Source organism: Martes martes (genome assembly GCF_963455335.1).
Source record: "Martes martes genome assembly, chromosome: 8".
NCBI lineage: Eukaryota > Metazoa > Chordata > Mammalia > Carnivora > Mustelidae > Martes > Martes martes.
Genome location: NC_137895.1, coordinates 47,108,205 through 47,180,293, shown reverse-complemented (window position 1 = coordinate 47,180,293; position 72,089 = coordinate 47,108,205). Strand labels below are relative to the sequence as shown.

At 37.5% G+C, this 72,089-nt stretch overlaps 1 protein-coding gene across 3 annotated transcripts; it reads left to right on the top strand.

The window, feature by feature from the left end:
* The first annotated feature begins 25,829 nt into the window (after positions 1–25,829).
* On the top strand, positions 25,830–70,198 carry RAB3IP (RAB3A interacting protein). Of its 3 annotated transcripts, none has more exons than XM_080810540.1 (11): positions 25,830–26,034; positions 40,427–40,702; positions 41,445–41,703; positions 51,468–51,563; positions 57,513–57,590; positions 58,463–58,666; positions 61,658–61,786; positions 63,078–63,190; positions 67,082–67,181; positions 67,269–67,338; positions 69,832–70,198. In XM_080810540.1, the coding sequence occupies exons 2-11, from the start codon at positions 40,452–40,454 to the stop codon at positions 69,912–69,914; spliced, it is 1,383 nt and encodes a 460-aa protein (XP_080666666.1). In that variant the 5' UTR covers positions 25,830–26,034; positions 40,427–40,451; the 3' UTR covers positions 69,915–70,198. The 3 variants fall into 3 exon arrangements, with proteins under 3 accessions (XP_080666666.1, XP_080666665.1, XP_080666667.1); XM_080810539.1 differs by lacking the exon at positions 25,830–26,034 and adding an exon at positions 26,360–26,870; XM_080810541.1 differs by lacking the exon at positions 25,830–26,034 and adding an exon at positions 28,270–28,304.
* Positions 70,199–72,089: the final 1,891 nt, after the last annotated feature.

Here is a 72,089-nt window from a genome sequence, read left to right as displayed (position 1 = left end):
TTGAAAGCAGGTCTTTGTTTTTTTGGGAGGAAAGAAGTTTCTAGAGACAAACAAAAAAGCCAGACTCTTAACTATGGAGAACAGACTGGTGGTTATCCAAGGGGAGGTGGGGGAGTGGGTAAAATAGGGGGATTAAGAGTGCACTTATTCCGATGAGCACTGAGTAAGGTACAGAACTGCTGAAACACTGTATTGTATGCCTGAAACTAATACAGCACTGAACATTAATTATACTGGAATTAAAAATATTTTTAATTAAAAAATAAAATTGAGTCAAATCTACCTCAATGAAGCTGTTAAAAACATTAAAAAAAAATTCAAATCTGTTTCTTATTTAGATGATGAGCAACTTGAAATCTTCCTGGAACTGGTCATGCCACATACCAGGCTGACTGGCACAACTCTAAATGATAATATGCAATTGTTTCTACTACATACGGTTTTATTATTGTATGGAGCTCTTGCGTCTTCACAGAAAAACCAGTTCATGGTGAGTTAGACAAGACCAGTTGTCACTTCTTTTGAACACTTTTTTTATTTTTTAAAAGATTTTATTTATTTATTTGACAGAGAGAGACACAGCAAGAGAGGGAACACAGGCAGGGGGAGTGGGAGAGGGAGAAGCAGGCCTCCTGCCAGGCTCCCACTGGGGCTCGATTCCAGGACCCTGGGATTATGACCTGAGCCAAAGGCAGATGCTGAACGACTGAGCCTCCCAGGCGCCCTTTTTGATCACTCTTAAACTCAGACGTAGAAATTGCCATGCTGGCTCAGCCTTAGATTTATCTTACTCTGGTGTCTCCCTGAGGAGTAGCAGTGATCTCTTCAATGCCAACTTTAAGGCTAATAATTTCCAAGTTTCTAGTAGTTGTCAATTACGATTCTGCCTTCTTACATTCCTCTAAACATCCCCTCCAATTCTTGAAAATAGTATTACTGTTTTGTTAAAATGACAACATGCTCACTATAAAATTTCGAACAATTCAGGATAGTAAAAAGGACAGAAACATCCCAAATTTCACCCATCAACAATAACTGTTAACATTTGGTGATGGTCTTTCCAGACACATTCTATGCCTAGAGACACATGCACGTTATTTTCCATAAATGAGACCGTCTTATGCATACTGTGTGGTAATCTGCCCTTCCACCGAATGCTATGCTGTGAGATGTGTGCTGCACATCACACTTTTTTTTTTTAAGATTATTTATTTATTTGACAGAGATCGCAAGTAGGCAGAGAAGCAGGCCCAGAGAGGAGGAAGAAGGCTCCCTGCTGAGCAGAGAGCCCAATGCAGGGCTCGATCCCAGGACTCTGGGATCATGACCTGAGCTGAAGGCAGAGGCTTTAACCCACTGAGTCACCCAGGTGCCCCCACATCACACATGTTTTATGTGTGTGTTCAACACTCCGTTTAGATTGTTTCCAGTTTTTCACTTTCCAAAAACTCTGTGACAAACATCCTTGTGCATATTTCTTTTTTTTTTTTTTTAAGATTTTATCCATTTACTTGACAGAGAGAGAGATCACAAGTAGGCAGAGAGTCAGGCAGAGAGAGGGGGAAGCAGGCTCTCTGCTCAGCAGGGATGCTAAGGCAGATGCGGGGCTCGATCCCAGGACCCTGAGATCATGACCTGAGCCGAAGGCAGCGGCTTAATCCACTGAGCCACCTAGGTGCCCCGTGCATATTTCTTTTCATGTTTCTGCAGTGTCTCTGCATTAATGGATTGTATTAGTTTTAGATTGTAGACACCTTTGAGAATCTAATGAGAGCTATGTACTGCCTCCCTTGCAAAATACACATATTCACATACTTCATTTTGACTTTGACTTTTTTGTGTGTATGGTTCCTAGATACGTCCCTCGAAGTTCATCCTTGCTGAGGATACTTGCTAAAGATCCTTGGCCTCCAAATTAAGAATACCTACTTTAGGGGCACTTGGGTGGCTCAGTGGGTTAAGCCTCTGCCTTCAGCTCAGGTCAAGATCTCAGGGTCCTGGGATCAAGTCACGCATTGGGCTCTCTGCTCAGCAGGGAGCCCGCTTCTCCCTCTCTCTCTGCCTGCCTCTCTGTCTACTTGTGATCGCTCTCTCTGTCAAATGAATAAATAAGTAAAATCTTTAAAAAAAAATAAAAGAATACCTACTTTAGACTCAGCCTGTAAGTTTTAACAGCCTTTAAATTTATTTATACTAATTTATCATGTGTGAATTACTCATATGTCTCTCTGTCTCTTTTAATTGGGTCCAACCCTCCAGTCTCTGTCTAACTCTGGAGGTTTGGTGACATAGTAAATAATTAGATTACATAAATTTCCATTGATTGCCACAGGGGCTGATGTGATTTTGAACACGGAACAATGCATTCCATCTAACTTTATAGGCTTTAAGAAAGTCTCATAAACAAAAAATTTCAGAGGTTAAAAAAAATGTATTGGAGCATTTGATTCCTTCATTCAGCATATAGACGTTGAGTAGCAGCTCTGTGTCCATCTTGGTGCTGGGAGCTATGAGTAAGGCTTCCATCCCTTCCTTCAAGGGCTTCACTGTCTAGAAGGAGAGTCAAGCTTATGGACACATCATTGTCAGGTGGGGATAGATTACAATCTGCTCTCACAGGGCAGCATGAACACAAAGGTGTGAACTAGCACACACTCAGGGAACTTTAGTGGGTCTCTGTGACTGAAGGTAGCGGTCAGGCAGAAACAGCCATCCTCTCAGAGGTGTTACTAGCAAACCTGCTCTTTTCACATGGCCCATTCTCCAGCCCCTACCATCTGAATGTTCTTCCCTTTTCTCTGGACACAATATTTACTTCACTACTGACTTGAAATCCAACCATGTCCTGGATGGCTAAAGTGAATCTAGGAAGCCAAGTGGTTTGAGGAATCACTTAGGTTACAACCCACAAGGCAGCTGGGTTGTTTGATGAAAACCTCCCTTCTGTAGATTTGCGGATATAGATGTCCTAGCTATTCAATTGCTCCGGTAGACAAAAACCAGGAGAAACCACAGGCCAAGTTTACATATCAGTAAACTTAAGTGGTAAGTGGTTTGCTTCCTGTCCTGTGGAGTGTGCAAAGCTTGTAAACACACACCAATAGGCTGAGAAGCTTATTTTTGTGGTGTTTTTTGGTTTGTTTTTTGTTTTTGTTTTGTTTTGTTTTGCTTTGTTTTGCCATACTTTATACCTCTTGGCTTGGATGTAATAGTTTCAGTGCCCTTAGAAAGAAACCACTTCAGGGGTGCCAGGGTGGCTCACTGGGTTAAGCCTCTGCCTTCAGCTCAGGTCATGATCTCAGGGTCCTGGAATCGAGCCCCACATCAGGCTCTCTGCTCAGCGGGGAGAGCTCTCTCTCTCTCTGCCTACTTGTGATATCTTTCTGTCAAATAAACAAATAAATCTTTAAAAAAGGAAAAAGAAAAAAAGAAAGAAACCACTTCACTTGTCTTCACCACAGCCCAAAGATCTCTTCAGTAGCTTGACTTCTTTTAGAAAGGTGAATCTCACCTATCTGTTGTGGCTTGCATGCCAGTCTAGTCCTCACCTCTATCCATTCCCCTCGTTTTTTCTGCTGTATCTTTCCTCTTTCTTCACTGACCTCTTTTCTTTAGGTTTCTCACCTTTGGATTGCCATTCACTGGTGACTTCTTCTAGGTCTTCACATTTGCAATTCATCCTCTGCTCCCCTCCTTTACCTGCCTTCCTGAGTCAGGCCTGGGGTGCCTGGCACATGGCAGGAGGCCATGCCCCAGCTGAGGACCTGGGGGCACTCATATTACCCCCATATTTGAAAGAGGAGGGAGAGGAGTGTAACAATTTCCCCCAGGGTCATATTTCTTAAGAACAGTATTCATAAAAGTATTTTAGTTATATTGACTTTCCCTAGGATTTTGATGTGTGGTTGTTCTCAGGAAAAAGATTTAAAATAAAAATGTTTGGGTGTGTGTGCACTTTTCATTCAAAGTGAAAGTATATGTTGATGCACAAAATATGCTTTTAATACATTTATTATTTACAAATATGAGTCACAGGCATCTGAAACCAAGCCTATTCAAGCCTGTTGAGAATAGGGACAAGTGGCAGTTATATAGGACAAAGGAGGATGACTGCTAGATCTGTCAGCATCCCTGTCACTGCTCCAGGTCAGTGACTTTTAGGAAAACTGTTTTCAAATCTCTGCAGTATTTCTCGCACTTAATGATTTTCTTTTGGTTTTGGTTTTTCTTTTTTTTTTGCACATTCAATGTTGAAAGAAAAAAAACACAAACACAAAAAGAAACCTCTTTATGTTAGTTTCTAATGTTACTTAATTTTGTTTTTGATGTAAAATGTAACTTTTCGGGGCACCTGGGTGGCTCAGTGGGTTAAAGCCTCTGCCTTTGGCTCAGGTTGTGATTCCCAGGGTCCTAGGATCGAGCCCCACATTGGGCTCTCTGCTCAGTAGGGAGCCTGCTTCCCCCTACTCCATAATCCCTGCCTGCCTGTCTGCCTACTTGTGATCTCTGTCTGTCAAATAAATAAATAAATATTTTTTTTAAAAAATGTAACTTTTCTCCCTTCACATTTTATACTTCATTGATGTGAATATATACGTGTTTTTCAAATCTGCTTCACACCTATAGCCAGGGATCCTTTTTAAGGTTTGAATGGTATTTATGTTATTATAATTAGACAATTTTCTCCATTTTCTCATCAGTAAATGGGAGATCACAGTAGGGTAGACCTAGAGTCAGGGTTGTAATGAGTTTAAATGATTTAATACATTTAATGACAACAACAACTGACATGACTTGAATATTTTCTATATACCGGATATCACTTTGAGTGCTTTGCATGTATTACTACGACAAGAACCCAAGGGCACCGAGCGTTGGAGTAATGTTCCCAGGTTACAATGTGGCAAATGGCAAAGCCGGGATTCCCATTCAGGCAGGTGGGCTTCAGAGCCTGCCCCCTTATCCACTGTGCTATACTGCCTTTCAGGTAAGCTAGTACCCGGAAGAGCCAGCCTGTGGCAAGGTAGGAATTTTTATAAACACCAAAAAGTATAATCAAGAGTATGAAATGAACGTTTTTATGTTCCTAACATGCAGTGCAGTCTGGCTAGGGAATCTCTAATACTTGATAGTTGCTAATGTGGAACATTTTCAGGCCCCTCACTTGCTTGTTTTTCTGAATGCCTTTAAACATCTGACTTCAGGTAGGAGCACAGGAGTGGAAAGAGCATGAGGTTTAGAATGAGAAAACGTTCGACTATTCTAGCTGTGTGGTCTTGAGCAAGTTACATGCCTCTCTGGACTCTGGACTTCTTATCTGCAAAGATGACAATAACATCTGCTTCAGCATCTATGACAGGAGGCATGAAATGATTAAATATTCAAGCACAGAGAAATATGCTCGGGGAAGGGAGACAATGAGTCTAGAATGTGACACCCAGTGCCCAACACTGACAGCATTGTCTTTGCTGCCTCCCTGGCTCAGAGTTTTGCCAGTTCTTGATGAAGACGAATATTAGTGTCAGGATCTCACTGAATATCACTGTTTCGTTCCTCATATACTTATGTCTTGGATGCTTTCTATTGGAAATTGTGTATTATACTAATTCTATAATCCACATAATAATTCTTAGTGGATCTTTTTGTTATTTTTACCAATACTGAACATACAGAGCTTTTTTAACATACACTACACGTTTCTAATTTGTGACATTAGCAAAAATTCTGGTGTGCAAATGACATAAACAGTTTGTGGAATAGAAAATACAATTAGTTAGCCATATATGGGAAGTAGCTAAGCCTCTCTAGAGATCAAAGAAAGGCAAAACAAAAGACATACATCATGTTTCGCATATGAATAGATTCTGAGCTAGCAAGGGTCATATTTATTATTGATGGGTATATAAACCGGATAAAAGCCTGTTGGAAGGCTTTTTATAACATATAACAAGAATCTTAAATATGTTCACGTATTTTAAGATAATTTGTTTCTGGAATCTAGCTTTGAGAAATAACATGAAGCACAGTAAAAGCTTCTGGTATAAAGTATTCATTGTGATGTTACTTATAAGAAGTGGGAAAAAACGTGTATGCCCTATAAACTGCGAATAGTTAAATGAACAAGATGTTCTTCACATAATGGATTACTGCGCATTTATTTACAATTATGCTTATAAATAATTTGTAATGACGTGGAGAAATACATGTAATATAATTTAAGTGAATAGCAAGAACGATACAGAATGACCCCACCTAAGTAAAAAAGAAAGTTACAAAAAATACAAATATCTCCAACTAAGTGTACAGAATGCTAATAATAGTTACTAGTGAGGTAATGATTATGAATGACTTGTTTTCCTGCTTTTCACTTTTCTATATTTTCCAGTTTTTGTTCACAATGAGTGCCCGCTATTTTACAATAGTAAAACCCAGAGCAAACGCTCCGTGAGTGAGGATTTCCTTGGTAGGATGAGCAGCAGTGTCCGTTCCAGAAGGATGCCTCAACAAAGCTGAGTCCTGCCCCTGTGCTCCATATTACACTTTCCCCCAAGGTTTTTGTAAGAATTAAATATTCTACTACGGGTAACTGAGGCCAGTAGAGATTGCTATACTGGTGAGACACTTACAGAAAATTTAAATTTTACAACCTTACAGCAGACATGGGAAAGGTATTGTGAAAGGATTGTTTTACATTTCTAAAGAATTCCCAAGTTTCCTTAACTAGCTAACTTCCTTAGGCACTCTATAACATATAACCTCTCGGGAATATTTTCTTTCTGTGCGATATGAGAATACATTTATTTGTATGTATTGGCAGCTTTATCAGAAGCATACCAAGAAAGAGAAAACTAGTTTTAATTCAGCCAGTTGCTTTTTAAAAGGTTTTCACCACCTATTTGGTGGTGAGAAGTAGCATTCTGGTTTATCCAGGATAATTCTCGTCTACACTTGTGGTCCTGGTGTAATTATTAATACTGCCCTCATTTTCTCTCAAAATTGCTCTGCTTCTGAGAGTAAGTTACATGGTCACCCTTGCAATTTCAGATGGGGGGGGGAAGAAAAGAGTGGTACCATCTGGATGCTGACTCTTGAGTGGAGGGGGTGTGTGGGAGGGACAGTTGGCTCCTGACAGCCAGCTTGCCAGAGAAGGAGCCAGCAGCAGCGCCTGAAGGCACAGAAAGTAGCCCAGTTGCCAATAAACACTGGCCCACAGGCTGTGTCGCTTAGGCTAATTAGTCGTATATCTATTTCTTGATAGTGATTTTGATTCTGACAGCATTGGCTCTTCTTAAAGGTGGACCAGAAAATCTGTCTAGTTGACTTAAGACACCAAAGACACACCTGTCCCAGGCTTTTCTGTCGGCCCATTCTGGTGCCTAGCATTTCCACCTTTAGAATCATGATGCATTGTTAGCAAAGTAATTCAAATTATCATCTGGAGAGAACAGTGCAAAAGAACAGGGGAAACAGGACAATTAAGGAATTGGAAGGCTCTTCATACCAACTCTGCTCTCCCCAGAGGAATAACCCTGAGCAAGGACTCAACCGCTCAGAGGTTCAGTCTCTGTAGCTGTAAAAACAGGGGACTAAAACCCGCTCTGCCTATTCCTTGGGGGTAGTAATGTGACCCAAATGATGATTGTATATGAAAATGCTCTTCTAATACAAAAGCACTCTGCAAATACCAGAGACTGTTAGTATTATGAAGTCTTTAAAAACAAAGTAACACATTAGCTTGAGCTAATAGCATCACTTTGGAATGCAGTGAGCAAGTCCTGGGAGGGAAAACCCATAAATTGGGCAAATTTTGATGGGTGGCAGCAGGGAGGAGAGGACTGAAGCAGACTGGTTGATCATCTGAACCATCTGGAGAGGGTTTTGGGGTGGAAAAAGGATTGGTGGGCTTTATCCCAAGAGCTTGAGATTCAGTTGACTAGACACAGAGCCCAGAGTAAGGAGGAGGGCGATGGGGAAGCTGCTAAGCAAGAAGCAAAAGGGAGCAGACAAGGGGGGGAAGAAAATAATAGAACTCTCTTGCTTTGACAAGTTTGTTTGTTTGTTTGTTTGTTTGTTTTCAGAGCTAGCCTGACTAGGAAACTAAGGACTAAAATTAATTTTTGTAATTTTTTGTTATATTCCCTCCCGACCCCTTTCCCTCCTCCCCCCAGTTCTAGTACATAAACTCCACGTGGGTGGGGATTTTTGTCCCTTTGCTTTACCGCTGAATTGCAAGCACTTAGAACATTTCCTGGCACATGGCGCCAGAATAATAAAAATTGCATAGAGGAGTATTTGCCTGTTTTCCCCACCCATGGCTGTAATTTGAAGTTGGCTTATTTTGTTAATGCAGTTCTGAAGCTACTGAAAGGAGGGCTGTCAGACCAGGTTTAAGGTGAGGGCCTTGGTCCAGGTCACGAAATGGTAATTCTCACTTGTTAGGTAATTGTTACTTCCACCACCAACCCAAATTCTTTGTTGGTGACTTGTCAAGTTTTGCCGTCATGACCTTATTTGTGTTCTTCTAGCACTAGCACTTCAAGCACTAGGACTACCCTACCAAGAACAGAATTCTTTTTCAAGTTGAGTTTAGTTGGTTACAGGAGTCCCCTTCTTATCTGTGGGGGATACATTCCAAAACCCTGAATCAGATGGTACCTGACCCTATACACATTCTTTTTTTTCCTGTATATACATACCTATGATAAACTTTAATTTATAAATTAGGTACAGAAGAGATTAGCAATAATAATCTAGTAATAAAATAGAACAAGTATCATACACTGTAATAAATGTTCTGTGAATGTGGCTTCTCTCTCTCAAAATAATCTGATTGTGCTGTACTCACCTTTCTTGTGATAATGTGAGACGATATGATGCCAACACGATGACACAATGCTGTCGGCACTGAAATGTCTTGTTACTCTACTAATGACCTTCTGACAATCTGTCTGGAGGAAGACCGTCTGTCCAGACCATCACTGACCATGGGTAACCGAAACCCTGGAAATTGAAACCACAGATAAGGGGAGTTGTCCCTTATAAATTAACTTTATCATAGGCATGTATTTTTAGGAAAAAACAGTATATATAGCATGTGGTGCTATCTGTGGTTTTAGGCATCCTCTAGGGATCCTGAACATATTCCTCACAGATAAAGCAGAGCTACTAGCTTCAATATTCAGATTCCTGGGATCTTAGTTTGGGTCCTCTAAGACAAGAGAAACAGAGGCAAGGATGAAAGCATGGCCACTTTACTTGGAAAATGCTAGCCGAAGATGGTGAGGGCGAAGAAACAACAGAGATGAGGTAAACAAAGATGCAAAGCCCTGGGGTGTGATGTGTCCCCACACTGGCCAGGGTTTCATAACGGGCCTGGCAAAGACATGGCAGGTGCTCAGTAGGTATGTTGCTTGGTATGCAGGACTCTTCCGGAAAGGCTGCAAGAAAAAGACATCCTTCAGAGTAGTCCTCTGCAAGAAGGCAGTGGAGATTTTTCTGTTTAGATCCTTTCTGTCTCTCATTTCCCATTGACCAATGTTCACCCTGTTGGGAGGTAACTCCTTATAGTTCCAGCCCTTGGCAGCCACTCAGGAAGCCAATTCCTGTGCTCCATGGTGTGGCATTTCATCCAAATCTAGAGAGACAACTTGATGTGATAAGGCTTATTGTGTGGGGAGTAAGGGCTATGTGCAGGGCCAGGGTTCCAACTTCAATTCCAGGCAGTTCAGGGAGTTCAGCAAAGGCAGAGGTTATGTTAAGGATACAATAAATGTGTTAGGGTTGCCTTCAGCAAGAAGAGGCAGTAGAAGAATTCTGAGAAGGAGCCCAAAGATTGCATCTAATACACTTGCTTTACAAAATGGAAATTCTTTAAAAATGGAATCGTACATGTTCTTCTAATACTTGTTTTACTTTAAAAAGTCACAGCCAAAAAATAAAAATAAATAAAATAAGTCACAGCCATTTTCCCAATCAGTATGTTATGATCATTCTTTTTAACAAATGCCTAAGATTCCAGACAATGTATATGCTGTGATTTATTTTGCCATTTCCTTATTGATGGACATTCATGTTGTTCCCAATTTTCCCCATTATAGTAATTATCCTAAAGCACTATGTATGAATCTCTCTGGAGGACATATTGAAAGTGCTAAAAATAATCTGAAAAGAAAGGTCTTATTTAAAAGCAGTCACCACACTCGTCTGGAGCTCTACTGATCTGATCCATGTGACGGCATGAATTATGGCCTATTGAATTTTACCCAGGGTTTGGCAGTTCTGAGTTTATGCCCCTGACTACAATCTGCTGGCTTTTCAGATGGAGGTCTGCAACATTGATACAGCGTGCTACCCTCCCAGGAGGCTCCTAACTCAGAGAGGAGATTACTTTCCATTTTTCCATATGTCCAAAGCCTTTCCCTTTGAGTTATTTTGTCAGTGAATGAATATCTTGAATAAAGAAAGAAATGAAATTCTATGCGTTCTGACTTGCCCAGCCTGGGTTTCCCAAACCCTGTCATCTAGGGAGATGTAATTAGTCAGGCAGTGGCATACCGGTGAGAATTTGGACCAGACTGTGTATTCCGTCACCAGGAGTTTGATGTGTTCATTGATAAGAAAAACACCACATGGGGGCAGCTGGGTGGCTCAGTGGGTTAAGCCTCTGCCTTCGGCTCAGGTCATGATCTAGGAGTCCTGGGATCGAGCCCTGCATCAGGCTCTCTGCTCAGCAGGGAGCTTGCTTCCCCTTCTCACTCTGCTTGTCTCTCTGCCTACTTGTGATCTCTCTGTCAAATAAATAAATAAAATCTTAATTAAAAAAAAAGAAAGAAAAAGAAAAACACCACATGGAAAATTTTACATATCTTCTATCTCAGGTTTCAAGCGTACATTGGAGGAAAACTCTTTTGCCTTATGTTTTTATCTTGTTAATGCTCTGACACAATGATAGTTTTGAAGGTAATGACCCCTTATGGGGAACAACAGGGACTCCCATCTTCTTTTCCTCTTTTCCAGGCAGCTCATCCCCATCAGCCTCCAGCCCACTGAGACAACCTCTGAAGATCACTCTGGTACCTCCTCACTCATCCTTCAGTGGTTAACTATGGCATTTCTCAAATGTGCAATTTTTCTGACTGTAATAAACCCATCACTTTACTTTAAAAGTCAACTAACCCCTTCAGGCCATAAATTTAATTATAGTATAGGATACAAAATATTCTTTATTCTAGTGCCCTTTTTTTTTTTTAAAGATTTTATTTATTCATTTGACAGACAGATCACAAGTAGGCAGAGAGGCAGGCAGAGAGAAGGGAGGAAGCAGGCTCCCTGCCGAGTAGAGAGCCTGATGCGGGGCTTGATCCCAGGACGCTGGGATCACAACCCGAGCCGAAGGCAGAGGCTTTAACCCAATGAGCCACCCAGGTGCCCCTCTAGTGCCCTTTTGATTTGTTTCTCAGAGAACCTTAACAACATAGACCTATTATAAAATATAAATCAAATTTTACATGAAGCTATTTAAAAAATTGATCAGACCAAACAGAAAAGACAAAATTATTAATGTAACTTAGTGCTTAAAAGTATTTGGCTAGTAGTGTTGAATGAAAAAACCTGACCCCTGAGTTTAGAACCAAAACTGTATGTTTTTATTTTATATGGTACCATTAAATATTTTAACACACACATCTTATACCACTGTATTGATTATTTATCATATTAAGCCTGGAGAATTAGTTGATAATTTCAGGTGAACAAATTACAACAACCATTTTTAGTTACGATAGTTAGGATATAACTATCCTAAGGATATAGATAGGAATAAATCTAACCAAAGAGGCAAAGAATCTGTACTCAGAAAGCTATAGAATACTCATGAAAGAAATTGAGGCAGACACAAAGAAATGAAAAATGTTCCATGCTCATGGATTGGAAGAACAAATATTGTGAAACTGTCTATGCTACTTAGAGCAATCTACCCATGTAATGCAATCCCTACCAAAATACCATCAACTTTTTTCAAAGAAATGGAACAAATAATCCTAAAATTTGTATGGAACCAGAAAAGACCCTGAATAGCCAAAGGAATGTTGAAAAAGGAAACCAAAGCTAGTGGCATCACAGACACATAGATCAATGGAACAGAATAGAGAGTCCAGAAATGAACCCTCAATTCCATGGTCAACTCATCTTTGACAAAGCAGAGAAGAACGTCCAGTGGAGAAAAAACAATCTTTTCAACAAATGGTGTTGGGAAAATTGAACAGCCACATGCAGAAGAATGAAACTGGACAATTTCCTTACACCACACACAAAAATAGACTCAAAATGGATGAAAGAACTAAATGTGAGACAGGAATCCATCAAAATCCTTGGGGAGAACACAGGCAGCAACCTCTTGACCTCACTCGCATCAACTTCTTCCTAGAAACATGGCCAAAGTCAAGGGAAGCAAGGGCGAAAATGAACTATTAGGACTTCATCAAGATCAAAAAGCTTTTATACAACAAAGGAAACAATCAACAGAACCAAAAGACAACTGGGAGAATGGGAGAAGATAATCTCAAATGACATATCAGATAAAGGGCTAGAATCCAAAATCTATAAAGAACTTTCCAAACTCAACACCCAAAGAATGAATAATCCAATCAAGAAATGGGCAGAAGACATGAAAAGACATTTCTGCAAAGAAGACATCCAAATGGCCAACAGACACATGAAAAAGTGTTCAACATCACTTGGCATCAGGGAAATACAAATCAAAACGACAATGAGATACCACTTCACACCAGTCAGAAAGGCTAAAATTAACAAGTTGGGAAATGACAGATGTTGGTGAGGATGCAGAGAAAGGGGAACCCTCTTACACTGTTGGTGGGAATGCAAGCTGTTGTAGCCATTCTGGAAAATACTAAGGAGTTTCCTCAAAAAGTTGAAAATAGAGCTACCCTATGACCCAGCAATTGCACTACTGGGTATTTACCCCAAAGATACAAATGTAGTGATCCAAAGGGGACACATGCACCCCAATGTTTATAGCAGCAATGTTCACAATAGCCAAACTATGGAAAGAGCCTAGATGTCCATCAACAGACGAATGGATAAAGAAGATGTGGTATATATAAATATATACAATGAATTATTATGCAGCCATAAAAAACCCTGAAATCTTGCCATTTGCAACTACGTGGGTGGAACTAGAGGGTATTATGCTAAGCGAGATGAGTCAGAAAATGATCTCACAGATCTCACTGATATGAGGAATTTGAGAAACAAGACAGAGGTTCACAGCGGAGGGAGGGGAAAAGTGAAACAAGATGAAACCAGAGAGGGAGACAAACCATAAGAGACTCCTAATCTCAGAAAACAAACTGATGGTTGCTGGAGTGGAGCAGGCTGGGAGGGATGGAGTGGCAAGGTGATGGACATTGGAGATGGTATGTACCATTATGAGCACTGTGAATTGTGTAAGACTGATGAATCACAGACCTGTACCCCAGAAACAAATAATACATTATATATTAATAAAAAAATCAGAAAAAAGAAGAATGCTGCAGTGAATAACTTCATATATGTCATTTTTTTCCTTGATTAGGGATCAAAGGGTTATTGGGATTTGGGGTACGAAAGGGAGTGATTTGGAAAGATGGGAAGTGAGATGTCAGAAAATAGAATGATAGAATTAAGATCATAAAGTTGCATGACTATGAGTGACTGAGGTATGGTAAGAACAATGTTATTTGGGTGGAGGAGTTAAAAAAACTGAGAGACAATGGTGTTGGAAGGATCGCCTACAATATTTATCAAAATCACCAAGAATTAAGACTAAAGAGAGAGATTACCAAATTGTAGTTAATATCACTGAGGAACAAGAGCAAATGACCTAAGTGTCAATGAATGACAGCAAAAATGAACATTATTAGGTGAACTAATCTGCGAACAAGGGCTTTAAAGCTGAGGAATTTTAGTGAGTGGAGTGCGAAAAGTCTGAAAGTGACAATGAGAACAAAGAGGTGGCCTGCCCCACCTGAGGCCCATGTGTATGAGCTTGGGAGAGAAACAGTCACTACCCATGATGGTTGCAGGGGAAGCAGTATCCTCAGGGAAGAGCTAGGTTTCTAGAGCAATGAGGTGAGTGAAATGCAGAGAGAAGAGATTAAGGATACAAGGAGTTTGGCTGGTGATAGCCGAATTCCAATGGGCACAGTGAAAGGGTTCCTTTTAACTACACAGTGTTCACAAGCAGAACCTCTGCTGTAGTTTGGCCAGTAATCTCTTTTTTGCCTGAAGTTCATCTTCTAGTAGTTTTCTTTTTTCTTTTTTTTTTTTTTTAAGATTTTATTTATTTATTTGACAGACAGAGATCACAAGTAGGCAGAGAGGCAGGCAGAGAGAGAGAGGGGGAACAGGCTCCCTGCTGAGCAGAGAGCCCGACGCGGGGCTCGATCCCAGGACCCTGGAATCATGACCCGAGCTGAAGGCAGAGGCTTTAACCCACTGAGCCACCCAGGTGCCGCCTTCTAGTAGTTTTCTTAAGAAAGGCTAGTAGGAACAAGTTTATCTGGCTTTTGCATACTGAAAACTCTTTGTCTTTAGTCTTTATACTTGAAAGACAGTTTGGCTAGACTTCAAGTCTCTGTGTCCATCTTCTCTATTTGAGTATCTTATCTATGTTGTTCCAGTGTCTTCTTATAATGAACAGTACTGTATAGAAATATAAGACCAGCCTGATAGTTTCCCTTTATAAGCGACTTGATTATTTGCAACCTTCCTCAAAGGATTATTTTTTTCTATTTTTTTCTCTTTGTAGTCAGCGAGCTGTTCTAGGTAAGATGTCCTTGGATTATAACACAGTTTTTCAGTAGAAGAGTTGTCTTTTAATTGAGCAAAGTTTTCTTCAATTGTATCTTTAAATATTTATTTTCTTCCATTATGTTGAGTCTTTTTCTTGGGGGGGGGCACAAATCCCTTTTGCGTGTTTTCTCTATTATTTTGTTTCTAATCTTTTTGACTGATATTTTATTTTGCTTGCTGTTCTCGTTTCTTTTTCTATATTGTTATCTTAAGTATCTTTTCTTTTTTACATTCCTTCTAATTTTGTCTTTATTTCTTTGAAGGTTTGTTTTTTTCTACTGCCTTTCTCTGAATTATTCTCTCTTTCAGTATAATCTTCCTTGAAGTCCTGCATTTCTGGTTTATGATTTTGTTTGTTTTCTTTTCATAGAGGTGATTGATTCATTTATTTGTCTTTTACTTAATAGATTTATTTATTTATTTATTTAAGAGAGCAAGAAAGAGAGTGCATGAGTGGGGGGAGAAGCAGAGAGGGAGAGAATCTCAAATAGACTTCCTGGTGAGTAAGAACCCAACACAAGGCTTGATCCCATGACCCTGAGATCATGACCTGAGCCAAGATCAAGAGTTGGTCACTTCAACAACTGAGCCACACAGGCACCCCAGGGAAAGATGGTTTTCAAAAAAATTTATGTCATAGTGACATTTTACTGACAAAGTGTGCTTCCCATGTTAAGTTTTGCTCCTTTCCCCCCAGATTTTTGTGTATAGTTTCTTTATGTTGGTGCTGTGTTACTTCCTTCTTATTTCACATCAGGGAATAAAATGTGTTTTCCAGGACTAGCGATCTGTAAGAGTTTCCAGTATAGGTGGGAGTAAGTGTGGGAAGGAGCCCATTTTCACTAAGTATGGGCTCTCTTTTCTGCTGCATGAACAGATTGCTTCCTGCAAATATGGCTTATCTGTGTGATTTTTTAAAAATTTATTTTAGGGGGCACCTGGGTGGCTCAGTGGGTTAAGCCTCTGCCTTCGGCTCAGGTCATGATCCCAGGGTCCTGGGATCGAGCCCCGCATCGGGCTCTCTGCTCAGCGGGGAGCCTGCTTCCTCCTCTCTCTGCCTGCCTCTCTGCCTACTTGTGACCTCTGTCTGTCAAATAAATAAATAAAATCTTTAAAAAAATTTTTTTTATTTTAGGAGGAGAGGGGCCGAGGGAGAAAGAGGATCCTCAAGCAGACTCCTCACTAAGTGTAGAAGCTGATACAGGGCTGCATCCCAGCATGGCTTGCCCCAGGTTCCATACCCCCTTTTGCAAAATAAAGGATAATTTTTCTTCAACTCAGGGTATGTTCCCTATCCTTACGTGTTAACCTTTTGTTAGCAGTGTCTAGCTGGGTCTTCTTGCTGTTAAGGGGCAGCTGGGTGGCTCAGTGGGTTAAAGCCGCTGCCTTCGGCTCAGGTCATGATCCCAGCGTCCTGGGATTGAGCCCCGCATCAGGCTCTCTGCTCAGCAGGGAGCCTGCTTCCTCCCTTCTCTCTCTGCCTGCCTCTATGCCTACTTGTGATCTGTCTGTCAAATAAATAAATAAAATCTTAAAAAAAAAAAAGATGCATCCCTATGTTTTTTTCTGTCTACTTTCTCCCACATAATTGCTACTCAACTTCAGCCGGTTTTGGCAATTCCTATACATGTTTTAGAATCTGGGCAGGATACTAGTGTCCTAGTTCGCAAAAGAAAAAAAATGGTTGGTGGATTTGGGGGGAGGGAGATGTAGGTTGTGTTTATAATCTTTGTGGCTCTTAATTGATTTCCGAAGATAGAAAGAGAAAATACTAATAGAGCTAGTCATGCTCATACCAGAAGTTCTAATTCTTTAGAACCATGATGTCCACATTGTATGGATAATCAGAAACTCATGTGTGTGTCCTGAATTCTCTCCTAAAAAAATTCAAAATTTGGGAGTTTTAGGATAGCATTAAGAGTCCTTCAAAATTACTTAGTCAACCGTTAATAAAATGTGCAATAGCATACCAAAACTAGGAATGACTCATGTCTCTTGGCCAGGCCTTGCTAAAGCCTCAGAATTATGATATGCTGGAAATTTCAAGACCCCAAGAGACAGACTAATTAAGGGTTTATATTCTTATTATTCATTTACCCTGTCTAAAATACCATGCTAAGCAGTATTCAGATATTTCCCATACTACCTCCAGTTTGCCTCAAGGTCAGATTCTACAATTATTTGAATTGTTTGGGTACTGAGTTGGCATTGCTGGCACTGAACTGGGGACAGAAGTCCATTCCTTGCCGCCAAAACTGTCTGCTTGTTTGGCAAGATTTATTTCACATGGGGACGATGTCAGAGTGTTTCTGGTCCTGAAAAATATTTACCTAAAACAGAAACTCACCGATTAACTTTTATTATGACAATGACAATACAGATAGGTATGAAACTGAACAATTCTTGAGATGTCTGGACTGTATTCAAGCAATGCACAGTTATTTCTATTCCAAATTTTTTGTTACTGAGAGTGCCATCCGTCTGGATTGCAGTAGTTTCGGGAAAGAGAGCCATGTAGACAGAAATGCAGGACAATTTTGTGATTCATAGGCCACTTTTCAAATTCTAATTGAATTTTTCCTTTTTTGATAGTATAGCTTCTTTTCAGGTCTCTGAAATTAAATTCTTCTCTTCACCAAGCTGCACAGATAGAAGAGTTACTTGGTAATTCAAACACATCTTGAGGTTTGCATGCCAAAAGCAGCTGCAGAAATGTAAAATATGGTTCATATTCATCAGAACATGTGTCTCTGGAAATCTAGACTTTATGCTGACCAAAATAGTACACCACCACCTCAAAATCTGTAATGCCCAGTGGCCATGAGCTCAATTCACATGCCTGGCTTGAGTCCGAGCTCTTCATTTTCTGACACAAAAGCCCTTCCTTTCCCCTCTGGTTTCAAGCTCAGTGTCCTCAGGTGTTTCATCAGATCAGAGAGAAAGCACAGTCTCTTGAGGCTGGCATGTTGAGTGAGTTGGGTCTCTGAGAACTCTTTCAATTCCCCAAAGTCCTTGACCTCAAAACATCTCTTTAACTATTTCCCATAATGTAGCCTGACTGCATTAAAACAAACCTAACTGTACACACTGCGTTGTCTTTGTCCAGCCTGCGGATGGTTAAGGGCACAGGCATAAGATATGCTGACAACCAGGACAACCTCCGTTCTTACACTGGGAAAAGAATCTTTGGCAGCTCAGGTCACAAACTTGCCCGATGAAGGATGGAAGGAGCATCAGACTTCTCCTTTGTCTTGAGTGAGTACTGAAGCATTCCCTCCCACCCCACTTCATGGCAGAGGCCCCACCTAGACTAAACACCCATCCTTATGCCAAACTCCCCAAATTCCTTGCTGGCAGAGAGAACCCTTGAAAATTTTCTGTGTTCTAGCTAACCCGGGTCAATTAGGTTACCTCCTGAATGTTGCTTTGTAACATTCCATTCCATACATTTGTCAGGTGGGCTGTGCATCTTAAATTTAAAATAAAATAAATATGTTTACGTTGTTAAATGTGTGTGTGTCACAGTGGATTTCAAACTTTTTTTTTTTTGACATCTGGAAATTTGATATGTGAAGGAAATAAAGAACAGCTAACTATATAAAAGTGGGACAGAGAATAAACATGCATTCCCCTGTCTTAAGGCCTGTATGAAGCCCCTTTTGATGCATAGTCAATTTTTGTGAATAGTGCATAAGTATATAAAAAGGAGATATATTCTTATTCTCTCTCTCATCTATTTATACAAATTTATAAACATATAAAATCTACCTTGTTAATTATGTTACTTAGGGCAGCTTTTCTATCCTTACTTATTTTTTACCACTTGATCTGTTCTGCATGAGAGGTAAATTTGCCATGTTTCCTGTTGATTCCTCCTTGAAACTGCTGTAGTTTTTTCTTTATAAATTTAATGCTATGCAATTTGGTATATAGATATTTATAAGTGTGAGATCTTAATTTTGTATCTCATGCTTTATTGTTATATAGTACCTGTCTTTGTCTCATTTAATACTTTTTCACTAATTAAGCTTTGTTTGAGATAAAATTTTGATATTGGCTTTATTTGCTTAGTATACTTTCATCTCTCCTTTTATTTTCATTCTAAAGCACTTTGCTTTCATTATCTTACATGTATAGCATATAGTTGGGATTTGATTTGATATTCCATCTGAGAAAAATTTTCAACTAATTGGTAAATTTAATCTTTTTATATTAATTGAAATGAAAGTTATGTTCTATTTTAGTCCACATATAATTTTTTTGTTTTACTTTTAGTTTATATTACTTGTTTAAATTTTTGTCACTATATGGCATGTATACTCTTTAGTATGCATGTTTTTTAATTTGGAAGGCATGTATTTCTGGTCCAGTGGGTATCTTAATAACCTTATAACTATATTTTTAGATATTATTCAAAGCAATAAGCAGTATATTTCCTCTTCCTCTCCCATTATCTAATCATATATATTTTTTGTAGTGTTCACCTTATTTCTTTCCTCTCTCAACTTCTATTCATTGTTTCATTGCTACATTGTCAGGATTTATAATTTACTCTCTGTTCTATGACCATAATTGTCACACTTATTTTTTTTTTTTTAAGGGTGGAATTTAATCTTTATTTACAGGACACTGCAAGAGAGGAGATCCCACATAGAAATAAGAAACCCACTGAGAGTAGGAGCTTCATACAGTTTGTACAGTTTGGAACTGGTCAAGTGGAGTTTTGTTGTAAAAAGTGCTACAATAACAAAACACATTTAAAAAGAGTTCTTAGTAGAGAAACAGTAAGACAAACTTCTACCAAACAGAGCACACCACAAACAACTTTCTGCCTCAGCTGTACAAGCTAAAAGTTAAAGGTCCCAGTAGTGCCATCCCGAACCTGGAACGTATCTCACACTTATTTTAGATTTAATTCTACAGTTAAATGGATTTAATGATCATGGTCAGTTGTTTTTTTGTGTGTGTTTTTTGTTTTGTTTTGTTTTTGTGGTTCTAAATTCATCTCTTGTTTGGCTGAAGCTGATTTTCTACTCTTGTCCTACAAAAGGGCTCATGATAGCCATATTGTTTGCATGTTCAAAAATGTTGTACATTACATTTGTATTCTAATAAGCTTCTCTGGGGTGCCCAGGTTTCTCAGTCGGTTAAGTGTCCAACTCTTGATTTTGACTATATGTTTGGTTAAAATTTTCTTTTGCTTAATGGCAAGGTTTTTTTTTATTTTATTTATTTTTTAAAATATTATTTATATGAGAGAGAGAGAGTAAGAGAGAGCATTAAAGGGTGGAGGGTCAGAGAAGAAAGCAGACTCAGACTCCCTACTAAGTGGGAAATCTGATGTGGGACTCAGTCCTGTGACTCTGGGATCTTGACCTGAGCTAAACGAAGTCGCTTAATCAACTGAGCCACCCAGGAGCCCAATGGCAAGGTTTTTAAATGAAAATTTTAATTTGGCATTTTTTCCCTGTTCCCTCCTTTTTTTCTTATGGTATCTTTGCATCCCTGTTCCCTTTTGATTGATTACTCATCTTTGAAGAAGAGGATTTCCAAGTTTTCTAAGATACGCTACGTGAAGCACATTTGTGCTGAGGAGTGGCCTGGACCATGTTCCAGCCTAACAGAAAACCTTATGGTACAAAGGTTGTACATGACTATCCTTTAAATTCTCCTTCTAAGACCTGGCAGTTGCAGGACTGCTCAACTGCACCTTTTCCATCTTGCCTCACCAACAGAAAGCTTCCCGCATATACGGTATGTTTGAACATTCGTCTTTCAACTGTGCCTTACCTCCTGCTCTTTTATAATAAATCAGGTTGACTGGAGGCACTGCTGCCAACCCATATACTTGATCCCCTTGTTTCAAATGCAAGATTGTTGGTTTTGACCCTAAGGTAAGTCACTTACTTGTGTGAAAGTGTGCTTTGTTAATGTTTTCTGATGACTTATAGCCATAGACATTTTACCTGATTGGTTAAGTCTCGGTCAAATGCTCACCCTTAAAGAGGCAGAATTCAGTTCTACTTGAATCATATGGACTAAATATGGTGAAAGGGTACTTTTCCAAATAAAATCACTATGCTGATTTCAAAAAGGTATAATGGATGTTGAACATGAAAAAGAAAGAGAGAGGGAGGGAGAAAGAAGATATTTAATCACTTGTTGCATTAAACAGATTCATCCTTTGAAATGTTTCCTCTTTTCTGTATTTATTACAGTGTAGGCACTCATTATCTCATAGTAGCTTCCTATCTAATCTTGCCTCCCATTCCCCCTTGAGTACATTCTAGGCATTGCCACCAAATTACTCTTCTTAAACAACTGTTTTCTTTTCTTTTCTTTTTTAAAGATTTTATTTATTTATTTGACAGACAGATCACAAGTAGGCATAGAGGCAGGCAGAGAGAGAAGGGAGGAAGCAGGCTCCTTGCTGAGCAGAGAGCCTGATGCGGGGCTCGATCCCAGGACCCTGAGATCATGATCTGAGCTGAAGGCAGTGGCTTAACCCACTGAGCCACCCAGGCGCCCCTCTTTTCTTTTCTTTTTTAAAAATATTTTATTTATTTATTTGACCCAGAGAGAGAGATCACAAGCAGGCAGGCAGAGAGGGGAAGCAGGCTCCCTGCTGAGCAGAAAGCCCGATGTGGGGCTCAATCCCAGGACCCTGAGATCATGACCTGAGCCGAAGGCAGAGGCTCAACCCTCTGAGCCACCCAGTTGCCCCTAAACCACTGTTTTCATTTCACCCTTCAACCCAAAATCTTTTAGGAACTCTCTTCTGACTCCCAGATGCCACATTCCTCAGTTTGGTGTTTATAATCTCCCAGGGTCTGGCTGTCGCATATCTTCGCATATCTTTCCAGGCACTATCTACCTGTTCTTGTCCTATGTGCCACTAATCTGCAGGGCTCCCCATCACTGAACCCATTGTGTATTTTCGTTATAATGCCTTTGCTCTATTTGTACATTCTATCCCATCACCACTTCTCCCCTCCTATGTCTGATCTCAGATGGTGAGCCAGAGACTGCTAGTTATCTCTAACATCTGTTCTATTTTCTTTAGTATTAGAACTACTGATTTGTAGCTGAGTACATGGCTTCTCAATAGAAATGACATGTTTCAATGCTACTTTTAGTTAAGTTCTGACCAATAAGGGGTAAATGTAGTGATGTATACAAGTTCTGCAGATTTTTTTTTTAAGATTTATTCATTTATTTTAGAGAGTCAGAGAGAAAGAGTGAGTGGGGGGGAAGCTACTGTTATTTTGAGTTTTTAACTGGTACAGAAACCAACCCCTCCATTAAAATACATTGTTCAGGATAATTTTCTGGTGGCCAATGATAGCAATCCATTAAAAATCTAAGCCAAATGGGAGGATTCTTTTAAGAATACAAGGATTTGTCATAGAACCTATGGGTAGGAATGAAGGAAGCTTCAGGAATATATAGGAACCTGGGACTATGGGAAAGCCTTGAAGTCCTCTCATGGTGTCTCACCTCTCCTTCTCTTCTCTCTTATTGTAGATTATTTATGTACCTGGAAGAGAGAAGCAGTAAATAAGAATGTGTTTAATAGATGACAATTTAGGTGTCTGTGAGATAATATGGATCTGAAGCCAATTACCAAACTTTTCCTTTATGTAGTTTGTTAAAGTGACTCTTTGAAGAGAAACATACTCTTTAGCGTCTAAGCTCTTGCGTTAACCTTTTTCTCTCAGCCTTCGAATTTTTTGTGGTTTCCAATATCAGAAAAGGGGCCTGAGATGCAGAGTTGTCCATAACTGATCTAATAAAAGACACTTCAGAGCAGTTCTGTTTTTGTACAGGAGTTGCAAAAGGAAAATTTTATGGGAATACAAACACTGGCTCAGAAATAATTATTTTGCTAGACAAGGAAATGATAGATATTTTTTGGTTTATTTTTCCCTGTAACCAGCTCCCCCCCCCTTCTTCTTCTTCTTCTTCTTTTTTTTTTTTTTTTTTGCATTGTTATTATTTACTGTCTGGGTTCCTGCTTTTACCAAGTTTTTTGCCCTTGAGGGGCATTCATGTCAGCTTATCAAAATATTTTATAAGATATTTTATATATTTTACCTAGCATTTTGAGTTGCTTTTGGTGGGACAATCAGCCACTCATTAGTCTGTCATACTACTGGACATGAAGTCTAGTATGCTTTTTAGAGTTTTAACTTCATTTTTTTGCTAGATATACCCCGTATTCTGAAGACCTAGACCCTAACTTTGGTAGCCCAATTTCCCTATCTGTAAAGAGGAAGACTTACTACCCTTCTAGGTATGTCCAATTGTTCTCTGTAAAAGACTCATGAGATAATTAGTGTGAAGTCAGTTTGAAACCGCAAAGTACCCTGTAAGTTTTCTGGACTTTATAAACAAAAGAGGCAAACAAACAAAAAATCATAACTAAGGATAAAAACCATACAATGACTTGTTCAATTTAAAATTTCTAGATATTTGCAATCATCTTATTCATTTTCTGGCATCAGGTATGGATGGGAAAGTCTTAAGTTTTCTTTTAAAAATACAATATTATTTACATGTTGTATTTGACACTAATTGTATAAGTTACATTTTAATGAAAGAGAAAGAAGACACATTTAAGCATACCACAAAATCTGTCATCACGTTTTTAAAGTTTGTGAAGGGGGTGTCCCTTTCAAATATGGGTGAGCAGTCTAACCTAAGATGCTTACAACACTTTATATACTTTGCAGGCTGAGATTCTGAGTGTCTCATACTTCGTAATGTATTTTGGTCTCTGTGCTGCAAGGACAATGAAATGTTATTATAGGTAACTACTCATATCACTCTTCTCATTCTCAAACTGTGCTCAGAGGTTAAGAATGTGAGAGGAAACACCTTTAAGTACACCTTTAAGAGCCTCTTGGATGCTAGGTGATTTGCAAATGGACCAGCCTGAGACTCAGGCACAAGGTTACTGTTTACTATTTCCTGTAGACGTTCCATGTCTTAACTCCTACATTGAACATATCATAGGGCCTGTCCTCTAAACATTTATTTTTTTAAAAGATTTTATTTATTTCACAGAGAGAGAGCACAAGCAGGGGATGTGGCAGGCAGAGGGAGAGGGAGAAGCAGGCTCCCTGCTGAGCAGAGAGCCAAATGTGGGGTTTGATCCCAGGACCCCGGGATCACGACCTGAGCCAAAGGCAGATGCTTCACCGACTGAGCCACCCAGGTGCCAGTCTTCTAAACATTTATACCAAGACAGTACATTTGCATGTATGTCATTTACTTATCTGCATATATTGAGCCAGTCCTACTACATGTGAGGTCTTATGCTTCTTCTCCAGAAGCTCATAGTTATTAGGAAAAGAGACAAAACTACAATTATCATTCTATATGATAAGTGCTAGAAAGAGACAAGGTCCTATGGGAGCACAGTCAAGAGCAACTAACCCATATTGCGGTGGGATAGGGTTGGGTGGCAAGCAACAGTGAAGGGTTCACAACAGAACTGATGCTTAGTCTGAATAATGAAGGATAAGCAAGAATTAGGTAAAGGAAAAGGAGGAGGGTCAGGACTTAAGAAAAAGGAGTAGCATATGTGAACATGACATGTATGAGAGAGTATGACAAGACTGGAGAACCCAAGTAGTTTGCTGTATGCTGAATGTATTTATTCCACCTAGTTACTGTTATGCCTGTCTCCCTTGCTATGTTCCAGTTCTTGGGGTGGGATTGTGTGTAATGGTTTCTTTGTTCCCATGTAAGCACAGAGATGGAGCACAGTAAATGATGACTAATGGTATTCATTCAGGACATGACACGAGTGACAGGAGGTAAGGGAGAATAGTTAGGAGTCCATTAATGGAGGAAGGTTATTATCTAGTGACAGTGAATAGGAAATGGAATAGATTGAAGAATTACTTGGGAATTAGAATGGATAAGACTTGCTCTATTGGCAATGGGGTATGAAAGAGTAAATAATGACTTTCCAGGTTTCTGTTTGGATTATGGGTGAACAATAACAGTAATGTTATTAATAATAACAGCTGATATTCATTAGGCAGTCTGCATCAGGTAGTACACTGTTTTACATGTATTAGACCATTTAATCTCTCAATGACTCAGTAAGGTAGATATGCTTATTATCCCTACTTACCTTTGAGAAAATTGGGAAAATTAGAGGTCTACTTGCCCCAAATCACCCAGCTAGGGATAGTGATTTCAATCCCAGGAATTCTGATTCCTGTAGTCATACACAAAATGTACTCTTCTTCACTGCCTCTAACAAATGTGATCAATATTTAGAATGATGGTCCTACTCAATGTTTGTCACATAAATTGCATGTCTTTTACTAAACACAGAGACACATACAGTGATCGCCTCTTTTTGATCCGATTTTGGGACCTCGATTCTGTATTTTTCACTTTTCCTACCTGGAGAATCTAAAGTGGGATGGACGTCTGATAAAAAAAAGTTAACACAAAAGATGAGAGAAGGTGGGTACAGAAAGGACATTCTCGAATGCTCAAGCCGCTGCTGAAATGATGGAATCTGGTTCTATCAGGCTTCCTCTGCCCCCCATTCCCAGCCGCGCGCACACGCGCGCATACACACACACACACGCATACACACACACACACACACACACGTTGTAAACTAAATATGGACGCCAAGTTTCAGGTTGGTTCTAGCAGTCCTCAACTCACATCGAAGGTTCATTTTCCGACTCCTGGACAGTCCAACACGAAGTTAACTCGAGGCCGCCTGTAGAGCCCAGGGAAACACCTTCCCGCAAGGCGAGCGCTCGTTTCCAGGGCAACGGCCCGCGGAAGCACCTGGGGCACGCGCCCCGGCACCTGCGAAGAGTCTCGCCTGACGCCAGGGGGCGCGGGAGCGCGTCGACTCCTCCCACCCCACGCCGGCCCCACGCCAGCCCCACGCCAGCCCCACCCCCGCCCCGCCCCCGGCCCCGCCTTCTCTCCATCGGGCCGGGCAGCTCTTGGCTCCCGGCCGCGCTGCCAGCGCAGGCGCAGTCCCGCGCTCCCTCGGTGGCTCCCAGCGCAGTGCGCCCACCGCGACTGAGTGTAGCGGCGTCGGCCGGCCGTCCTCTTCCTCTTCTCCCTGCTTTAGGGCGCGCTCCGTACAGCGCTGAGAGCGCCCCTGAGCGCGGACAGTGACCGCGGTGATTTCGTCAGGTGAGTGCAGCCGCGGGAGGGAGAGGCCCCAGGCGCGGAGCACCGCCCCCCTCGGCGCCCGCGCGCCCGCCTCCCTCCCGCGAGCCGGCCTGGAGGGGCAGCCGTGGCAGGTGCAGGTGCCGGCGCAGCGCGCTGGGACCCGGCCCAGCAGCCCCCAGCCGGGCAAGCGCGCTCTCCCGGCTCGGCACGCGGGCTTTAGGACCCCCGGCGGGAGGGCTGCGCGCCTCGGGGTGTCTGGGGCCGCTGGGGCGTCGGGCGGCGGCGGCGGCTCCTCCCCCGCCCCCCGGACGCGGGCGCGTTACTCATTAACTGCGCGGTCCCGAGCGCCCGCGGCTGTGAACCTGAATCCCGGTTACCTGTCGGCGGGGCGCGCGCGGCTGGCTGCTGGGGGCCCGCGGCCGCGGGGTGGGGGGGGGTGGTTGTAAGAGAGTTCCCGAACAAGTGTGGAGCCCGGCGCTGCGCGGGACCTGGAGTGGGGCGAAGCAGTAGACTTGGACCCGGAGTCTTAGTAAAGGACGAGCGAGGCTCCGGGCCGAGACGTAGAGGTCACCCTCGGCAGGTTTCGGCGAAACTTGGGGGGCCAGAGCAAGCGCCGGGAGTCGCGCCTTAGGCGGCAGCGCATTTCGACCTGACTTTTGTTTCGGGGAATTGAGACGAAATGCACCGACGTAATTGTAATTACACTGCCCTTCCAGCGTTGACAACTCTCTGCGACTGCCCGGGGACCAGCCAGCTCTAATGGACTCTAGAAGTGATGATGTTAGGTGGAATCTGCAGCACGTGAAGAGCTGCCAGTTGTTATGGGATTAAGAAAACAAATCTGTAATGGCTAAAGGGTAAGGTCTGGAAAATTAAGAATGCTGAGTTAATACTGATCCCTGAGAAGCAATTTAGTTTTGTCGAAATACAGCATATTCCGAGGCTACCTGTTCCACACTCCTGTGTTTCCCCCTCCAACTCCTTTCAGTGTGGGGAAAAAAGCCGTGTAATCTTTTGCCGTGGAATGATTACATAATTGGAGAAGACCGATAAGCGGATTAAAACAAAACTGTTCTATTGTAAATCGATTGAAAGACCCAGTTCTGTTCATTATCCTCATTATTTTGTTCCTTATTATTTTCACGGTTTCTTTAAAACGGTGAATGACAAATCAAGGAGAAAAGAGGCAGAATAGATTTGTAGACCGATCACAGTAAATATTTGATACTGTTAAATATTCCACCAGTTTTATGGGGCCTTGTTCTGTTAATATTTGTTATTTATTTACTAGTCCTGCACATTTTGATGGAACTTTTCATGTTTGGACAGACACTGAATCCCAACTGTGGTATATGTGATCTAATCCTAAAACCCTTGTGGAATTTAAAGAAGTTAAACAGTTCTACAATTTTACTACAATAGTGTATTTCTTACACTATATATAAATATGTATATAATATATATATTTATACACACCCATATATATGTAATATATTAGTCTGTACATTTAATAACCAAAGTGGATACTTTAATATAACTCCTCCTTATGTGTTTGGCAAACAATTCAGCTGTGGTATTGAATACCTCACACCTTTTCCTAGGATGGATGGTTGCTGTTTGGCCACTTGTGGATTTTCCAATTAGACACACTTTTACTTTTTGAATTGTATAGTTATGCATATGCTTCCTTTAATATTTTTTCCTTGAATTTTCTCTAAACCCTCAATTCCCCACAACACATACACAGACATTCCACAAATAATTTTTACAGTGGAAGGTTTCTTAGAAATCTAGGTCCGTCCCCATCAATTCTTTATATGGTGGAGCAAAAACTTGGAGGTGACAGTTTGCATATATTATTGTAGTTAGTGCACCTTTTATTTTCTTTCCTGAGCAGGACTGACTGAACCAATTAGTTACCTAGCAATATGAAAAATTATTAATCGGTTTTAAAGTTTTAGCTCTGTTACTTACTGTGCGTGTGACCTTGAGTAAATCGTTGAACCTCTCAGAGCTTATTTTCTCCATTTGTAAGTGGATAGAGTATTAGGTCAAACCATTTGACTGCCACTTTTCGACTGCTTTTAACGTGGTTCAAACTAATATGAAAATCATAATGGCGGGATGAGAATTAAATGAGATACTCTGTTGGGGGAAAGGAACAAATACTAGCTTGGTAACTGGTCTATACTTTATTGCTCCAGGTACGTTGACTCTTTTGGTCCTCAGGACTTGCTGGGATATAAGCGGTATTACCACATCTACAGATCAGGAAATTGAGATTCAGAGAGGTAAAATACCTTGCCTCTGGTTACTTAGTTGTCCGTGGTCATATAGATGATTAATGGCAGAGCCAAGCCAGGATTGAAAACTGAGTTGGCTGCCCAAAATGGAACTCCTCACATGCTTGCTTCCTCCATTCCTTTCTACATCTTCTGTGGAAGAACATTGTAATTAAAAGATGACTGCAGAAGAAAGGTGTTATTGTCATTTGTATTTCTGGGTAAAAAGTATCCAGGTTTTCTGGTGACGGTGATACCACTACTGCTACTCCTACTTTTGAGCTTATAGCTTACCACGTGGCAGGTTCTGCTCTAAGCACTATCCCAAGTCGTTTACTCTGACAGTGACTTAGGAGTTAGCTAATGCTTTATCCCATTTTATAGTTGAGAAGATTAAGACACTGAAAGGTTATGTAGCTTGCTTTAAGATCGCACAGCAAATTAAGCAACATGACTAGATTAGAAAAGTCAGGCAGTTTGTTTTTAATGTCCGTGCTCTTCGCCACTACACTCTACTGCTTCGTGTGTAGGTTGTAATGCCGAATTGTTTTTAATTAAGCTTTTATGAGATACTTAATATAATAAGTAATTTTTTATGTGTCACCAGAGATTTTCAAATCAAATATTCATTGAGCATCTACTCTGCAAGTCACAATGGGGGGTGGTTGAAGGAAAGTATTCATGGAGTCTGGAAGGCAGGCCTTATAATCATTCCCGTATCTTTTATAAGGTTCTCAAAATTTATTTATTTTTTATATTTATTTATTTATTTTTAAAGATTTTATTTATTTATTTGACAGAGAGAGATCACAAGTAGGCAGAGAGGCAGGAAGAGATGGGGGGTAAGCAGGCTCCTTGCTGAGCAGAGAGCCCGATGCGGGGCTTGATCCCAGGACCCTGAGATCATGACCTGAGCTGAAGGCAGAGGCTTAACCTACTGAGCCACGTAGGCGCCCCAAGGTTCTCAAAATTTAGAATATATATGTCACATATGTGTTGTAGTTTTAATGCATGCCAAATAAGACAAAGCGTTTAGAATAGCTGGAGAGTGGGGAGGAAGGCTGAGTTGTAGGTAGAGATACTGCGTGTTGAGGAAATGAGGGAAAACTTCCAGGATATTCTGAGGGAGTACGCTTTTTCAAGTGTAAAGCTTTGTCTTAGAATTTTGGTTAAGGTGTAGTTCATTAAAGGACAGTAAGTTGTTACTAAATTAATTACTTAAACACACTTGGGTATTTTAAAAATAAAATATCTAAGCTTTTGAAAACTCCTTGCTAGCTAATTCCTCCCTTTCTCTACTGTTCTCCCTAGCTTTGCCAGCTAGTAGTTGTGTGCGTGTGTGTGTGTGTGTGTGTGTGTGCGTGTGCATGTGTGTTTTCTTTTTTATGCTTCCAGAGTACTGAGTACATGCCTCTCTTTTGGTATTCATTAGTTTTGGTATTCATATTGCCTTGTAAATCTTCACAGTGTGTTCTCTTCCTCTAATGTACACGTGCTTTGAAGGCAGGGCATAAGTCATCCTACCCCCCATTTTATAACTTTAGCACTGGGCCTGGAACTCATAGGTACTGGGCTGTGTAGTGATGGGTGTCAGTGGAAGAATATTACGATATATTGAAATTGATCTAGCAGCAGTAATGGAAATGTGTTCTGAGTAAGAGCTGTGGGGACTAAGGAAAGAAAGGGAAGGATATACTTCCAGCAGCATTAACTTGCTATCTTTGTTTTTCCCTTCTGCTTTCCCTTTCAACTTACAACTAAATGAGGTGGTTTCATAAGCTTAAATTCTACCTAGTCATGGTTAGAAAAAAGTGAAAAAGTAATCTTGATTTATCTTAGAATATTGGCAACAGAAAATGAGATAGCTGTAGCCATTAGCTGAGATTACTTAGAGGAAGAGAATGGAAAATTTTGAAGTTGTTCAAGTTTGTGGGGATTTGTTTCTTCTTGTTAAGAACAGGGTTGTAAACATAATTATAATGGAAGTTGATAGAATTCTACGTATATGGATTGACAATCTGGTATAAAGAAACTATGCAGGAATGAGATTACCTTAGAAGCTTAAAAGAACATATAGATGATAGCTTAGAATTAATTAAATAAGTGAATTGTAATATGATGGGTTTGGATAATATTATTAAGTATTTGTTGGGAGCGCCTAGGTTGACAGATCAAGATCAGATATAAAAAAATCATCCAAAATAAGTTCAAAAAAACAATAAGTCAAAGTGTATTAATTTCCTTTTAAGAAGAGAATTGTATTTGAACTCTATACCCCAGGGGAAAAAAAAAAACCTGTTTTCCCTTTTATGTCAGATAAATAAGGATCCCTTCTGGTTATAAAACCCCTTAGATTTTCACTATTGTGTATTCCTTAGATTTTTACAGATAGCACACGTTTGTATTGTGCTTTGCAATCTATGCAACATTTTTACATTGACTGGTAAGCCATTTGATTTTGTCAGATACAGGCATGGGGGCTCATACCACCCATTATAGACGCTGAAACTGAGGTCCAGAGAAATTAAGTGACTTGTGCAAGTTTACACAGCTAGTTAATGACAAAATCTGAGCTAGAAAGAAGGTTTTCTAAAACTACTTTGATAAAATGCTCAGGATCCCCAAACATTTTAAAAACTCAGTTTCTCTAGTCTTGATATTCTCTCAAGGTGCTTACTGTTATATCTCTATTTTTGAAACAAAGGTAGCCTGGAATCACTCTCTGTACTCTTTCTGCTTTGCTGTTTATTCTCTCTCTAAAGACTCTTACTGTTTATTTAGCCAAAGAATATACGCCTCAGTGCCTGTTGAGTGTTGACATATATTCTTGCATATGCAAAATAAGGAGTCTTCTGCTATTAAGAAAACTATTGTAAAACGTTTTTTATATTTCTGTTCTAAGGATTTGTAGTTAAATACAATATTAGTAAGCCAGTTGTTAAGTTCTGAGTATTTTCTGAAAATCCTTAAAGAATCTGCAATAACTAGCATCTCTAAAACACATTTGCATCCTGTAGAATTGGTAAATGCAACTTAATTTGTGCTCTGTTTTAATAAGAGTGGAAAGATTGTATAGCTTGATTGACCATCTGACTAATTTTTCCCTTCGGTTATTAATTAAATTTATACTTACCAACATAGGATGCTTCTTTTTTTTTTTTTTTTAAAGATTTTATTTATTTATTTGACAGAGATTACAAGTAGGCAGAGAGGCAGGCAGAGAGAGAGGGGGAAGCAGACTCCATGCTGAGCAGAGAGCCTGATGCGGGGCCTGATCCCAGGACCCTGAGATCATTACCTGAGCCGAAGGCAGAGGCTTTAATGCACTGAGCCACCCAGGTGCCCCCATAGGACGCTTCTTAAAATATAAATGTGATCTTTTTTTGTTAATATCAAAATGTTTAGTGAATGTTAATGAGAAAATGATTACTATTTTTCCTCTTATTTATATAGTATTTGAATAAATTTGAAAGCTGTCTAATTGTGGAGAATTTCAAGTAAAATCAGTAGATGCAAAAACGTAGTGAACCTCAGAGTTCCTATCATTTAGCCCAGGAGTCAGCAAGAAGGGTCAGTCCTGCTACATCTACTCCCCTTCTTGTATTATTTTGAGTGAATTCAGACATTGTATACTTTCATCTGTGAATATCTCAGTATGTTTTTTTAAACAATGAAGGGCAGTTAGCTACAATATGGTTACACACTTTAAAAAATTAACAGTAATTCCTTGGTATGAAATAGCCGTGTTTTTCACATAACAGTAAGACCACAATAATAAAATCAAGCTTCTGTTTATTTCTACTTACATGCCCATCCCCAAGTTCTAAAAGAGGCTGAATAAGTATTTTATTTTATTTTATTTTATTTATTTTTTTTAAAAGATTTTATTTATTTGACAGAGATTACAAGTAGGCGGAGAGGCAGGCAGAGAGAGAGGAAGGGAAGCAGGCTCCCTGCTGAGCAGAGTCCGATGCGGGGCTCGATCCCAGGACCCTGAGATCATGACCTGAGCCGAAGGCAGAGGCTTAACCCACTGAGCCACCCAGGCGCCCCTGAATAAGTATTTTAAATTCCACATAGCAGCTAAATGAAGAAAGAAATGATGATAGCAAAGAAAATATAGGAGAATAGAATAGAACTCAAGGCAATAGTGAATGCTCATTTCACTAGCTGTGTGTTAGAGAAATGTTAGTTTTGGCTTCCTGGAAGTAAGACAAGGGTTCAGAGAGTAAACAGTACTCTGTTCAGAATGCTCAGTCACTTGTGGTTTGTTGAGTGAGACCTGTCTTAGAGAGCCTCTGTCTTGACCTACCCTTTCTCTGAATCCTGGCTCTTCCCCCCAGTTAGTTTTCCTTTTGAAGTGATTCTTGGATGTAGTGGAATCAGGTGGCAGAATTTCACCAGGGTTTGAATCCTAGCTGTTATTTATTGACCATTTGACTTTGACAAAATTAATTATTCTCTGAGCCTATTTCTTTTTCTGTTAAAAAAAAAAATCCCAGTTCAAAGGGATACTGTGAGGAATAACTAGAATAATGTATACTATGTATATGTGTGTATGTCATATGTACAGAATGTATGTGTATGTATAAATATAGGTGACACTATTTGAATGGTTTTCATGTGTGTGTATGTATGTATGTATATGTGCATCTCCATCCTTTCCAGTCTTGGAGGTATGGCCTTGACAGCCCTGGGTGTTATACGCAAATAATGAATCATGGAACACTACATCAGAAACTAATGAAGGACGGTATGGTGACTAATGTAACGTAGTATGCAAACAAACAAGCATTAGACCCTTGTAACCTCTTGGCTAGCCTGTTGCAATAACCTCTTAACCAATTGCCTCTAGTCTCTTTTCTCTAAAGTCCCTATTGCCTTAGGAGTCATTTTTTTCTAATGACTGCAGTACAGTGTATCTGTACTTGCTAAAGTGTAGATCTGACCATCTCCTCAGGATAAACTACAAGCAGCATTTTCCATGTTAAATGAAGCTTTTAATCTGTCACATATTTGCTTCTCCAGCCTGATTTTCTGTCACTCTCTCTTTTGTTGTTTCATTAGTGCCATTTTTCCCTGACTGTTCTGTTTTATTGCCCTGCCTTTTCCACCTATTGGATTCCTACTCAGCATTTAAAATAACTTATATTTTCCTTCTCCTTGAAACATTTCCTTCCTCCCACCCTTCTCCCCACAGCCCCCACGGTAACCATTTAGTGGCTCACAACAGGCCATGCGCTGTCTCTTCAGTTCATTTTCATAGTGCCATTCTTAGAACTTGGTGCCAGGATTTGCCCTGAGGAGATGTAAGCTGGCAATCATTCTTCCTTTCTAAATAGAATAAACACAATTGATAAAAAATTTTATTAAATGTACTAATATTGTATGTGGGTAAAATGTATTTAATAAATATGTTTTAAATGTTAGTGGTTTTTAAGGAAGTGAATTGTTGGGATTTGTAACACTTTAATTCATTATACACTATTGAAATAGCAACCTGATTTTTAATGACAGAAGCTGTTTCTTCCAAAATTCATGCTAAATTAAGAAGTCATTTGGGAATTAATAAAAGCATCTGGACTTTCCTCCCTGCTTTCCATCCTCCAGCAGTCTGTCAATAAATTGAAAGAGGAAAATAATACATATGTAAACATCTATGTCTGTTAAATACAGGATGTGGGTGCGCAGTATAAGTGTTTGCTTTGTTGAGGAGTATTTACAACAATACACTTGTAATTTTAACAATATATTTTTTTTAATTTTTAAAAAGATTTTATTTATTTATTTGACAGAGAGAGATCACAAGTAGGCAGAGAGGCAGGCAGAGAGAGTGAGAGGGAAGCAGGCTCCCTGCCGAGCAGAGAGCCCGATGCAGGACTCGATCCCAGGACCCTGAGATCATGACCTGAGCCGAAGGCAGCGGCTTAAACCACTGAGCCACCTAGGCGCCCCAACAATATTTTTAAACCAAACCAAACAACCATTGTTTTTTTTCTCTTTGATGAAGATGATGTTTGTGCTGAGATAGTGTGACAGAATATTTGGCAAGTATTAGTCAGAAGATACCTTAGAGATCATTATAATTAGTAATAATGAATTTTAATTGATCAGTGGCAGCCCTGGTACTAAGCCCTGATGAGTATTGTCTGAGTTAATGCTCAGACAGTACAGATCAGTACAGTCATTAACACCACCTCCCCATTTTTTCAGGTGAGAAATTCAGATTTAGAGCTCTGAGGTCAAGTTGTTAGTAACTGATTGAGCTAGGACTTCAGTCCAGTTCCAGAGTACAAGGTTTTTGTGAGGTAGCAAATACTGGTTGTCAGACCCTGGTCTTCCTTCTCACATACAGATACACTTACAACCTTAAAATCAGGATCTGGGTTGGGTCCAATTTCATCACTAAACAGATGAAGATATTTGGGCTCAGAGAAGTTTAATGTCCTGCCCAAGTTTGCATGTATAAGTTAGAGGCTGGTCAAAACTAAAACCTTACCTTTTTTCTTCAGGTACTTCTGTTTCTGTTCTGCTGTGATGCATATAACCTCCTGCGTTGGAAATTATTTACTTTCTGAAGCGTGTGCTTGGAGGAATGATAGTAAATACTGAATTAAAATTATTTAATTTTCAGATGTTAAATTGATATGGGAAAAGATTAAGATTATGGCTTTAAAGTGTTCCCCCCGCCCGCCAGAAGTAAATCCTTTGTTTCTCACTTGTTAAGTAAATCAAATAAGGGGAATGTGCTTTTTGTGGGAAAATGGATTTTATTTGTTCTTTTGAACTACTAATTTTGGACTAATATAAATTGAGTTTCTTGATTTCACTTAAATTATATATGCATATCAATTTTATCCAAGTGCTTCAGTTTTTAATTGAAAATATTGTACCAGCAATTCATCTTAATTTCTTGAGTTATCCTAAAGATGCCTTGTATTTTCAGTTAGAAAATTCATTTTAATTAGAAAAAAGAATTCTACAACATGTTATTAGGATTTCTCTAGGCATTCATTAAATGAGTTAATACATGTGAAATTCTTAGCAACAGTATCTGACACATAGTTAACTTTCAGTAAACATTGACTGTTGCTTTTGCTATGATAATACTGACTTCTAGAAAGAAAAATAACATGAAATACATACGGGTGATCAGAAGTAAATTGTTTTGATCAACTTTTCCTTATAATTCAATGTCAGCTTTATTGCTTAGAATTCAGTAATGATAAAACCAAATAGGCTGTAGTTCACTCATAAGAATTTAATGTGGTCAACCTTTTTCACACATTGGTAGTGCTCCTTAACAGGTTTAATTTATGAATTGGGATAATCTCCAAAAGAAATTAGGTTTTTCTGAATTACTCATTACTTGATGCAAAAAATAACACTGCTTAAAAATAGCAGCTTATTTTACTCATATAAAAACTTTGAATATGAAGTAATTCTTAAAGCTTCCATATATTTTAAAGAGCAAAAGATTTTCAGACGAGTGTGATTGGTGGCTCATTACCAGCTAAGTTACATTTTATGGAAATTGCATATGCTTGAAAAAGGGACTGAATTTAACCTTAAAATAATCTTTTCAGAAGTGACTTGAATTTAAACAAAGTTTAAATGTATCCTACAGAATGAAAACCTTGTAGGGATAGGCACTGACCAGAGGTCCTGTCCTAAGTGTTACGTGTGTTTCTTTTCATTCTCATCATGAAAGGTGGGAGACCCAAGCGAAAGTGGCGCCTGGGTGGCTCAGTTGGTTAAGCACCTGATTCTTGATTTCAGCTCAAATCATGATCTCAGGCTTGTGAGATTGAGCCCTGTAGCAGGGTACACGCTGGTTGTGGAGCCTGCTTGGAATTCTCCCACTCCCTCTCCCCCTGGTGACCCCTGCTTGAACGTATTCTTTCTTGCTAAACAAAACAAAACAGCCCAGGCACAGATTTCCAGATGAGGGCACCTAGGCACATGTTGGCCCAATAATTTGACAGAAGCAGGATTCAAACCCACCTCTCTTTGAGACTTGTATTTTACGTTCATTACTTTTACTTCAGTTTATAGCATATTTGTATTCTCCATAAAGGCTTGGCTTTCATACCTCAGACATGCCCAAAAAGCCCTTCCAAGGGCTTTGTCTTTCTCCTTAGTTCTTACTTTTACCTCATTCTTTAATTATACCAATTTTCAAAATAATGAATTGACTCCCTAGCACCTATCAAAGGGGACCAGTGAGATTTTGTTTTTATTTTTAATAACATCATGAATTCAGCGATTTAAAAGTATTTTTGTTTTAGTTTCTTACAGATACTATCTTTTTGATGTTCAGATTGTCCTATCTTTGGTTAGTGAGAATCCTTTTGATACCACTCCAGTAGTCTTTGATAGTTTCTTGCTTCCTGGTATAACAGGATGTTCCAGGGTCTTTTTGTACGTTACTGCGCTTGGCCTGGAAATCAGCCATTTCTCTAAGGAGCCCTTGTTCTTTTTTTGGTACGAAATGGTATTACGCTGGGCACAAGGGGTACTTACTCATTGCCCCTGAGTCAGTTACTGTTGTTATTACCACCTCAGTGGATAAATTTAGGAATTTTTTTGTTCTAATAGAATTTTTTTTTCTGATGGATTCATATTTAGAACTTCAGAATTTTTACTTCTTTGATTTTACATTTGTATCTCTTCTCATATGCTGAAAATCTTAATTTGGAATGACATTAACATAACTTATTTCCTTAATATTATAAAGAATGGTTTTATGACAGCAACATTAATAATGTGATCACTGAAAATAGTTAACAGCTTTTTTCACATTCTTTGGTCTTTGGAATATATTTGTTAAGTGTGTACAATTTTATGTTTTAAAACCATTTGCAGTAGCTCTTCTATGTGGTTAAGCTACTACCTCAATACACAGCTAAGTTTATTTGTTTTATTTTTAGGAATTCTTTTTTAAAATTTAGTATTGTTTTATCACTTACATGGTTCCAAGCTCAAATTCAAATCTACAAGGCAAGGTCCATTTGGAAGGGTTTAGCTTTCATACCTGTCTCCTCCTCCTGTTCTCTCCCTCTTCCCATAGATTACCTGTTTCTATTAGTTTTTGGTTTATCCTTCCACTTCTAAAATGTAAGTCTGCATCCATAGTAATACATCTATATGTCATATATACATATACAATTACAATTAAATATGTACATAGAAATAAATTTGTATTTTCTCCTTTCTTAGGTAAAAGGTAGCTTCCTGTGCATAGTTATTTATCTTGGTTTTTTTTTTTTTAAAGATTTTATTTATTTGACAGAGAGCGAGATCACAAGTAGGCAGAGAGGCAGGCAGAGGAAGAGGAGAAGCAGGCTCCCCGCTGAGCAGAGCCTGATGTGGGGCTCGATCCCAGGACCCTGAGACCATGACCTGAGCCGAAGGCAGAGGCTTAACCCACTGAGCCACCCAGGAGCCCCTTTATCTTGTTTTTAAATATGTCAGTATATCCTCAAGATCCCTTCATAGCAGTATGTAGATAGTATTTATTTCTTTTTAAGTTGTCTCATGCTTCATTATGAGGAGGTACATTAGCTCATTCAGCTTTTGCTATAACTAAGATTGTAGTCGGTCTTTTGCTAATGTTGCTAGCATTATGTATGTATCTGTTCTTCTGTATTTTAGTTTATTTTTGGGATAAAGCCCTGAAAATGGGCATGTTGGTTTAATGAATATGTCATTTTGCCAGATGTTGTCAAATTTTCCTCTATAGGATTTTTACCATTTTGCATTTCTAGAAATGCAAATGCTTTCACGTTCTATGATTTGGTGAACTTGTAAGGGTAATGATGTGAATTTAAAGTATGTGGGATGGATGAAAGGAAGTGTTAGATAGTTAGTGATAAAATGTCAAAGTTTAATGAAAACCTGTTTTCTCCTCGAAAGTGAATGGATTAGTAAACTATATTCAAGTGAAAATGAAATTTTCAGGGTTAGATGTTTGGTGTATGTTTGTCTGTATTATAGATAAGGAATGAATAATATTCTTTTGGATGAAAATAATAAATTGAGTATCAAATACCTTATATTCCTTGTTAATATGATCTTTCATTTAACAAGTGACTATTTTGGGTAAAAAAACAAGAATTAGTTTTATTTTGAGGACTCAAACTGTTTGCCACAACAAAGAAAACATTGATTGGATTTGAAATTTGGCAGTTGCAGATTTAATAGATACAGTTTTCATTGTCCATATATATATAATCTTGAAGGTTTGTGACATGTTGTAATTGTACTTTTGAAAGAGTATAAATATTGGGTCGCTTCTCCTTTCCCAGCTTTACTGCAGCCTTTTTGTTTAATGCTTGTCTTATTTTATTATTTTTTTAAAAAGATTTATTTATTTGTTGGGGTTGGGGGAGAGCACACATGTGCACAAGCAGGTAGAGGGAGAAGCACGCTCCCCGCTAAGCAAGGAGCCCAATGTCTGACTCCATCCCAGAACCCGGGGATTATGACCTGAGCCAAAGGCTGATGCTTAACTAACTGAGCCACCCAGGTGTCCCTCTTCTTGTCTTATTTTAAACACTTTTTATTAAGGATATGAAAGAGTAGAATTTTGCAGCTTAATGAATGAAATTTTTTGTATTATAAAGAAATTAGGAGTTACATTGGGGCCTGTGTTTGGGAATTTGGAAAGTTCTGGGAGGGTGTCACTAGTGATTAGCACATTTTTATTCTGGGAAGGAAAAAATTGGGAAAAGAGTTTGGATTCAGATCATAGAAGACTTGATTTTCAGGCTGTTAAATTTGGACTTTATTCTGTAGACACTGGAAAATCAATAAAGGATTTATAAGATTTACATCCTTCAAGTGAAAAATTTGAGGGGTATACTTTTTAGTTTTAATGTAACCTTGGTGATATAACTGAGTAGTTTTGAAATACTTTTTCCTTATGGAAAAACTGAAGTGTACATGTTATTGTTAATGGCTGACTATAGTAACAAATGTTTATTGAGGCCATACTGGGTGCCAGGTACACAGCACACTACTAAGTACTTTATTTGATTGGTCTCTTTTAATCCTTACAGCAACTTGGAGAATGGAGAGAATGTTGTCATACCCATTCTTACCCCATCAGAGGAGAAATTTAAGGCTTAGGGAAAGATAGCACATTATCCCAGATTGGATCCTAGACTTATAAATAAGACCATTATTGAGACAGTCTGTGAAATTTGACTGGGGCCTGTTGATTAGACGGTCATATCGATCAGTGTTAACTTCTTGACTTTGATGGTTTTGTGGTCAGACAGGAAAATGTCCTTGTACTGAAGATATATATATTGAGATACTAAGCAGTAATGGGCATCATGTCGCAAAACCCATTCGCAAATGGTCCAAAATGTTAACAATTTCATAATCTGGGTGAAAGGTACAGCAGCTCTTACCTAAATTTGAAATTGTCATTTGATCCTTGATCAGCATGAGTTTGAATTATCAGGGTCCACTTACATGTTGATTTTTTTGGATAAATACAGTACAGTACTATAAATGTATTTTCCTTTTGATTTTCCTAGTATTTTCTCTAGCTTTATTTTAAGAATACAGTATATAATACATATAAGTATCAAATCCTTGTTAGTTGACTGTGTATTGGTAAGGTTTCTGGTCAACAGGAGGCTAACAGTAGTTAAGATTTTGGGTAATCAAAAGTTATAAGTGGATTTTCAACTATGTGGGGATTTGGTACCCCAGCCCTGTGTTCCGAGTGTCAACTGTATGGTGTAATGTATGTATCTCATTCCAAGCATGTGTACATATCTTTACTGCCTTTCTCACTTACTCTGACTAATGTCATATGATAGACATTGATTAAAAATATCAAGCAAATTTTTATTTCTTCCTCATTGTACTTATTAATTTACTCAGTTGAACAGCATTAGCTATAACTTGCAAGTTCATTTCAAGTCACATTGTTTGCCTTTTGTAATATTTATACTCTGAGGTCACTTAATAAATGTTAAATGATTATGGTATTTTTTTCTTTGTTCCTTTAAGTTTATACTTTATATGGATTATTAGACATGTTTTAAAAGTTATGTGTCTTATTTAATTTTAAATATCACTATCAAAATAACTGCCTGCTTTTTGTTTTAACATAGGTTATCTTATGATGAGGCTTTTGCTATGGCTAATGACCCCTTGGAAGGCTTCCATGAAGTAAACCTTGCTTCACCTACTTCTCCAGACCTTCTTGGTGTGTATGAATCAGGAACTCAGGAGCAGACTACCTCACCAAGTGTCATCTATCGGCCACATCCTTCAACTCTGTGCTCTGCCCCAATTCAGGCTAATGCCTTAGATGTTTCCGACCTTCCCACGCAACCTGTATATTCATCCCCCAGACGTTTAAACTGTGCAGAAGTATCTAGTATCAGGTAGGAAATCTCAAGATCTGTATTTTGGAGTATCATGTTAAACAAATGGACAGTTGGTTTGGTTGCCTTGAGTTATACTATTTTAGGAAATTTGAATAAGCTTGTCCATGAAGAGGAGCAATACATATTAATGTTCAAGAGCAAGGGTCAGGAAACTTCTTATGTGAAGGGCCAGGTGGTAAATATTTTAGGCTTTGCTGACCATACAGTCTCTGTTGCAGCTATTCAGCTTTGCTGTTAAAGTATGAGAGCAGCCACAGACAGTACGTAAATGAATAAACTCCAGTCAGACTTCATGTATGGATATTGAATTTTGAGTTTCATGTAATTTTCTTATGCCACAAAATATTATTATTTTGATTTTTTTTTAAATTTTTTAATCATTTGGGAATGTAAAAATAAATCTTGGCTTGTGAGCCTTGTAAAACAGGTAGCAGGCTGGATTTAGCCTGTGTTTAGTTTGCTTACCCCGTTCTAGGGTAGGACTATTAAATAAAACTTTCTGTGATGATGAAAATGTGATAAGCCAGTGGCTGCATGTGGCTGCTAGACTTGAAATGTGTTAGCTTTAGCTTTGACTGATTTTAATTTTTAATTAATTAATAATTTATAAGTTAATTTTTAAATTATTGCTATTATTAAACATAATGGCTATCACATTGGGTAGTGCAGTTCTAGACCTTTGTGTTTATGCCAGTTCTGTGTGAGCATATACTGATGTTTTCTGAACTTTCCTTTATAGCATCCATGTTACAGATCCAGCGCCTTGTTCTACCTCTGGAGTCACAGCTGGGTTAACTAAATTAACTACGAGAAAGGACAACTGTAATGCAGAGAGGGAGTTTTTACAAGGTGCTACTATAACAGAGGCTTGTGATGGCAGCGACGATATTTTTGGGTTGAGTACTGATAGTCTGTCCCGTTTACGAAGCCCATCTGTTTTGGAAGTCAGAGAAAAGGGCTATGAAAGATTAAAAGAAGAACTTGCAAAAGCTCAGAGGGTAAGCAAAAAAGATGCTTTATTCTTCCATGTTTTGTATTTGAAAGTAAGATGTATTCATGACATGGGGCAACCCCAATGAAGTCTTTGCAGTTCTACATTTACCTTCCCATATGTACAGCCTTAGCTCCTGTTGGGCAGCATCGAGGCAACTGTGAAAATAATGGGATAGTAAAGAAGCTCACCTGAGAGTACACACTGCCTACATTGCCTGCTCCCTGTCTTATTACATCATCATTCATACCAAATTGGTGGGTTATGTTTCATGTGTGGGTTTTCCCTTTCTTGTGTGTGGTTGACTTTATGGCCCTTCACTTGAAGTCATTTAGTCCAAGTCATTTTATTTTGAGGAATTGTTTGGTAGTAATTATCTTTGGCATTCAGCTGGGCTTGAATATTTTCTGTATCTTATCTTGGAGAATTTTCTTTTCTTGGTAATTTGTTGTATTTCCCATTTGGTCATCTTTAAAGTTTCTGCTATCCCCAAATTTGTGGCTATTCTTATTCTTTTTCTGTGACTGTAATTAAATTTCAGAGGGAAATTTATAGCACCAAATATTTATAATTAGAAAAAAGGAAAAGTCTTAAATCAGCAGTCTAAAAATAACAAAATCAGAGCAAGCATAAGGAAGGAAGTAATAAAGAGCAATGTCAATGTCAATAAAGAGCAATTTCAATTGTCAATGAAATTGACAATTGAAAAACTAGAGAAAATGAATGAAACAAAGTGCTGATTCTCTAAAAATATCAACAAAACTGACAAACATCTAACAAGACTGACAAAAAAAAGACAAATTATCAATAGCAGGAATGAAGCAGGATATCACTACAGATGCTGCAGATGTGAAAAATACAGTAAAGGAATAATGTGAACAACTCTATATAAATTTGACAACTTAGGTTAAATGAACTAATTCACATTTAGAAACTTGAGAGGATAAGACATTCTATATGTGTAATTTTTAGCATGTTAGGTAATTTCACAAACATATATTCCCACCTTCTTTGCTACCATACTTGTCTCTTAAGAGTGTAACACTGATTTTTGTATCCCCGGTGCTTAGCATAATACAGTATGATGCCTGGCATATATTATGTCTTCTTATTAATGCTTCAATGAGTGGCTGATAACTAAATAGCTATGCGGATATGTTAAAGTATTTTTGATTAAATATTTTATCAAAAAGAAAAATCAGTAGTCTTTTATGTTTTTCCAAAGGAAAGGGGTGTGGTGAGATGTGATTGTAATCAGCTTCTGTCATCTGGATCTGACTCTCTTGTTTTAATATACAGTATTAAGTGAAATCATAGTTTATATAGAGGTAAACTATTGAGCATATATACCCATCATTGAGAATAAATCAGTGGTTCCTTATTGATCAGAACAAATTACTAATTTCTTAGGTCAAGTTGGGAATTTCTTTTGAAATTTTTAATGTGCTGTATTTAGAGGTCCTGTTGAGGTAATTGAAATAATAATGATATGTGAACACATACATATGGTGAATTATGAAGGGTATAGTATAGTATTAATACTTAGAGTTCAAGGCTTGAAAATACCTCTTGAATATGAAAATATTTCTTGAATTTTAGCAACTTATGAATCAAAATTATATCTATAGCCATTCTCTCTATTCTGATTATTCTTTTAAGAGAGACCAGATAGTTACCATCTTTCTATTCTTATACCTTTAACCTATTTTTGTCTTCGTATATAAAGTGAGTTTCTTGCAGGTGATTTATGATTAGGTTTTGCTTTTTTTAATCCTTTCCAGTAATCTCTGCCTTTTAATTGGTATATTTAAAACATTTACATTTAATGTGATATTGATATGGTTTGGTTTAAATCTGCCATTGTACTGTTTTGTTTTCTGTTTGTTCCATCTATTCCTTTTTCTTCTTTTTCTTTCTTTTATGCCTTCTTTTGGATTAATTCCACATTTTTTTTTGTGATCTCATCTTATCTCCTTTGGCTTATTAGGTATATACCTTTGCTGTGCTTAATAGTATGCATATTTAACTTATTCATGTCTACCTTCTGATGATGTTATACTACCTCACATATAATGTAAGAATCTTACAAAAGTGTACTGTCTGTAGCCTTTGTGCTGTAGTCATAGTCTGTTTCACTTGTTCATATGCTTAAACTCCGCAGTGCAGTTGCTATTTTTTGCACTGAACGGTTATCTCTTAAAGAGATTTAGATGATAAGAAAAGAATCTTTATATTTACCAGTGTAGCTGCCATTCCCATTGCTCTTCATTTCTTCATGTAAATCCTGATTTCCATCTGATAATCATTTTTCTTCTGGGAAGACATCTTTTAGCATTTTTGTTGTGTATGTTTGCTGGTGATAAATTATTTTTAGTTATGTATCTGAAAAGGTATCTTTTCCCCATCTTTGTTTTTGAAAGATACTTTCACTTGGTAAAGAATTCTAGGTTGATAGTTTTTCCTTGTAGTACTTTAAAGATGTTGCTCCAGTGTCTTCTAGCTTGCACTGTTTCTCACAAGTAGTGAGGCATTGTCCTTTGTTCCTCTGCATATGATGTACGATTCCTCCCCAGCACTGGCTGTAAGCACTTTGATTATGGTGTACCTTGGTGTAGTTTTCTTCATGTTTCTTGTGCTTGAGGTTTGTTGAGCTTCTTGAATCTGTGGTTTGTTAATTTTCATCGAATTTGGGAAGTTTGGGCTATTATTTCATAAAAAAAACTTTTACATACCTCCCCTATCTCTGCTCTCCTGACAAGCTCCTATTACATATTCAGTAGATGGCTTCAAGTTGTCCCACAGCTCATTGATGCTCTATTCATTTATGTTTTAATCTTTTTTTTTTTGTTTGTGTTTCATTGTGCGTAGTTTCTGTTGCTGTCTCTTTCTTCAGTGTCACTCCTTCAGCAGATTTAATCTGTAAATCCTATAAAGTGTATTTTTTATCTCAGACCTTGTGGTTTTCATCTCTGAAAGTTTGAGTTGGGTCTTTTTAATATTTTTTGCTGCTTAATAAGTTTAGTCTTTCCTCCAGCTTCTCAAACATATGAAATACAGTTTAATAACTGTTTTAATCCTGTCTAATAATGCTTTCTTCTTTTCGGGTGATAAGCTTGGCCAAATCGTAGGACTCACCTAATTTGTTTCCCATATTTGGAGGATCACTGTCTGTTGCCGGGTGCCTAGTGTCTTAAAAATTGTTTTATGTATTTTTTCCAGTTTTTTAGTTATGTCAGGTAGAGTTGTGAATGTGATCCTTGTTACTTTTTTTTTTTTTTAAGATTTTATTTATTTATTTGTCACAGAGAGAGAGAGCATACAAGCAGGCAGAGTGGCAGGCAGAGGTGGAGAGAAGCAGGCTCCCTGCTGAGCAAGGAGCCAATACAGGACTCCATCCCAGGACCCTGGGATCATGATCTGAGCTGAAGGCAGTGGCTTAACCAACTGAGCCACCCAGGCGTCCCCTTGTTACTCTATCTTGATTGGGAGTCAAAGTTCTATTTCTGTTTGTATTGTTTATTCTGCACCATCCTACTAACCCTAATCCAAAAACATACACTTAACACACATGGTCCAATAATTTTGAACTTCATGAGGATAAAGATTGTATGTGTTTTTTGCTCATGATTATATTTTGAACACATAATGGGTTCTCAGTATATTTTGTTGATTAAATGAATCTATACATATGTATACAGTTATATTATTGTAGAATAGACACACATATTAGTTAGGGACATGCTAGCTGCTAGTAAGCAACCCCTAAATTTTAGTGACTTTACCTAAAAGAAGTTAATTTTTATTTCTTGAGCATTCTGCGGCAAAGGCACATAGTTGATATGTAGTTCTTTATGAAATAATTCAGGGATCTGTGTTTCTTCTGTCTTGGATCTTTGTAGTCTTTTCGAATTTTACTGTTATCTTATCTAGCCAATGAAATGAAGGGAAAAGAAAGTTTGGAGAAAGGCGCACCATTCTAAAAAGCCTTGTCTTCGAAGTGATGCATAACTTCTGCTCATATTCCACTGGTGCAAACCAGTTTTCTGCTGATGCTTAGGTATGTGATGGGCTGGGAGGTGTAGTCCCTGGCTGGGCAGTGACTCCCAGCAACAAGTCCATACTGTGGATATGGGGAATACCCATGTGATCACTGATTTTGAGGTGCAGGGATGCCAGAGATGGTGTATTCTTCACTTATTTGCCCTTCCACAGGGCATTGCTGAAGACCAGTTTTGATGGACTTCTGAGGTAGAAGTTGGGCTTCAGTTTACCTTTATTTAAATGTTGCTTCCTGGACTCTACCCCAGATTCTGTTGAAATAAAAATTATTGTATTGAGGCTTAAGGATATGCATTTTTAATAAATTCCTTTGTTGATTATTGTATTTGCTACTTGTGATACCTACTGGTATAATGTGTTACTTCCAATTTTTAATTATTTTTCCTTAAAACAGAATGAAATAACTTGGAAAATAAAAATCAGTGGAATAGCTTGCAGCCAAATAAAGTCACCCAGAAACGCATACCTGTGTCAAAGTCATATTCAGCATGGTCCTACTAACTGTGGCCATGGTTCTCTGTCATAGTACTGACAGCATTGTACAAGACCCTGTAGGGGACAAAAATAAATCAGATTTGACCCTGTCTTTAGATGTTTACTAGTTGGGAAGAAAAGACTTGTATTACATGGTCATGTTTCACTGAATCTGAATCGTACATTTTTTCCCCATATTAACCATCATGACACTCATCATTGCCTACTTGTGTATGAACTTGGTCATAGTTGTTCATATTGTAATTAATTCAGTTGAATTGTGTGATTTGGGTTCTGTATTTGTTGGTCTTAATTACTGGCTTAAATATCTTGAAAATGGCCTCACTATGATAGGACATTGAAACAGAAAGGTATATAAAAAAAATCAGCTTTAAAGAGTTCTTATTATAAGTATAAAATGAACATTTATGTTAAAAAAATCATATCGTTTCATTGACAGCATTTTTTTCTTTTGATATAAAAATGTTTATCTTAAGAACCATAGTCTTAAGTTTGATGGAATATACTTGAACAGAGTCCTGAAGTTCTGTGTTTTGAATATCTCTCAAATTTCTTTTCTCCAGTACAACCACTCTAAATTTATATCTTGCCTAAAATACAGCAGTAATCAGTGAACTGTTTTTCTTGTCTCTAGTCTTTCTTTTTTTTTTTAAACCTCAGCAATCTCACCATACTTCCAAATGATAATTTTGAATTGCAAATCTGATTATTATCCTGTTTAAAATCCTTCAGTGACTTCTCATGGCCTTTGAGATAATCTCCCCTTGTCTTTAAAGGACTCCTGATTTCTAAGCCAGTGCTTTTTAGGATGGGCCATAAACCTACTTTTCTGGTATTATCTTTTTTGTGATGTTCATCCCTTCTTGTCTTTAACTACTACAAAACATACTAGCTTTAGCGTATGGATCAAGGGAGAAAACTCTGAAGAGGGAAATTGAGCTCATGTTGTAGAGAGCTTTTAGTATTTAAGGTGAGTTTTATACCACTTTGGTAGAGGAGCTATTCAAGAATTTTGCCTTCCTGAATGACATATGTATTGCTCTGATTGCAAATTTCTCAAGGAGCAGCATCTTACTTGGTTTCGTAGCTTGAGAATTACCATAGTGACCACGGAGTAGGAAATGTTGAATGAATTGACTTACTTTTCATATGTAATTATAAAATAGTGAAATTTTAGTGTTTGAAAGAACCTGGCATTAAATTTATGCAGTTATAGATTTATAAATTAACTCAGGGAGAACTGGCATCTATATGATATCTTTCTACTCAAGAACATGGTATGTCCTTCTGCCTCTTTGTTTAGGACTACCTGTGTTTTTGCATTTGCCAGTATTTTAAAGTTTTCATTTTGCATTGTAGTCTTCAGCATTTTGAAGGTTTTTTTTTTTGTTTTCAATGATTTTTGCCCAGTATTCTGTCTAGTCTGATATGATTCAGATTCTTATTTTTATTTGTATTACATTTTTTAGTATACTTCTGCCCATTCTTTTATTTTTAATCTATCTGAATCACTTCGTTTTAGGTATGTCTCTAATCTAAAGCTTAGAGATGGATTTTGCTTTTTTAAGCCAATCTGAAAATCATTTTCTTTTTAATTAGGTGAGTTGCATCTGTGCACATTTATTGATAAACATGCTACGTTTGGGCTTGTTTCTGTCACATAACTTTGAAATGTCTGCTGTGTGTGTATACAACCTTTTCCTATGTTGCTCTGTTTTCTTTGTGTCCTTCTCCTTTTTGGTATTTTGGAATGTTTGATTTCCATTCTAGTTGTTATCTTTCTTTAATCAAAGATATATATACTATATTGTAATTATATATATCTTAGTCTTTCTTTAGATACTGCCATTGTCTCCTGCCATAAGCAATACTAAACTTACCTGGTTACTGTTTTTCTCATATCATTTGATTTTAGTCAGACTGTTATTTCAGTGTTAATCTCTATGCTCTTAGATATATTTAGGTTTATACTAGTTGAGTTGTGTGCCTCAAGTTATAGTCCTTTACTTCCCATTAGTATTTAAGAAATATGTGAATTTAATTTCATCTTTCTCTTATATTTTATGTGTATTATTTTTATATTCCTAAAGCTTATAACATTTGAATAATTGTTTTGTCAGCTTTATCCCTATTAAAAAGATAGACTTTATTTTTTAGAGCAATTTTAAGTATGTAGTTAAAGTGAGAGGGTGGTACAGAATTCTCATTCACACTGTCCCTGCACTAACATAGCCTCTCAACACTATGAATGGTACATTTGTTATAATTCATGACCCCTAGATTGGTGTATCATTATCCCAGAGTCCAGAGTTTATATTAAGGTTCTCTTTGTTGTATGTTCTACTGATTTTGACAAGTCTATAATGACATGTATCAACCATTGTAGTTTTATCCAGAATAGTTTCACTGCCCTAAAAATCCTCTATTTTCTATTTATTCCTCCTCACTCACTAAATGCTAACAACCACTGACCTCTTTTTATGGTCTCCATGCTTTTACCTTCTCCAGAATGTCATATAGTTGGAATCCTACAGGATGTAACCTTTTCAGATTGGATTCTTTTGTTTAATAATATGCATTTATTTTCCCCCACGTCTTTTCATGACTTGTTAGCTTATTTCCTTTTAATGCAGAGTAATATTCCATCGTCTGGATGTACCAGAGTTTATTCATTCATCTGCTAAAGGACATTTTGGTTATTTCCAAGTTTTGGCAATTATGAATGTATAAACATCTGTGTTCAGGTTTTTGTGTAGGCATGTTTTGAGCACCTTTGGGTAAATAGTAAGGAGTGTGATTGTTGAATCATATGGTAAGAGTATGTTTAGTTTGATTAAAAAACGGCTAGACTGTCTTTTAAAATAGCTATGCCACTTTGCATTCCCAATAGCAATTATGAGAGTTCCTATTGCTTTCCATTCTTGTCAGCATTTGGTGTTGTCAGTATTCTGGATTTTGGTCATTCTAATTGGTGTATATCATTGTTTTAATTTGCATTTCCCTGATAACATATAATATGAAATATTTTTTCACTGCGTATTTCTTCTCTGTATCTTCTTTGTTGAAATGTCTGTTCAGATCTTTTGCCCATCTTTCAGTCAGGTTGTTTGTTTTCTTACTGTTGAGTTTTAAGAATTTGTATATTTCTTATAATAGTCTTTTATCAGATACTCTTTTGCAAATATTTTCTCCAGTCTGTGCCTTGTCTTTTCATTCCCTTGATGTGCACATCTTTTAGTTGTAGTTCTACAGTGAAATATATTTGCTTCTCACCCCCAGTCCTTAGTGTTAAAGCTTCTCCAGCTTCTTCTGGATTATGTGAACTCTGTTCTTTACTTGATCCCTGAGTCATGCTTATATGAGAGATATTCTCTGAAGTTTTATAAGTTTATAATTCTTTGTCTCTGGTCTTATACTTGAAGGACACTTTGGCTAGATATCAAATCCTCATTTCACATTTTTTCCTTGAGTATCTTCAAAATGTTATTCTGTTGTTTTCTACCATAAAATGCTATTGACATTTAATACCAATCTGATTGTCTTTACCTAATAAAGGTGACCTGGCTTTACCTCTAACTTTTTTATTATGGTAGCTTCACATATCTGTGTTTGTTTTCCATATTTAAATGGGTTGGATTTCCCTGGACTATTAGGAGGAGGCTCCTGTGAAGGAGTAGGATAGAAAAGAAGCTTTCTCAGTTTTATGTTTAAGAGCTTTCCCCTTCCATTGTTATTGTCGTATCTTTGTAGCCTCTTCTGTCTCTCTGAGGTAAGCCTCATTCAAGAAGGGTTTCTCCTCTAGCCCTGTGTCTCTACAAACTTTACAGATATAACATTATGTCTAGAGATGATATTTCTAGAAACAGAAGAAAAATACTTTTATACTACCTTCTGTGATCTGTTTGCTTTTGAACCTTGCCACCCTCTTTCTCCTTGTTTTTTGTCTGAGCCTTTCTCTGTCAGTCTCCATTATTCCTGTCTTGCAATTTGGTTTCAGATTCCATGAGTTTTTCCTTTGGCATGGGCCGTAGCCTGGAAGGTTTTCTTTGCTGGATGCTTTGCAGTTCCCTGAGAGTTGAGGGCTTTACAGTACTGTTTGCTGCTTCAGGACTGCAAATAGGGTTTCGTACTCCACCTGCAGCTTGGAGCTTGTGGAAACCTTTTCCTTTTTCTCCATTTGTTCTCATATTTGTTCTCCCAGTTTCCATTAGGGTCAAGTCCTCTCTTTTGGGGTATGTGTAATAATTTTTGGATCCTGAGGCTTCACAGGATACCTCTATAATCCCTTCTGCTTCCTGCTGTCCCTTCCACATGGTTGCTGCCTCTGCCATGTTGGCAGTGTAGCCACGTTCTCTCACAGTCTAAGATTTGTGGGGACTCCCTTACCTAGTGTTGTTGAAGATGTGGTCGGTCATTGGGTTCTTCTGATATTTCGGTTGGTATATTTGGTTTTCAGGAGTTGTTTGAATTCAAAAACTATGCTGCTACCACAATTGCAATATAACTAACCCATTATTTTATTAATGCAATTGTGATCAATATATAGGAAGTTTGGATTTTTTATCCCTAAATTTGGAAGATTAATTTAGGGCAACATATGAAATTGCATGTTATTTACATCTTAAAAGATTTTTTTTAAGCATCTACTTGATACCTTTTGAGAAGTCATAGAAATGAGGGTGTGATCTTGTCATTTACATTCTTCTTAGTTTTAAGTGCAAATATGTATCATTTGCCTCTGGTTGCAGCACTAAATGGGTATAGTCTCCTAATGGAAATTTTAGACTAATTGCCATATGGTACTTAAAGTTATCTGTAAGTGAACAAATTTTAAAGTAAATATGAAAAAAACCCACTGAATTTTTATTGAAATGGATAAATGGAATTAAATTCCTTTCTTGATGGAAATATGTTCAGAGAAAAGGGAAAAAAGAATGAAGTCATTTAATTGTTTATTTTCACATGTAATATGTAATCATAATCTTTGGATGTCTCATGAAAGAAACATGAAAATTTAATATGCGAGTTAGAATTATTTATAATTTTAGATTTGCCTGATTGTCTTCCACATAGCAAGTGCTAAATAAACATTTTCAGTGTGAACATTGTAGGAGGGGACTATTAATATATTGTAATTTTATTAGTAAAGATTATATAGTCTGCTGAATCTAACTTCAAACTATGGAAATTCAAAATAAAATGATCGATTTCTCATAGGAACTGAAGTTAAAAGATGAAGAGTGTGAGAGGCTTTCTAAAGTACGAGATCAACTTGGACAGGAATTGGAGGAACTCACAGCTAGTCTGTTTGAGGTTGGTCTATTTACGTCTTGGCCAAGAGCAACATCTTGATTTTTATATATTGATAGAATTGTTTTTTGAGGGCGTCTTGGAAAAGATATGCTTAGCTTCACACATAATTTATAAGTCATCTAAGAAAAATTTAATCTTCAAGAGATGTAGAGTCTACAACTTAAAATGATGGGAAAATGAAAAGATTCTGTGGGCTACCAGTATCAGGTTGTTTAAAAAATGTCTATGTAGAAAAAAGGAGGTAAATTTTAATTTTGTTTTTATCAAGTATTTAGGGGCTGCTCTAGGGTAATCTTATATGACTCTACAACCAAGATAGCAAGCCCTGAGGTAGCTCTCTGATAGATGATGGTTTGAGGATTGTTAGAAGGCCCACCTGTTTATCTCCAGGCTGCCAACAGGACTACCAATTCAAATGTTAATCTCATCCAGAAACACCTTCATAGAAATACCCAGAATAATGTTTGACCAAATACCTGGGCATCCAGTGGCCTTGTCAGGTTGACACATAATATTAACCATCATACTTGGCTTTGGCCCCAAAATGCTAGTCATACTGCGTGATCATTTTGGCAGCTTTTGTAAGTTGTAAACTTGGATGGGGAGAGGACAGTACTTAATTTGATTAAGAACCACTGTTATAGAATGCCCCTTTTGGGGGCGCCTGGGTGGCTCAGTGGGTTAAAGCCTCTGCCTTCGGCTCGGGTCATGATCCCAGGGTCCTGGGATCGAGCCCCACATCAGGCTCTCTGCTCAGCAGGGGGCCTGCTTCCTCCTCTCTCTCTGCCTGCCTCTCAGCCTACTTGTAATCTCTGTGAAATAAATGAATAAAATCTTTAAAAAAAAAAAAAAAAAAAAAAAGAATGCCCCTTTTGGGTTAAGACCTTGAGCATTTAAAAGTGCCTTATTCAGGGGTGCCTGGCTGGCTTAGTTGATAGAGCATGCGACTCTTGATCTTGGGTTCATGAACTTGAGCCCCATGCTGGGTGAAGAGCTAACTTGAAAAAAAACCAAAACCAAAATGGTTCCTTATTCAGAAAGGTTGATGTGTTACTGGAATGACTAATGCCATTATCATTGTTAATAATTTCTTTTTCGGGTGCCTGCTGGCTCATTCAGTAAAGCATGTTACTCTTGATCTGAGGGTTGTATAAGTTGAGCCCCCTGTTGGGTGTAGAGATTACTTAAACAAAATCTTAAAAAGATAATAGTACTAATTTATTTGTTTCCTCTAAAAATTTGTTTTTAAAAGTTCAAGTGTAGTAACAAATTTTAGAAAATTTTTAAAATTTTTCCCCTTTTATTATTTTTATTTATATAACATCTATTTCAGTTTTAGAAGTATGCATAATTTCTTACATAATTTTAATCCTAATATATTTTGCATTTTTTTCTTCAAATAACATGTTTTCATATTAACTTACATGGTCATTGTCATGAGAGTCATAACCCACCAATTGCATATTCCACCATTTCTATCATTACAAGTAACATTGTAAACAAATTACATGTGGGTTTCTTCAGATGTGGGTTTTTTTAATGCTCCCTCTGCTCCATGCCCTTTTGCCCTGTGTTCTGTCTTTTTGGGGGGTCATTTTTTTTATGAACTGATTTATTATTATTTTTTGTTAACTAGTCATCAAAGACTAGAGGACAAGAGCTGTATGACTTACTAATTTTTGTTTGTAGAAGTAGTAGAAACCTTAGACTTTTTCTTCCAGTGTTGTCTGGCCAGGAGAGAATTTTGTAATGATACATGGGTACTAGAAGAAAGCAAATATACTAAGCTTCTCACCTGCCCACCCATAATTTTAGCTCTGCTTAGTTCCTCTTGTCTGCACTTGCACGTATATTCTGTTAGATGAAGTAGGAAGAAAAGAAACGAGAGGAAACTTCTCCCTCTCCATAGCAGAATGTGAAGGACCAGAAATGCAGTTTTTGCAATAAGTTAAAATGTATATCTTAAAAGTTTTGGAACTCCGGATCTGTCTCTGACTTGACAATGGCTAATAGCCTTGACACCATATATACTTTCTGAGAAAGAAGTTATACTGACAAAAGATGATTTCAGTAATGAAGAAAATTGTATTCGGACCAGTTATTTATGAATTTTGTAAAAATATGCTAGAAGTTTTTCTGTGGTCTATTGTGTATTCATGATCTTTTGTCTTATGAAAAGACTTTTTACCATTGTTTACCATTGTCTTATGAAAAGACTTTTTGCTTGTATTTTAGGTAATATGTATATATAGTTTTTTAAGAATTAAAGATTATTTTGAATAAACACAATATGTACAGCTTTGATAAACTTTATATGTAAATTCAAATTAGGAGTTTGTTGTGTATGAATAATCTTGAATATAATTAACTTTGTAGCAAAGTTGGGTCTTAAAATATCAAATACAAGAACTATAAAATTTTATGTATGTTTGTATGTATATATATTCCCACCTAGTGTCTCAGATTTTGAGATAATATAAAAATGAAGTAGGAAGAATGCTTTACAAAGTAGTTGTGAAAGAATGCTCTACAAAGTAGTTTCATTTGATGTGGGGCAAAAAAAAGATAGGTAGCCTTAAGATTTTTTTCTTTTACATTGTCAGCCAGTTTTAGTAAATGTCTATGATATACCGAGTTTTCTCTTCATAATGCTATGAGACATATAGAGCAAATTACTCATTTTATCTGTGAAGACAGTGAGGCATGAAAGGTTAAGGAGCAATGTTGGGATTCAAATTCGTAACCCTGACTCTTGCTTTAAGTACTGTGAAATCATAAGTGGTACTTTGTCTCGGGCCACAGAAAAGGAGTCCTCATTGAGGTCTTTCCTTTATCCCACATTCACAAGGAAAATCTTGTGGCACTAACTCTGGAATGTAAGGCAAATCCATCTGCCTTTTTACTATGAAACTGCTAATATCACTTTACAAGCCATCATTATTTCTTACTTAGACCAAGAGATGCCAAACTTTTGTTAAGATCATGTACCTCCATCTGTAAAAGAAAAATTTAAGCATGTACCTTTATTATGATGAAAATAAGTAATATTTATTGAGGGTTACCTGTGTGGTAGGCACTGTTTTAAGAACATATATACTTACAAATTACATATATACACTAATATAATGTGTTATATAATTATAAAATAACAGTTTTAAAAAGCAAGTCAATAATAAATAATAAGTTTTTTATTATAGTACAAAAATATTTTAGTCTCACTAAAATATATTGTGTGTATGTGTATATTGAGTGAGAGGAGTATGATTGATTATGTTACCACCTTGTTTTCAAAAATCTTGTTTTAACAATTTATGATTCAGATGAAGTTCTGGTCTAAATTCCTTTTTTTAAATTAGATGTAATGTGGCTTATAACTCACAAACATACGGATCCAAATGGAAAAAGTACATCTTTCCCTGTATGAAACCATTATACTGAATTTTCATTTCCATTGCTGGTTATGTGAAGGTTTCTCCAGAATATTCTCTAGTGAATTTGTCTTCTCTCATACCAACAAAATGTCTTTGCAAATTAATCAAAAGATGTTGAGTTTAAATATTATTTTAAAGAAAGAAAGAAGAAAAACACCTTCGTTTGAATCCCTGCTAACCAGATAGGAAGAAAATTCCGTTTTCAAAGTCTGTAAGTCGTATAGACGTGAATGTTTGTATCAGAGGTCTGCAGACTACAGCCTACAGGGCAGAACTAGCCTGTGTCTATGTTTGTGCAGCCTTCTGAGCTAATTGGTTTTTACATTAAGTAAGTTGTTAGGGCCAAAAAAACCCAAGAGGACTTTGTGATGTGAAAACTGGGATTCAGATTTCAGTGCTGATGAATGTTTATGGAAATGGCCGCCTTCGCTGTTTGTTGTCTGTGGCTGTTTTCACCCTGCAGCAGACAAGGCCTGGCTCCTCGAGCCCGAGCTGCTACTGTCTGACCCTTCCCAGAAGAAGTTTACGGACTCCGGGTATAGAGGATACTTGGATCATATTCACCTTTAGAATTACAGAGTAGTAGACAATTTTCACTTTTTTGAAATCTGCTATTTGATGTCTTTTGTCAGTTTCCCAAGTCCTGTGCGTTATCTTTTTAGCTACTGCTTCTGCCTCACTTCTAGTGCTCTCTTCTCTCCTCTCACGACTTAGTTACATGTAGCTTACACCTCTTCACTGTGTCCCTCGTACCTCTGGGGGGAAAGTCGCCCCAAATTCCAACTCTCTTCTCTGGGCTTACATCTTCTCCTGAGTCTTGGTCCCCTAGTTCTTCACCATTTTGTTAGCTCTCCAATACCGTCAGACACATTTAAAAAAAAAAATGTCCAACTTCTGTAATTATTGTCCATGGGAGGTTTGGTCCAAGTTGCACAGTCCTCCATTAAGGAAAGCAAAGTCCATTTCCAAACATTTAAACAGATAATCTCTCCTTAGCATGAGTTGCTTTTGCATTTATAGTTAAAATGTCACTTATCCTGAAGGGGGTCAGATTAGATATGTTTATTATTTTGAAAATATCTGCCAAATAGTGATCTGTTGACAGCCACTTGTCATCACAGAAAAATTCAGCAAATCTGAAACATTTGTTATTTTAAGAATAAAACCACTTTTACTTCATTAAATTGGCAGCTCTTAAGGACTTTGATACAAGATAACCAGCATAATTGTGCATGGGAGATTTTCACAGTTAATCTCATCTCATTATAAAACATTAATAGTAAAACATCTCTTACTTAAGCTAATGTGATCTGTAAAGTCATGTTCATGGGTATATAAAGAAGCCTTAATTCATTACTACTGTAAAAGCAAATGGGAGTGCTTCTGTCAGACTCTGATGTGGAGACTGTTTACTCTTCCACTGAATAGTTGACAAACATTACTATGTGCCATTGTCAAACATATTAAATGTCTTTGAAGCTGATTTCCTTCCTTCCTTCCAACCAACTTCCTTCCTTCCTTCCTCCCTCCTTCCTTCCTTCTCTTCCCTCTCATAAACTGTCAGTTGAAGTTCTAACATACATGTTCTTAAATCCCAGGGGATTATCTCAAGCATCCTGTATATGGTTCTAGTCCATCCTTAATCTTTAATGGGACTATTCCATACAGCAGAGTAGTTTTTTTTTTTAATATAGGTGACTTTCTTCCTTAAAAGATCATAAGGTTTCTTACTGCCCTTACAGTAAAACCCAGAATTCTTACTTGGATATTTTATTTGATTATTAGAATGTAAACTGAATGTAAGCTCCTTAAGAGACAGGGACCTTGTTTTTTCCCCCAGTATACTATCAACACCTGGAATAGTACCTCACAAAGAGATGTCGTGAGTAAATTTTGATGAATAAATATAAGAAAAAAAGGAATTAAGTACCTAGAGTTTCATATTTATGGTACTGAAAAAAATAAGACCTTATTAATACCTAATCTCTGATTTGCCTTTTTAGATTGCTCTGCATAGAATTGTCACTTAATATCATTTTGTGACTTTTTATTGGAAGCTCTAAGGGTTCTCAGCTGTCATTCCTATAAACTGCAACATTAGTAATGTGTTAATATTTTTACTTGTCCCTTCCATATGTCTTTGCTATGACTAATAATATGTATATATATATTGTGGCCAAATTACAGAAACCTAACTACGGAGAAGTTGGGTTTGACGTGTAGGGTGTCTGTTTTCCTTCATCACATTCGCAGTCTTTACACAAACATTAATCAGGGTGATTGAACTCAACTTGGCTACGTCAGTGGTATTAGTACTAAAAGAAAGTACGTATTCCTAATTCCTACCAGTTTACCTACCAGATGACATTTGCTATTTCAAGAGTTGATATTGAATATTTATTACCAGGTTAAAGTTTGGTAGTATGTCTTTGCTATAGTCATAGACATTTGCTGAAAGATTTTTGAAAACAAAGGCTAGATACTTTGTTTCCAAAATTTGAGATTTTAACTTTTTCAGGAAGCTCATAAGATGGTGAGAGAAGCAAATGTCAAGCAGGCAACAGCAGAAAAACAGCTAAAGGAAGCACAAGGAAAAGTAAGTCTTTGCTACTTTAATAGTAAAAAAATATAAAATCAGTGATTACTGTTTTAAAGATACTTAAACATTTATTAGATTTTGTTCCTATTGTAAATTAGGGCCTTATTTTACAAGATTTGGAAACTATAAGTAGAAAACAGCTACCACACAGATGCAATTAATAGTGAATAGTGAGTGCCCATTTATATTAGAACCAAAGGATTTTAAGTCTTGTGAATCACATGTATTATCAAAAGGATCATAAATCACATTTTATTTATTTATTTAAAATATTTTATTTATTTGCCAGAGAGAGAGAGAGACAGAGTACACACAAGCAGGCAGAGAGGCAGGCAGAGTCAGTGAGAGAAGCAGGCTCCCCCCTGAGCAAGGAGCCCGATGCGGGACTTGATCCCAGGACCCCGGGATCATGACCTGAGCCGAAGGCAGTGGCTTAACCAACTGAGCCACCCAGGCGTCCCTTTAAATCACATTTTAAAGTCATTATTTTTCTTCATTAGCTGGAAGAAAGCCACCAAACTGTTAATAGATTTTATTTATTTTAGGAATGAACTACAACTATTCATAAGCTATTTATATTTTGAACATTTTGAGAATTCACATGAATTAAATATTAGACATTTTGATAATTTTAAAAATTTCATTTCACGTTGTGAAATGCAAGCATGGCCAAATGCAAGCATGGCCAAATGTAAACCATATAGAAACATTAAACAACTTGGTTTCACTTTCTTTTTATTACTCCACCACAAATACAAATTAAATTTACGTGTCCTCTTTGAAAGGAAAGCGTTTTGAGCAGATAGCTAGCATTTAGCTGCATCTGTCATAAGACATAGTGTATGGAACTATGTTGATTTCTTTTCAAGATCGATGTCCTTCAAGCTGAAGTAGCTGCATTGAAGACACTTGTCTTGTCCAGTTCTCCAACATCACCTACGCAAGAGCCTCTGCCAGGTGGAAAGACACCTTTTAAAAGGGGGCATACAAGAAATAAAAGTACAAGCAGTGCTATGAGTGGCAGTCATCAGGACCTCAGTGTGATACAGCCAATTGTAAAAGACTGCAAAGAGGTAACTCGTCAAGGACTGTCCCCTCTGACTCTCTTGATACTTATTAATTCTCACCACTGAGCTGTCAGTTATGATTTTTGCCAGCAAAATTTTTAGTTCAAAATATGCAGTATTAAGATGGGGGAGGCTTTATCTAGAGCTGGCTGCTTTCAGGGAATCTTCAATTCCATTCTCTACTTGGCTGACCTTGGAGTTACCTGCTAGAAACTTGGTAAGTTTCTTAATCTTGATATTTAATTTAGGGAGCAAACTGTCATGTGTTGTATAAAGGAGAGTGGGTGGCTTTAATGATCTGGCTAGTCAAAATTTGTTGGTAAGATGCTTTAGCAGAATATGAATATAAGAAATGTGTGAAAATAAGATGATTTTCTTGAACAGCACATTGCTTTTACTTAAATTCTGGGGGAGGTAGAGTTCTATATCAATAAGAGAGTCTTAGAGTTAATTCAGATAATTAAAAAAAACAGAACTAATGGTAGCCTTATTTTAAAAGATACTTTGTGAAGGTAACTGAGATACTGTGGAAGTATTTTGAGCTGTTTTGAGTAAAAATTGTATAATTATAAAATATTTTTTTATTTTATCATTGCATACAATGAGAAAGCATTTCCAATGGGATTGATCATGGAGCAACCCCTCCCTCTTTTTTCCCTGAAAAGCTATGTTTTACGTTGTTTTATTCAGGTTCATCATTAATCTTTAAGCAGCTGTATCTGCTCATTTGGTTAAGTTTTTGCATGGAAGCCAGGATTTTATTAAATTGAATAACCAAGGTCATTATGTACTTTAATTGAATTGCATTTTGGTTGCTTATTAATAAAAAAGATGCTAGTGAGAGAGATGTTCAGTATGTGACCAAATCTGAATGTGATGGAATCTAAAATCCATGTTAAATATTTCAGAAACTTTTTTTAATCATAAATTTAATTTCTTTGAATTTAATTAGCATTTTTAATTGCTTGGTACAACTCATATTTTGCTGTGATTTCTCAGTGTGATTATAAACTTTGTTTTCTGTTACATACACTAACAAAATTTAAATGTTTTCTCATGGGACATTTTAAAGTTCTGTTTTTAATTTATGAGGTCTCATGAAATGTGAGGAAGCAGCAAACAACTTCAGAATGATAACTTTCTGTTTTCCAGATATATCTTGTATTCTAATGTTTTGTGAAAACTTGTCAAAAAGTTTTATTAGACAAAGGAAACACATAAAGTTGACCTGTATAAGCTTTAGAGAAAGGTAAAACAGTTGGAAAGAAAGTGAACCATGTCCATGTTTCTGCAGAAAATGTGACAGGCAGTCAGAAACAGTATTTGCAGTGTAGTTTCTGAAAGCACTTAAAACACATGTCTGTGCAAGTACACACACATGCATGCATTATGCAGGGCTTTGCGACTGAGTCACTTAGACACAAATTTGAACTTTTACAGGTTACTTGATCTGTAACCTTGGGCAAGTTATTTACCTCTCTAAGCTCTAGTTTTCTTATCTAAAAAAAATGAAGATCATAATGTCTGTCTTGCCCAGTTGTGAGGATTGAGTGTCTGTGGGGTGCTTGCCATAGTTCCTGGCGCAGGACCAGATCTTAATAGTTTAAGTGACTGCCTTTGAACTAGAATCTTTCCTTGGAGTACCACTTACCTGCTTGGGGGCTTATGTCTGTTAAGGGTAAACTTTACAAAGAAAATGAATTTGGAAATGTAAGTATTATTTATATGCTGGGCTTTTTTTTTTTTTTTAATCTTCTTGACTTTAGTTTTGATTCAAAGAATTTATGGATTGGAATGAAAAAAACTCACACTGAAGGTACCATTATATGCTTTAAAAGAAAGTGTGTAGGAAAGCTTGGATATACTCAGCCTTTTATTACAGTCATATAAATCACCTTCATGTGCCATTAAGCTGTCCTGAAGGCCGTAGCGGCCATCAGTGTGTCATTTATGGTGTGCCCAGCTCTTCTGGATGAGAGTAGCATAGGACTGCAGGAGGATGAGGGGCACTGCTGTGTTGGGCAGCTGAGGGCAGGTGTGGCTTGTGTGTGACAGGTAGGATTGATCTGAGTAGAGGGCATCTGGAGGGAAGAATACTTGGGGAAGATTTATTACAGGGAGGAGGAAGAAGGAGGGATAACTGGAAGAGTGAATAGGAAGATGGGTGCCAACCTGGGTTAGTGCTGATAATTCAGACAGTTGCAATGCCAAAATATATCTTACTAAGTGTTATGTTGTTGTTGTTTTTAAAGATTTTCTTTATTTACTTATTTGACAGACAGAGATCACTAGTAGGCAGAGAGGCAGGCAGAGAGGAGGAAGGAGGCTCCCCGCTCAGCAGAGAGCCCGATGTGGGACTCGATCCCAGGACCCTGGGATCATGACCCAAGCTGAAGGCAGAGGCTTTAACCCACTGAGCCACCCAGGCACCCCTAAGTGTTGTGTTTTAAAGATAGTCCATTTAGGAGATTACAGATGTGCTGCTTTTAGTCTTGCTGTTTATGGAGTAAACGTTTTCAAATCTTTTGAAAATGCCCTCAGGTAATAGTAGAACAATTAGTGTCATTTTTGACCCAAACTAGTTTCACAATTTAGTCTCCGTTTATTCATACACTGTTTAATTAACTTGGCTCCAGATGACTTTTTCAATATTTTCAGAAAAGACTTATCACTTGTTTTATATTCAGAGCAGTGTGCACATGTATCTTAAGAGGAGCTCCAGCATTTCTGGGGGTGGGGCGGAATCAAGGTAGCATCACTGGACACGGTTGTAGATGCATTGAAAAGAGCCAGTCAGTCGTTTGGGGTTTGGGTTTTTTTTAAAAAGAAAGTTGGTACCATGTATTATAACGCATCAAGAATGGTTCAATTCATTATTTTAAATGAATAAGATTTCTTCCTTGGTAATGTTTATATTAGGTTTGGGTTTTATAAAGTGATTTTATGTTTGTACCTTTAAAAAGATTATTTTGTGTTTTCTTCTGGTTTGTTTGTCAGGCTGACTTATCTCTGTATAATGAATTCAGATCTTGGAAGGATGATCCCACAATGGATAGATCGTGTCCTTTCTTAGACAAAATTTATCAGGAAGATATCTTTCCATGTTTAACGTTCTCAAAAAGTGAGGTAATTTTTTTTTATTTTAATAGGAATGCATTAGAGTAGTTCCTGTACCTTTTGTTAAATCATGTAAAAAATTTTCTTTTATGTGACTAAGTTATAATAACATGTCATGTTTTATCCTTTTCTGCATTCCAAACAAAGATCATGATCATTTCTTAGCATTCAGTTACAGAGCATCTTTGCTTACATGAGTGGAGGCTCATTCACAGTGACGTATGTGTTTTACCAGAGTAAAGCAGTAAATGTGCGCGGGGGCCGGGCTTAGTTCTTGATTCTCAGTCCAAGGTTCAGTGGATAGGAAGTTCTGTACACTCCGAGGTGTTCGTGTGATTTATCTGTACATGACAAAAAAATCACATTTAGTTTCTTCATCTTTAAAATGGAAGAAAAATGCCTTTCTTGCCTGTGTGTCAAGGTTGTTAAGAGGTTGAAACGAAGTGAAAAAGTACACACAAAAACTTTGAAAAAAATATGAGGTACTATACAAATGTAAGGTCATAATTTTAATTTGTTCTTACATGTGGAAGGATTGTCTATAAATATCCTGTCAGTCACTGTTTAAGAAATGTAGTCCTAAGAGTCTTAAGTCTTTAGAGGATTTAATTTTAACATTACTTGTAAGGAGAAGTTAAAATGAATAGTAAAACACTTTTGATACGTACATGTTATTCGTTGTGACTGTATCTGTTTTTGGGTAGTCCGTTCCGGATTACTAGTCTTGCCAGACTAAAGAAGTTTGCTGGTTTCATCTACTGTTGATGAGTTGTTACCATCTCCATCCGGGCATTCAATATTTGATAATCCTGCTAGTTCTTTTGTAGGTCACTCTGGTGCACATAAATACAAATTCAGCAAATATATAGCTGTAATTGTATGTATTGCTAGATTATGAATGACTGATAGTTTAAAAATATGTATAAATTTAGCAAAATTTAGGGTATTCATTACCTAACATTTGCTAATGTTAGCAAACATTAGGGTATTCATTTTGAAGTGGCATTATTAGTGGATGTTAATTGTGGTTAAGAGATGGATAGATTGGAATTAATGCTCTCAATTCTCTTCTAGATAACAGGAAAAGTTAGTTAGCTATAACTGCATTGCCTTTCATAATATTTGAGTTATAAAAGAATTCAAACCAAGACTATGTCGTTTCATTCTTTTCTTTTGGCCTAAGACCAAACCAGTGGAGCTTGAGGAAAGAATAATTTTTAAAAATTCAGTTTACTGTGGAATACAATTTTAACATTTTAATGCTGGCATAGCATCTGATACTTTTTGTTTTTTTTTGAAGTTGGCTTCAGCTGTTTTGGAGGCTGTGGAAAACAATACTCTAAGCATTGAACCGGTGGGATTGCAACCTGTTCGATTTGTGAAAGCTTCTGCAGTCGAATGTGGAGGACCAAAGTACGTTTTCAGAACCATGTCTTGTGGAAGACACTGAGTTTTTAAATTTTTATATGTTGTAATAAATTTAGTTTTTCTAGTTTTAAATGTGATTAAATTTCTTGTTAGTTTTGTATTTAGTTTGTGCAGCCTAAAGACAAATCCTCAGTATGAGATATGGCATTTCAAATTTAGCATCAAAGGAGAGCCCTTTTAATTACAAAAATATGTATTTTAGACCAGGTATTAGAAACATTTTTTAGACCATATGTTGTGACTAATTAGTTGATCATAAAATCAGCTTAGTGGGTCATAAGCAGAGTTTTTGTTTGTTATACATATACAAGGTTTTGGTGTAAATGTATTTCTTCCTGAGGGTTGCCATTAAGAATAGTTTGGGAAGATAGTGAATTAGACCAGGTCTTATCAAGCATGCCAAAAAGATGCCAAAAAGACTTCTGTAACCCTCCCCTTTCATACTATCATATAAAGGATTCTCACTTTGGCAAATAACCAGTTCTGTCTTCCATACATGAGAGATACTTGGCAATTACCAACCTTCAGAGGTAAGACTCCCACATTTCATAGCAGAGCAGGTTTTCACTCTCCAGTTCCAGGACGAGGAAAGACTGAAACCAGTGGTTCCTAGGACCTCTGGCAAAGCTGTTTGCGAAGTGACTTGGAAAGATTTGGAGGAAGCTGTTTAATTTGTGGTAAAGAACTAGATCTGTATAGGGGACCGGAAATCTGACAGAGCTGCTGGAAAGCAGTAACTGACTCCTGTCTGGGTCACTGAGAAGGTAGAAGAGAAAAGGGCCGCTTGAAATGAGCTAATAGGTCTTTGTGAAAGCCTGTGGGAGAAGTCACATGGTTCTTCCTGATTGCACAGTGTTCGTGTTCAGGTAGCTGTCTATGGGGAGTACCTGGTCATGTGTTTGCTCTGTGAGCCAAACCTCCACCACACTCCCTGCATGTTGTGACTATAGCACAACGGCCTCTGAATCGTGGGGAAGGGATTTATATTCCCAAACTTTCCTCTTTCCACAGGCGTCTGAGTATTTTTATCCTGATCTACAGTGATAACAGTTTTTGTGCTTTTAAGGTCTATGTATATACCTTATATTAAGTATGATAGATACCAGTTTTTATTATAGAATTTTAAATTTCTACTTGCATCATATGTAACACATACTGTACTTGTGCAAATAACAAATGATGACAAATGAAGATACTAGTTAAGGTTGATTTATGTAGTAGTTTAGTAAAATAACATAGATTGGGCTTAGGGAACAGATAACATAGTTTAGGGATATTGTGCTTGTAGGAATGGGGTTAGATGCCACAGTGTTTGGAGTGCATGTTGTGTTGAGAAGCTTCTGGAAGATACTCTTCCCTGAAATGTGAAATTCGGCTTTGGCCAAGGCTCTCATGGACTAGGTGGTGAAGAAAATCATGACATAAATGGCTCACGCTATAGTAACTTTGAGGAAGCCAAGACCTGTCCCATGGGTGGGTATCAGGGGTGTACTCAGGGAGGGAGATTTGATCTAGGTTTTTGAAGCAGGAGTGGAATTTGAGTAAAGAAGAGTTCATATGACTGAAGGCCTGGAAACAAGAAACTTTGTGTTCAGAAGACAGTGAATGTGTGGGGGGAAGGATGTGACAAATCTGAAGAGAACTTTAGAGAGGAAAAGATTCAGGTGGGAATAGTGAAAGGAAAGGAGTTAAAGATGGTCGACTAGAAGAATGGTGTGATATTTTGGAAGTTAGTGGGAGGGGCTCTGGTTTGGGGAAGAAGACAGCAGGTCTAGGTTTAGACATATTGACATCCCCAACTGAAAATCAAGGTAAGGGTTTAAAATCTGGAGACTAGAGCTGCTAAGAGGTATTGAGGAAGTGGAGCATGTTAACAGAATGCTGGCCTTGGACATCAGAAGACTTGACTTGAACCTTAGCTCATATAAAAGTGTGTTGGGTGTCACAGTTCAGAGATGGCTTTAGAAATGAGGTAAGAAATACTTTCATTATTTCAGAAGTTGATGCTTAAAACCACTTTAGCAAAGCCCTTTTAAAATTAGACAAAATACTAGACTAATACGTATATGTTTCCAGAAGAGTAGTGTATATGTTGACTTCTATCAGTTAAATGCTTACTTTTCTTCTTGTGTAAATTATACTTTTGGAAGTTCCAAAGTCTTCAACACTTGTGCAGTTTTAAAATATCTTGATCTTCTCTCCTTCCTAAGCTAGTAGTTAGTGTTTTAAGAATATTGTTACAGCTCATTAAAGGAATTTTCTTTTTTTTTTTTTTTTTAAAGATTTCATTTATTTGACAGAGAGAGATCACAAGTGCAGAGAGGCAGGCAGAGAGAGAGGAGAAAGCAGGCTCTCCAGTGAGCAGAGAGCCCGATGCGGGGCTCGATCTCAGGACCCTGGGATCATGACCTGAGCCGAAGGCAGAGGCTTTAACCCACTGAGCCACCCAGGCGCCCCTCATTAAAGGAATTTTCTAAGAAAGGAACAATGAGGCAAACTTTCTTGGAAAATATGATAATTCTTTTGTGGTCAGAATGGCCACCTCCAAAATTATCCTATTTATAAAGTTTCTTTTCTTAATATTTTATTTATTTTAAAAACAGAATGAGAGAGCATGTGAGCAGGGGGAGGGAGAAAGAGGAGGAGAGAATCTCAAGGAGACTGTACACTGAGCATGGAGCCCAACATGGGGCACTATCTCACAACCCTGGGATCATGACCTGAGCTGAAACCAAGTCAGACAATTAACCAAGACACCCAGGTGCCCCCCAAATGATCCTATTTTAAATACACATTCTCCATTTTTTAAAAAATTTTATTTATCAATAGAGATCACAAGTAGGCAGAGAGGCAGGCAGAGAGAGAGAGAGAGAGAGAGAGAGGAAGGGAAGCAGGCTCCCTGCTGAGCAGAGAGCCTGATACGGGGCTCGATCCCAGGACCCTGAGATCATGACCTGACCCAAAGGCAGAGGCTTTAACCCACTGAGCCACCCAGGCGCCCCTCCATTTGTTGTCTTAATATGGAGGCACATTTGTATCATATTTAAGTATAGCTGAAATTTAATGTTCATGTAACATTTTTCTTTATCATATAATTTATAATGTTATTTATTTTTAAAAGATTTTATTTATTTGACATAGAGCACAAGCAGGGGGAGCAGCAGGCAGAGGGAGAAGGAGAAGCAGACTCCACACTGAGCAAGGAGGCCGATGTGGGGCTCGATCCCAGGACCCTGGGATCATGACTTGAGCAAAGGCAGATGCTTAACCGACTGAGGCACCCAGGTGCCCCTATAATGTTATTTAAAATGCTGTCTGCCACTTTATTTTAGTTACAGCTCTACTTATTTTGCCTTGGTAGGGAGTGGTAGTTGTGATCAGCCATGGTCCTAGCTTAAGAGGGTAACACCTGGGCTGCTTCAAAGTCTGCCCTGATAGACAAACCAGCATCACTGTATTGAGCAGTAGAGTGACAGGTGGCTATCACTTAACCAACAGTCATTGAATGTCTGGTGTGTACTAGCACCTGCTTGGTGCCTGGCATTTAAAGTTGAATAAAGTCTCTGCCCTCTAGAGTCTTAACAGCCTCATTCCAGCCAGAAAGCCATCATACGAAATCTGAGAGTCTGTAGTGTGTGCAAATAGAAAGGATGGTATTTCTGAGGATAGTGCACCCTTAGGTAACTATTGAGAGTCAGTACTTTTGGGAGGTGGCTTACTCCTTTGTATTTCTGAGGCCTGTGTGCATCCAGAATAGTGCCGGCTGCAGACTGGGTCTCAGATGTTTGTTGTCTTAGTGAACATGAAACTTCTATGGAAGATAGGAGCAAAATGCTTTCAACTTTAAAAAACTAAAATTTTGTCATTGTTTTACAGAAAATGTGCTCTAACTGGCCAGAGTAAGTCCTGTAAACACAGAATTAAATTAGGGGACTCAAGCAACTATTACTATATTTCTCCTTTTTGCAGATACAGGGTAAGTAACTGAACCATGAATTTTAATTAAGCCCACTTTGATATGAGATGTTTGACTGTTTATGACTTTTTTTTCCTTTTGACCTAGATCACCTCTGTATGTAACTTTTTTACATACATTCGATATATTCAGCAGGGGCTTGTGAAACAGCAGGATGGTGAGTGTTCTTAATTGGTTATAAAATATTTACATAAATAAACCTTCAGTAAAAAGTATAGGACATAATAGTAATGCTCAAATAAACTTTATTATTGGTACATTCATATTGAATCTCTCATAGTTCTAATAAAATGGGTGGAGAATTTGGGAACTAATGTCTTTTAAAACATATTTAACTCTTAGAACTGCCCAATTTTACTCTGATAAGAGTTTTAAGCAGAATCTATTATAACTCTAAATAAACCATCTAAACCAGATGGCAAATGTGAGGGGAGTAAAAAGCTTATTGAAATTATGCCTAAGAAATAAAAGTAAGTAAGCTCTAGACATGGTCAGATTTATTTTAATTGGTGAAAACCATGGGAATCTAATGACAGTTTTTTCTGTATTTTGTACTTTCACATGTGAATTAACAAAGCAGTCATGAAGATAGTTCTGAATGGAATAAAGGTTACTATATGCTGAATCAGCCGAAACATATAGATGATATATCCAAGAGAGCCAGCCTCATGCAAGTGTTTTAATATTTTTAATTCAGTCTTTCATGATTACTGATGATTCTGTAGCCATGTGGCTTAAATGCCAGGCATGAAAATGCATAAGGCCCAGCAACTCCAAAGCAGTGTTTCTTTTCTTTCTTTTTTTTTTTTTTTTTAAAGATTTTATTTATTTATTTGACAGAGAGAGACAGCGAGAGAGGGAATATAAGCAGGGGAAGTTGGAGAAGGAGAAGCAGGCCTCCTGCCTTCCTGCTGAGCAGGGAGCCTAATGCGGGACTCAATCCCAGGACCCCGGGATCATGACCCGAGCCCAAGGCAGACACCTAATGACTGAGCCACCCAGGTGCCCCCAAAGCAGTGTTTCTTGAGTACATGTGATTGTTTTAAAACAAATAGCAGATACTAAGCTAGGGATAAGTCCGTAACCATTTTGTGTTTGAATTCAAGTTGTAGAAAATTTCCTATTCATATTTTTTTAGAGACTGAATATATTTTTATATTTAAAAACTAGAAGAAGCCTGCTGTCTTTCAGTCATGTAAACCAGTGAATCTTAATTCTGTGGAAAGGTTAGTCATGCTAATAAAAACTTAATTTAGCATTTCAAAGCTTTCGTATGAGAAGAATCATATTTATTTAGAATCCCATATAATTAGATTTTAATGCCTAAAAGAATGAGGGTGAAACCTCTCATTCATGTTGAATTTCAAAAGGCTGAGTAGCATAAAGTAGTGTTTAAAGTGTGCAATACTTTCTATGACTTTAATAAAATTGAAATATTTTTTAATACCTGTTGGTGGTTAATAGGATTTAAGCCACAGAACAGATGATTTATGTTAAGTTAAATCGTCAAGTGTGTTTTTTCTCCTTGTTAAAGTAAGTTTTGTAGGGAAGATAAAAGGTAATTTCCTTTGTGAAAATAGGGAGAAATTGCCATGAGTAGTAGTGGGGGTATAATGGTGATAAAAGTGGCCTCTTCTCTGGTTTCTCTCACTCTTCCAGGTCACGGTACTTGGTACATATATAATGTGTAGATTTGTAGCATTTAAATTAAATATTACTAATTTTAAAATACATGTGTTATCTGTGCCTTGTGTCAGACAGGATTTAGGGCAGCTAAATCTAATGCAGAGTTTCTCAAGCTTGGTACTACTAACATTTTGAGGTGAATAAGTCTTTGTTGTGGAGGTGGGGGCTATCTTGTACATTGTAGAATGTTTCCCATCATTGCTGAGCTTTACTCTCTAGATGCCAGTAATGAAAAATGTATACAGACATTTTGTCAGAGGTACCCTTGAGGACAAAATCTCCACTTCTTGAAAACCACTGATCTAAATCAATCTCTAATCTGATGGTATGTCAGAGGAAGACTTTTTGTCTGAAATATAAAGCCAACTTTTTTTCTCATTTACAGAGAGGGCTTGACAAAGTAGGGAGAATTGAAATCTACAGTTAGTCTCTACATTTATTTTTATTTGTAATTTGAGCCATATACAAAACCTTTCTCTGTTATTTCTCAAAAAGAATGTTACTGAGTTCTCTGGACTGCCTTTTGTTTTCCTCTTTTTCCTGTTTTACTCTGTGTTGGTGTTAATAAACAGTGGAATGGCCAAGATGTCGCAGACTAAAGTAAGAACATCTCTACATTAGAATAATTGAGGACTGGGTATAATTCCTTATAGTGGCAACATGATTTCCATTTGTTCAGGGCACTGAAACATCTACCGTCTGTCAGACTAAAGTGGTCATTGACACATCTAACAAATAGTTGTAGCAAAACTGGTGAAAATTGCTCATTTATTGATAAAACTGGGATGCTCACAAATTTGTGAAAAAATTTGTATGAATTAGTAGTAATATGGCAAGGCATTAGGTATGTCATTAGGAAATGCCCTGTTAGCATTTCAACTAATGTTAAATTTTCAGTGAAACAGCTAAGAGGTAATTAAGATGTTATTTTATAATTTACATGTCTCCTTTTCTATTTGTATAGTTGATCAGATGTTTTGGGAAGTTATGCAGTTGAGAAAAGAGATGTCATTGGCAAAGCTGGGATATTTCAAAGAGGAACTCTGATGCTCTGCCTGGGACCATGCATGAACCTCCCTGAACACCTGGAAAATGGCTGCATATTTTTATGGTTACTTGATATTTATTTCCAAGGAGTGGGCCCAAGACTTTTTCCCTCTTTTACAGATTACACTAAGAAGTACTGTGATTTCTTTTAAATTGACCTATGCTGTGTCTGCTTACTCTTTAGTTGAACATACTATAAAGAATTACAGGTGTACTAGTGATTGTAATTTATAGTTGCAAAAAAAAGCGCTAAATAAATAAAGAAATACATCAATGTTAGATTGAATATGTTTTTGCTTTCTCTTCTAGCTCTGACATGGCATGTAGGGTAAGCTGAATGCATTGAATTCTAGCTTTCAAACTGCATAGCAGCCTATGAGTGGCGAGGAAGAAGGCTAAGTGGACAGAATTAGCTCTGTCCCCCCACAAGAATGGGTTTATTTCTATCTGTTTTGTAGATTGGGCTTCAAAGAAGGATTTTATTTAAAGAAGGCAAAAAGAAGAAATCAGCACCTACCCTCTCCATCTAGAGAATGCTACTGTTAGTATTTCTGAAGAAGAGTCTTCCAGCTTTCAATATTTTCTACCTACATATGCATATTTCTGAAACAAAAAGACTTTCTTCTTTAACTTAAATATTTTTTCTACATGTCTTTAATCACTACATGGTTTTGACTGTAGGATGTTAATATACTTTGTTTTGAAATGAGCTTAAATTTTTTTTTTCATATCATAGTGCTGTGATGAATTTCCTTATGCATACTTCTTTGCACATTGTTGGGTTGTTTCCTTCACATAGACTTGCCTAGAAGTAAAATTGTTGGGTCAAGCTATATGTGTATTTTAAAATATTTGATCTGCTTTGCCAGATTGCCCTCTACAGAAGTTGAACAAATTTATTTTTTATAGCAGCATTTTATGAGAGACCTAGTTTTCTGAAGATGGCATTGTTTTCAATCCTATCCTCAAAGATTTGGTCAACCTTACCTGTAGAAGATTCAATCACCAGGATGGGTAGGAGTCTACAGATAAAAGGATATTTGAGAATGGTATGGGGTGGTAGAAACCATCACTACCATGCCAAACTGAGGAATCTGAAATTGAACATGAAAAGAACTTTGAAACTAGAATTTTATGTCCTGATAACTAGTTATTCATATGTGAGGGCATAATAAACATGTTCTCAGACCTTCAAAACTTCAGAAAATTTTCCATACAAAGATGCAAATTAAAAACACTTTTGGAGAAAGTACCTAAGTGTGAATAGAAACAAATCCAAAAGAGGCTACAAGAGATTTGGGGAAAAAGAGATACTTAAGGAGTTTGTTGATGACTTTAAAAGAATAAAAGATAAGGGGTAATAAAGTATATAACAACCTAGAATTAAAATTCTTTACAATGTCAACACAATGGCAATGGGAGGAGACCATAGATTGTGTGGATAAAGTTCCAGTCATGTTAGATGGAAGAGAGAGATACCAATTAATTGTGAAGGACCAAAGGAAAAAAGACCAAGTAGAGAAATGAGTAGTGTGATATGGAATAATATATTTATACCTAAAGCATAAGGACATGGAAAGGTTAAAATACAAATAAAACTACACTGTAACACATTTTCTGAAAAACAAATGGATAGAAACACTCAAATACAGAGAATAAACTGGTGATTGCTAGAGAGGAGAGGGGTGGGCATCAGACAAAATAGATGAGGGGAATTAAGAGGTACAAACTTATAGTTGTGAAATAAGTTACAGGGATCAAAAGTATAGCATAGAGAATATAGTCGATATTAAAACTTTGGTGACAGTGACCATACTTAAGGTGAGCATTGCATAATACATGGAATTATTGAATTACTGTTTGTACATCTGAAACTAATATGTCACCATACTTTGATTTAAAAAGAGAAAGTAGTGCTTCAAGGGAAATTTTGTAGCTTTAAATCTTTTTTTTTTTTTTTTTTTTTTTTTACTTAAATTCAATTTGCCAACATAGAGTATACATCATTAGTTTCAGATGTAGTGTTCAGTGATTTATCAGGTGGTGGGCATTAAGGAGGGCATGTGATATGGTGAGCACCGGGTGTGATATGCAGCTTTAAATCATATATTTTTTAAGTGAACTGTGTTCAATTAAGTTACAGAAGGACAAGATAAAAGTAAAGGAAAGAGATAA

Excerpts from the sequence above, each read along its gene's own strand:
- RAB3IP (XM_080810539.1), top strand. Across the intron at positions 51,564-57,512 it reads TCACAGCTAGTCTGTTTGAG|GAAGCTCATAAGATGGTGAG; the intron begins GTTGGTCTATTT and ends TAACTTTTTCAG. Across the intron at positions 63,191-67,081 it reads GTCGAATGTGGAGGACCAAA|AAAATGTGCTCTAACTGGCC; the intron begins GTACGTTTTCAG and ends ATTGTTTTACAG.